General features: G+C 43.1%; 11 protein-coding genes and 1 long non-coding RNA gene across 13 annotated transcripts in view; 9 read left to right on the top strand and 3 right to left on the bottom strand.

Moving 5' to 3' along the window:
• Positions 1 to 336, top strand: part of LOC134180251 (uncharacterized) — a 1,957-nt gene extending 1,621 nt beyond the window's left edge. Inside the window, exon 4 of the mRNA XM_062647353.1 lies at positions 1 to 336. This exon is cut by the window's left edge and continues 257 nt beyond it. Coding sequence (XP_062503337.1) covers positions 1 to 129 — 129 coding nt within the window. The 3' untranslated portion in view covers positions 130 to 336.
• Positions 337 to 1,670: 1,334 nt separating this feature from the next.
• Positions 1,671 to 6,883, top strand: LOC134179781 (rRNA-processing protein FCF1 homolog). The gene is made up of 9 exons (XM_062646737.1): positions 1,671 to 1,695; positions 1,762 to 1,829; positions 1,902 to 1,967; positions 3,839 to 3,987; positions 4,046 to 4,118; positions 4,177 to 4,264; positions 4,326 to 4,420; positions 6,593 to 6,627; positions 6,690 to 6,883. The coding sequence occupies exons 1-9, from the start codon at positions 1,693 to 1,695 to the stop codon at positions 6,701 to 6,703; spliced, it is 591 nt and encodes a 196-aa protein (XP_062502721.1). The 5' UTR covers positions 1,671 to 1,692; the 3' UTR covers positions 6,704 to 6,883.
• A 91-nt stretch (positions 6,884 to 6,974) lies between these two features.
• On the top strand, positions 6,975 to 10,640 carry LOC134180157 (uncharacterized). The gene is made up of 5 exons (XM_062647249.1): positions 6,975 to 7,106; positions 7,170 to 7,317; positions 8,567 to 8,703; positions 8,812 to 8,941; positions 9,683 to 10,640. Exons 1-5 carry the CDS (start codon positions 7,018 to 7,020, stop codon positions 10,526 to 10,528), a joined length of 1,350 nt encoding a protein of 449 aa, XP_062503233.1. The 5' UTR covers positions 6,975 to 7,017; the 3' UTR covers positions 10,529 to 10,640.
• Positions 10,641 to 10,839: 199 nt separating this feature from the next.
• On the top strand, positions 10,840 to 15,217 carry LOC134180042 (DNA-dependent metalloprotease dvc-1-like). The gene is made up of 6 exons (XM_062647114.1): positions 10,840 to 11,136; positions 13,111 to 13,219; positions 13,295 to 13,339; positions 14,214 to 14,288; positions 14,353 to 14,376; positions 14,433 to 15,217. The coding sequence occupies exons 1-6, from the start codon at positions 10,877 to 10,879 to the stop codon at positions 15,111 to 15,113; spliced, it is 1,194 nt and encodes a 397-aa protein (XP_062503098.1). The 5' UTR covers positions 10,840 to 10,876; the 3' UTR covers positions 15,114 to 15,217.
• A 2,933-nt stretch (positions 15,218 to 18,150) lies between these two features.
• LOC134179598 (uncharacterized) lies at positions 18,151 to 18,585 on the bottom strand. Its single transcript, XM_062646534.1, has one exon. It carries the CDS (start codon positions 18,583 to 18,585, stop codon positions 18,151 to 18,153), a length of 435 nt encoding a protein of 144 aa, XP_062502518.1.
• A 10,246-nt stretch (positions 18,586 to 28,831) lies between these two features.
• On the bottom strand, positions 28,832 to 30,059 carry LOC134179597 (uncharacterized). Its single transcript, XM_062646533.1, has 3 exons — positions 29,967 to 30,059; positions 29,766 to 29,852; positions 28,832 to 29,569 (listed from the first exon to the last, which is right to left on the bottom strand). Exons 1-3 carry the CDS (start codon positions 30,057 to 30,059, stop codon positions 28,832 to 28,834), a joined length of 918 nt encoding a protein of 305 aa, XP_062502517.1.
• Positions 30,060 to 33,207: 3,148 nt separating this feature from the next.
• Positions 33,208 to 35,756, top strand: LOC134180208 (uncharacterized). 2 transcript variants are annotated; one of them, XM_062647309.1, is made up of 6 exons: positions 33,208 to 33,403; positions 33,584 to 33,861; positions 33,922 to 34,035; positions 34,103 to 34,802; positions 34,886 to 35,456; positions 35,516 to 35,756. In XM_062647309.1, the coding sequence occupies exons 4-6, from the start codon at positions 34,786 to 34,788 to the stop codon at positions 35,726 to 35,728; spliced, it is 801 nt and encodes a 266-aa protein (XP_062503293.1). In that variant the 5' UTR covers positions 33,208 to 33,403; positions 33,584 to 33,861; positions 33,922 to 34,035; positions 34,103 to 34,785; the 3' UTR covers positions 35,729 to 35,756. The 2 variants fall into 2 exon arrangements, with proteins under 2 accessions (XP_062503293.1, XP_062503294.1); XM_062647310.1 differs by lacking the exon at positions 33,208 to 33,403 and having other exon boundaries at positions 33,572 to 33,861.
• Positions 35,757 to 38,070: 2,314 nt separating this feature from the next.
• LOC134179381 (uncharacterized) lies at positions 38,071 to 38,720 on the bottom strand. The gene is made up of 3 exons (XR_009969869.1): positions 38,623 to 38,720; positions 38,279 to 38,454; positions 38,071 to 38,203 (listed from the first exon to the last, which is right to left on the bottom strand). It is a non-coding gene; the product is annotated as an uncharacterized LOC134179381 (long non-coding RNA).
• Positions 38,721 to 41,610: 2,890 nt separating this feature from the next.
• LOC134179596 (glutamic acid-rich protein-like) lies at positions 41,611 to 42,702 on the top strand. Its single transcript, XM_062646532.1, has 4 exons — positions 41,611 to 41,653; positions 41,781 to 41,814; positions 41,919 to 41,973; positions 42,043 to 42,702. The coding sequence occupies exons 1-4, from the start codon at positions 41,611 to 41,613 to the stop codon at positions 42,700 to 42,702; spliced, it is 792 nt and encodes a 263-aa protein (XP_062502516.1).
• A 385-nt stretch (positions 42,703 to 43,087) lies between these two features.
• Positions 43,088 to 43,914, top strand: LOC134179595 (STAM-binding protein-like A). Its single transcript, XM_062646531.1, has 5 exons — positions 43,088 to 43,111; positions 43,249 to 43,386; positions 43,443 to 43,549; positions 43,610 to 43,721; positions 43,843 to 43,914. The coding sequence occupies exons 1-5, from the start codon at positions 43,088 to 43,090 to the stop codon at positions 43,912 to 43,914; spliced, it is 453 nt and encodes a 150-aa protein (XP_062502515.1).
• An 8,264-nt stretch (positions 43,915 to 52,178) lies between these two features.
• Positions 52,179 to 53,552, top strand: LOC134180353 (uncharacterized). Its single transcript, XM_062647492.1, has one exon. The coding sequence runs from the start codon at positions 52,192 to 52,194 to the stop codon at positions 53,164 to 53,166; it is 975 nt and encodes a 324-aa protein (XP_062503476.1). The 5' UTR covers positions 52,179 to 52,191; the 3' UTR covers positions 53,167 to 53,552.
• A 5,029-nt stretch (positions 53,553 to 58,581) lies between these two features.
• LOC134179976 (uncharacterized) lies at positions 58,582 to 63,166 on the top strand. The gene is made up of 2 exons (XM_062647025.1): positions 58,582 to 58,788; positions 61,217 to 63,166. Exon 2 carries the CDS (start codon positions 61,481 to 61,483, stop codon positions 62,867 to 62,869), a length of 1,389 nt encoding a protein of 462 aa, XP_062503009.1. The 5' UTR covers positions 58,582 to 58,788; positions 61,217 to 61,480; the 3' UTR covers positions 62,870 to 63,166.
• Positions 63,167 to 68,868: the final 5,702 nt, after the last annotated feature.

Below are 68,868 nucleotides of genomic sequence, written 5' to 3'. Positions count from 1 at the left end.
CCTGTTGGGTCGTCGTACGGGTATGCGGATCTGGTGCCGCAAACACGCTCGGACAGAGAGCACGGCTACTCTAATTTGTTAGGAAATCCACTGTATGAGGAGATTCCAGACAAAACTGAATGCGAGTGACTGCCGTGCGACTCTAGACTGCTAGATAAGATGATCTAGTAATATAGTCGTTGTGCTCGTAAATCGCATGCATGCAGTCGACACTCTAGAGAAGCCTCTATCTTTAGGTTGTGTGTTTGACCTAGTCTAGTGCATTTGCACATTGTTACATCAACCTCAAGTTTAAACATAGTTTACAGAATCGATCTATAGATTACATTTCCGTTGTATGCAGTGTACCCTCTATACAGTAGAGTTATAAGTGGCATGCACTTGAATGCAACACACTACTGAGTATATCACTCTACTTCTATGCAGACAACTTTGTAAAAGCCATGAATCGATCTGTGCGAATAACGTAAACTCAAAGAAGCGATGAATTGCGCGAAGGGTTTGTTCGAACTCACCAAATTCTTCAGCCTGTGTATTTGGCTTCACTTTCGATTTTTTTGCACTTCACTTTATAAAGCTCTTTAGAAATTAGGTGTTTTCCTGAGAAAGTTATACAAATCTATAGCATTGCATGCTAATGTATGTGTTGCTAGATGAAAGAGTCTTACAAAAGTTATTTGATCTAAGAAAAACCCTCAAAGAAGGGCACCAAGCTTGACGCATTGACTGACCGAGCGGAGTCTCGATCAAACTAATTGTCGCGCGCGATAATCTATGCGCCTCCGTTAAGCGGAATACAAGATAGTTTGACTCGTAAAGAGTAGTGGGTTACTGTTATCGAATGTATATATTTATGCGCACAAGTATAAATTTTATGTACAACACACTTGTCAAACTTCACACCGATAACAGCTACCAGTAACTCTCTCCGTTACACCGTCCCTCCGTTACGGAACTTCTTCTACCTCGCCCCTCACTCTCCTTCTCTCGCACTCTTCCTTCTTCCTGTCTCCATGCTGACCGGCGAACTGCAGTCTGCTTCCCAATATATATTATTAGCTCCTCCTCTCAATCCCATGTATAGTATCGCAGCCCCTCCCAAACTCCATATTTAGAGACGGTTTTACGGGAATTTCTGGGTGAACCCTCGATCATGTCGCGATTCCAAACCGTCGACTCGATACTCCAGACCTAGGTACCTCATGTCGGAGGTCTGGAGCATCGAGTCGACGGCCTGCAATCGCGAGCAAAACGCGAGGGCATAAATCGTCGGGAGCACAAATCCCCGTAACAACGTGACACTCATGCACCCACTGAACTTCCAAGCCTCTAGGCATGCAGACCTGACTAGCTATAGCCTACTATTATTTTAGCGATGTTACGAAATTTGTGGTAACGTGGAACGATAGTTGCTTTGGACTATTTTAGTAGATTTTACAAGTGTAGGCTTAGAAGCAAAATTTAGATATTAATTAACCTTAATTTTTGCGACTAGCCTCGCGTAGCTAGACCGCTTTTCTCTCGCCACACAAGTCGAGCGTAGCCTATCAATGACAAATGTAGCTGTGGAAGCGAGGGTGAATAGTTACTAGTCTAATATTACGCGATTAAATTATTTTAATTATTAATTAATTAAGCAATCGAATTTGCGCAGCAGGGAAGAGCTATGCGCAGGCGTCGACGTCGTTCAAAATGGTGAGCTGCAGCTTCATTACATGCGGTGTATTGGCTGTTGTCTTCACTACGTTCCTCTTATTCTAGGGTAAAAGTAAGAAAGGAAGGAAATTTGCCGTTATGAAAAGAATGATTTCACCGAAGGACATGAGACTGTAGGATATTGCTCTAGCATGTGTGCTCGAGGTGCTTGAGTTTCGTTCCAATTGACTTTGTTTCACAAACAGAAAACAGAACCAAGAAAGAGCTAAGAAAGCGGAGAAGAAGGCGAAAGAGCAGCAAGTTCGGAACGTGTATGGAGAGTTGTTATCAATAATTGTATTTATTGTTTATTAGTTCACGACCGCTGTCATTATTAAGTATTTGGGCACTCTGTGAAAATAGAATTCCCACCCCTTATTCTATATAGCTACGGAGGGACCCAAGAGGGGCTGGGATCCTCCAAAATTTTGGTTAGTGACCCATTCATACCTTGCTTGCAAATATAATCTGATTGAAGAACATGACTTGAACCCATCAATGTTGTCAATTGGGAGAGACTTGTCTTGTGACTGGTTAACTTCTGATATTACAATAGACAAGTTTGCTGCAGTAGAAAAAGGGTAAATAATAAAACTGAAATAGTTTTAGTTATCTACCGTTCCATTGCGTATTCTAAGAGAGAAAATGTACAAGTTATACAGGGGTGTCAAAGGTTTTGAGGACTGTCACCCAAGAATTGGCAATAGAATGGACATTGGTGTCAACTGGCTAATTTACGGGAGGGCTATGTTGAGGTCACGTGATATGAGCAATGCATTTGCTTTTATTTGGATATCTTATAATTAATACTCACACAAAGTACACAAAAGGAAACTTTTGAACAGATCTTTCTTTAATTAAGACTAACAGTCATACATGCACTAGTAGTTTCTAGGACATTCTCTAGACTACGAACTAAATTCATTTTCTAAATGGGTTACTGTACTGAAGCCTCTCTCATATTCACAAATTTTAGCACAGAACACGTGCAGGAAACTGCATAGCCTCTGTACAGATAAAATAATAGCGGACGCAACAAGTCCTGTAATTGGTACCTCACGCTTTTAGAGTCCATTGCATCATGCAATCAGGTATTAGGTATACTGGATTATAGTTTGCTGATGTGGCCAAACCGTTCTCAGCAGTCCTAGCTACGCCAAGACTGCTACAGGAGTCAAGAGTCTACTGCCGACAGGTGCCTGCCGCCTGAAGGTGAGCTAGTCTAGCTGAGTCACTCCAGAGTTGTAGACGTCTGTCATCTAAAATCAAAAGTGTGTCGCCAATTTTGGCAACATGGTGACAACTTAGACACCCCTGGTTATACACAATCGAAAGTTTACCATATGACAGGATCTCATCTAGTGGCTGCATTGACATTCTTCTCTGATTGACCAACTGCTTTTTTGGCTTGTGAGATAATTAACCAATATACCAGCAGTGGCATAGAAACCTAGATTTAGTTGAGGGATACACGTTTTCCTATGGGGTGTGGCTCTGCACAACCAGGGTAAATGTATTTCTATAAAAAAAATTACAGGAACAAGAATACAAATTATTTAGGGGTCGTCCATAATTGTCGACATTTTCTCAAGTGTACAAAGCGTACTCTTTTCGACATACCCCCTCCCCCTCCCCTAAGCGTACGTAAAAATGTTGGTCACGTGAAACTGTTCTAATGTACACCATAATATTACTGAAAACTACTGCTACATGCAAGACAAAAGAACTTGTTCGTTCAACATCATATTTTTTAAACACCACGTAGATTTAGTAGTGAACTGTACGAATAAAGAACACTGTTTTGTCACTCGAATTTCTTGTGCATCCTTGTGTCTTGCAGCTTCAGCAGTGTTAGATTGAGAGTTAGTCAACTGACGGTTTAGGGGAAGCTGTGGTAATACAACAGTGTATTCTTGCTAAGCTGTGATATGATACAAACATGTAAACAAACAAAAAAACAAGGACAGACAGACCGACCAACCAACAAACAGGCAGACAGACAGACAGACAGACATATTGTTGTTACATAAAGTAATGAAAAAGAGTCAGAATGGGCAGTTCATTGTTTGTGGTTATGCATGACTACTCCGGAGACCAGAAACAGATACCATTGACATCATTTGTGTACTCACTTTATATTTAGGCCTCAAGTACCCTCTGCATTATTTTTCACGTACAACACGCAGCTTGGTCCTCCATTCTATGTGATAGTCGACACTAACTTCATCAACTTCTCTATCAAGAACAAACTGGATGTCTTCCAGTCAATGATGGATTGTCTGTATGCCAAATGTAAAATAATTTGCTGGTATATTTTTCTGTTGCAAATGCTACTCACTTATAACTTCAGGCATCCCATGCATTACTGACTGTGTAATGGGAGAACTAGAGAAGCTTGGTCCGAAGTTTCGAGTTGCTCTAAGGTAACATTTCTTTGTTGTGACGTTATGTGTTAATTGGCTTCAATTAGCTATACTGTAGGATTGCCAAAGATCCTCGATTTGAGATGCTACCGTGCATGCACAAAGGAACGTATGCAGACGATTGCATTGTGAACAGAGTTACAGAGGTGTTTAATTGTAGTGCGCTAGGTGTGGTGACGATGTTGTAGTAAAGTTGCTTCTTACTAGCACAAGTGCTATATTGTAGCAACTTGCGATCGTGATTTGAAGAGGAGAATACGGAAGATTCCCGGAGTTCCTATTATGTATATCGCACAACATAGGCAAGTTGTTGATTTATTTTTGAGTGTACGTAGTTGTTTGAAGTCGATATTTGTTGTTGACCAGCCTCTGTTGATGGATGTTGTGTGTAAATGGTTGGTCTTATACGTCTAAGTTAATTACTTAAGTTACATATACTGTTGTACGTTAGGCTTTGTAGTGAGATATTCATCTCTTAATTAAGTCAGTAGGACGACTGGGAGGTCATCTGCTACTTTAGTACTGCATTTAACTTAACTTTACTAATGGAAACAGCACTGATGGATTTCTAACTCTATTTGTAGTATAATTTCTTTTATAGCAGTACATTATGCTGAGGCTGAAAATTGTGGCAATGGATGTACAGTAGGACACCACTTATTCGACGGGCATGGGACCAAAAGGACGTCGGATAACTGAAAACGTCGGATAACTGACGCACTTTGAAAAATGACTGCAGAATACTTAAAGAAGCTCAACATCTAATTGTACATGTAACAACTAATACAGTACAACTTCTAAAGTAACCACTAATCTTAGTCTGGATCAATACGTTTGCTATTCTTGCTGTAGTTTTCATCAACAGCCCATTCAGTAGGACCATTGTGCTTACTGAAACTTCAGGTTGTTCTTCCTGATACTGAAGAACCGTTTCTAGAGCTTCACATTTAATTTGATGACACGTGGATCACGGATACAGTACTGTACGCACAGGAATCGTATATCCCAGCGTGCTCACAGCCTCGCAGTTCAGACAAGCCATGCACCGTCGGATAATCCGTGCTGTCGGATAACTGAGTGTCGGATAACTGAGTGTCGGATAAGCGGTGTCCTACCGCATCACAATCAGTTTGAATTGATTTTGAAACTAGTTTAGGGAATACAGTGGAACCTGTCGTCACGACCATTTGACAAGTGTGCATGGGCACCTAAGAAATGAGGATAGTTAGAGACAGTCTCTCAAAAGCTCAATACATTTGCATGCATTTAGAGCCTGGAAAAGTGGGCACCTGCGAATTACGAATAACGGACACAATTCTGCTGCCCAAGGGTATGTTTTGACCTTTGAAATGCAAACACTGCAAGGATGATAGTGCTGAGAATGATACTGATGAAGAACCAGATCAGGCTGAAGAGACTAAGGAAACATCAGCTGGACTGGAGATCAGCAGCTTACATCAAACATTATTATGCTCAACAGCTTAATCTTTATTCGCTCAAAGCAGACATGGGTGAGTTGCATTTGGACACGTTCTCATCTTGCATTGTGATTGAGAAGGCCATTGTCAAGAATCAGAGCACATTGAAGCAGTCTACCATTGATGGCTAATTTGTGTGATTGTCGCACTCATTCTGACATCTACTGTATGTACTACTTAACTATTTCTGGTAAAGGATGGTGATCGCTTTCATGTGTTTGGCTACATGTGTATGTACGTACATCATTGATCTGCTTTATTAATACAAGACATACAGTGTGGATTGTCATTACATTGCATGCAAGAACACTGTTTACGTGGATTGGTCTACATGTACAAATGGCAGTTTGACAATTGGGACCATCTGAGAATTAGGTACAGTTGAGGACAGTCCTTTGGGTGTTTGTAATTTACAGGTTCCACTGTAGTCAAGATTGATTTATAACAATAGCAGACTGCTTGGTAGGAATTATATATTGATAAGAAACTAAAGCAGCACTCTTGAGTTAGACACACTAGGAAGGAAAGCAGTGACGAAGCCTTGTTTATGCACACAATTTTATTATGTACTGTAATTGGCAGTGGTTAGGGTTTACAAACTGACTGCCAGTCACGATAGAAAAGATGTCATTGCCAGATAGAAGCTTAATTGATGCAACTTCTTTGGTCATGCAGAGCTAAATTCTTTTTCAAGACTTGGGTATCCTAAGACGTTTTTGTCTATTGCTGTTTGGTAACATTGGAGGACACTCACACAGCCAGCTTTGTGCTTAGCTAATAATGTTGATTGACTAGCTTTGTCACTTGAATTTTATACCATTGGTTATTGTCTTGTGTTTAGTACAGAGGTGTCATGCAATGTGGGAGTGATGAATGTTATAATAATGAATTTTGGATTGCATGTTATGAACGTTTGTAGTGAAGTCTGTTAATGACTGCCAATTGTCACAGTTTGAGACATTTTGTGACTAATATGAATGTGTATACACTTGACAGGTACAGTATAGAGAGAATGCCCGATGCTTATGGAGGTAAGCCAGTAGACCACGTTTGTTACAACAACGTCTCACTTGAAACAATTTCATGTATGTAGCTCCAAGACAGTAAGAGGTGTCTGTAGGATAAACTAACAACGCAAGGTGTGAATGGAATGTGACAGAGAGGACTTTGATTCAGTAATGCAAGTCATGTCATTACATTTTTGCTTGAAGCTATATGAGTTCTAATAGAGCGTCTAAAAGTTGTTGTACGTGTTGTTATATTTTAAAATATAATTGAACAATAACATACGCATTTATTGTAGAGGTCTCGGAAGCGAGGTTGTGCTTGCTCACTTCGCTCGCTTAGCCAACTTCTAGGCATGCGCAGTAGAGTTGGGTGAAGCGGTTGTTTTGAAGGATGTACACTGTTTGAAGTAAACAATGAGTACGGGAGACTTATTGAACAACGCACGAAAGCTCGTTCGCCATCTTAGGCAAGTGAACTATCGAGATGAAGTGGACACTGAGAGGTCTGATATCACTACAGTTGTAATTGTAGCTACGGCTAGTGACGATTTTATCGCGTTGTTCAGTTTGTCGCTTGGCAATCCGTCTGCCTTTCTGGGCATACTTCATCACATTCTTCTGCAGTTCTCCTTGCCGCTTTCTAACTACCTGTGTTCTCAAGGCTTCGAGCTGTTTGCAAAGAGTGACATGAGGTTCATGCAAGAAGCTTACAAGGTAAACTTAGACTGGCTGGTTTGACTCGCATCTAAGGTATTTTAACTTATTGCCGGTCACTGAAAACTCTAGTTTGTAAGTATATTCTCGTGTGAATTAACATCTCAGGTATTGTTGTGGTTTTTGTGGTGTACGTACCTGGACTGTTTACATTGGCAGCATTGAATGGTTGAAAGATTTTGGGACTTGTTGTTTGCTTGTTGCTAAATGTTTTATTTCAGAACAAAGTCACAATACAAAGGAATGAAGGCGCGTATGCTCAGCACTTCACTAGGGAGTTTGACCACACACCTCACCATACAGATGAAAATTTTAGTGTAATTTTTAAACTATGCCCATTTGTACAAAAACATTACTTCAGTAGGTTTTACACAGGAACAGTTATGCAAGAGATGAACAGTTATGGAATTAAGTAATTACCTAGTACTATGTATAACAGGCGAAGTTTCTGCACTTTTCAAAATTTGGATTAGTACTAATGTAGTACTACAGTAGACAACTTTTATCTACTAGTTACAGTCAGGCATGGGGAGGGAGGCGTGTGACTATCTGGATGCTGGAGAGTTTGATCAAACCTTGGCTATGCGCCTGATTTTTTTCACAGCAGTTTGGAATGATTTGTTGTTCAGGTTGTTCTTCAGTTCTTATCCTGTCCTGACAGTGTCCCACTTTGAATGGTCTAATTAATTTCAGTGACACTTGGAACAAAATTAGGTTTCTATTGCTTTTAGGTAACCAAATCTCATAAGATAAAATGTACCATGCACCGGTTTCTTCCATTTAGCACATGTCTTCTAAATGTGCAAATGCATCTGCATTAACTGTCTTTTTTGTCTTTGCTGTATTGGTAAGTCAATAGCAAAACAGCATGTTAAGATAGTATCAGAAACAGCTAACCTTTTGAGAACAACTCCCTGGGTTATTGCTACATGTACAGTACAACAAGTTGATATCATATCACCGAGCTGATATAGGCCAGTGTGATTGAGTTGTCACAAAGTTTCTGCAATAGTTACTGAACAAAGGTTGCCACTGAATGGGGAATGTGTTTGACAGTCAGTTTATCCGGGTGCTGCATAAGTTGCTTTTGCTTGCATTTATAGCTTAGTGAAATGTAAGTGTGCAAAGATAACAAATGGGAACTAAATTTGCGTAAATTTATATATTATTTCCAATAATGTACAATACATTTTCATTCGTAAAACAATCTCTAATTTCTGTTTGGTTCAGTTGTCACAATGTCTTCTAGGTTTTTCGCAATGAGCTCAAGTATCAGCCGCGGCTCACTGTTGCTCAATTTTTGAACGATGGGTTTGCAGAGCGGAAAATCATGATGATGTGTGACGTCATACAGTTGTGCCTTGAAAAGAACTATGAGCTGATGCGGTACACACACACACACACACACACACACACACACACACACACACACACACACACACACACACACAGTTGCTTTAACTTAATTAATTAAGTTGTTACTTCTTATGATAGAAAACCACTGAGAGTTTTGGATAGGAATGCACGCTCACTTTGTTCCTGGGATCAGGTTTATGGTCATAGCAACACTGGACACGATCATCTTCTAAAACATTCAGATGGTGAAGCAAGGAGTATGAAGAAGGTATAATGTATATTTATGTTCCCCACTTATTGATAACAATAAACACTCATCACCCTAACACTCATTTATATCTTCACTAACTTGGCTTTTAATATACAGAAATTGTGTTATATATTGCAAACATGCAGACACTGATTGCTTGTCTAGTAACTCTTTTAGGGGTTTTACTGATGCTGTGTAGTAGGAACGCAGTGCGGCACAGACAAGGATTCTTAGGGACTTTCTACTAAAGAGTACGACATTCAAAGTTACACGTGGCAGAGTAATGCCTAGCGAAGTATGTAGGTGAGGTTTAGTTTTCAAGAGTGTGTGCAAGTCTGATACATACTATGATACAAGACGTTTGAGTCATTCATAAAGAATTTAAGAAAGAGCAGTAAGTACGATAGTATTTGACGTCGATCATTGTCAGCAGTGACAAGGTTTTAGTAATTACTTATTTTGCTTTTTATATGCTTGGTCACCATTGGTGTTTTTACAAGAAGACAGAGCGTGCTGTTATTGTATCTGCATTAAAACAAAGAAAAGCATGACTCTTATACTCTGTTTAGTTCATCTGTTGTGTCACTGTGTGCTATGTGGTCAAAGTATAATATTATCAAGTGCTGACAAACAATTGCATTGTTATTGTTATCTGAGCTTTCTCTTTATAAATGGGATAGTACTGTATCACTAAGTAACTCATTATTATTGTTGTAGATGTACAGTGTAACTACATTATTGTTTTGTTTATGACTGCAGACTTATCGATGGTCTTCTGTGAAGTCAGTGAGACCAACGAGAATGAATGGAGAGGAGAAGGGTAGTGGTATAAAGGAACCGGCTACGGCATCTCATCTGCTTTTTCCTGCTAGCACATCATCTGTGGATTATTGCAATGACGATTCGACAATTCCTTCTTGCTCTGTACAACGACATTACAGTAAACGAGCTGGTGCCTTACCTAGCAATGATAATGAAGAAAACACGGAAAGTTTGAATAGTAATGAGACTGTAATGAATTATCTTAGATTACAAGAGTTGGAACCTCAAAGTCAAACTGTCGAAGCAAGTGAACATTTTCTGTCTCGTGCAGTCTCTACTTCTGTCTCTGAGAGCTCTGCGTCTTTTGGTAATGTGAGGAGATGTCATTCTTCTTCCCTTGAGAGTGACCATGATCATTTGAGGCAAAGTGACAAATCTTCAGTGTTGAATCATTGCCCTATGCTCAAACCGCCACCGCCACCAGATACGATGAGCGGTGTGTTTGCTTACAAGAAATGTAGAGGTCAAATGCAAGGCACAACAAACGAATGCTGTCAAGATGATCAGCTAACCCCTTGTTACCATTCTTCATCTGCCTCAGCTATACATGTACTTATGAGACTTAAAGGACAACATTTGACAAGAGGAGAAGACGTTGAAAACAAGATATCGGTTACTACACAGGGAACTCAAACAGACTTTTTTGGTGAAACCGAAGATGAGCAGCTTGCCAATACGAAGGTCAATAATCTTGCTCAAAGACTGCTGACACTTGAAGCGAGATTGACATTGACTGAGACCAGACTGAACTTGCTGGAGACAAGACAAGATGAAGCTACGTAGATTGTAGTTGACTTAGTAGGGTATTGCTCCTAACTGTTGGTACACTGTTATGTTTGCTCTTACAAACTGTAGCAGAGTTGTTTCAACAGCAGAAATATTAGACTCATACTCAGTCCTCCTCCTCGAGCGCGCTCCACGTGTTTTAGCAGGTGTTTTCTATTCCACTTGCCAGGAGAAGGACTAGTAACATATTAAGAAGTGGTCATAATATGTTACCAGTCCTTCTGGCAAGTGGAACAAAAAACCCGCTTACACTTACGCAACTACGCGAAATTGATCTGGTTACCAAGGCTATCTATGCGCATGTTCAACTTCAATTCTTAGCACGGAGGTAGGTAGGCACATCAGATGGAGATAGATAACACTGCTGGCGACTGGGATATTGCTGTTGCGCTACAAGCGTCGTTAGATGAAGATTTGGGAAGGAAGGATAGAGGAGGAGAAGCGCAGCAAAAGAAATATCATCCTGACGTGTCCATTGTGGATGATTACTGGGAATATGCTGATCCCACCCCAGACATTAGAGAACTGTTCTTACAGTTTAATGAAATGTTTTTTGATGGTCTACTAGCTGGATGTGAAGTGAGATGGAGTCCCAGAATGACACTGTAAGTGAAGGATACTGCTTAGAATTCTTGTCATTCTCATCCATTTATGTTTGTTTCTGTTCGGTGTTTTTTTGTTTCTTTGTCCCCTTTTGAGAGTGGTAATGTTTTAGTTTGCTAATGATTTTAAATCTGATTAATAATTACAATAATTTGTGTTTGTGAATGTTATTTGATTCATTTGGCTGCAGCTCTGCTGTCTATTTATTGGTTCACTAGCAAAGGTTTACCAGGCATTGCTTGGGAAATACAGATGTATATAAAGGTGTAGGTAGTTGTCACCTTGTGTCTGCTCACTGACTACACTTTGAAAACAACTGATAATTGCCAGATAACGAACAATTGACTAGACTGTTGTCTAGCTGTAGCCAGTTCTTCATCTGGGAAAGACTATTAAGTTAAATTTTTAGTATCTAGCTACTAGTATCTTGTTTTTAGGCATGTTACTGATTAGCTCGTATTCGAGCAACATTCCTTATTAACATGCATTTGAATGATTTCTCTTACATTTATACAACCAGGCTTGTATATCATATATGTATCTACAATTTTTGTATGGACAGCAGTGTGACGTCAGAGCCATGCCCCAACCATGGCCACGCCCTATAAGTTTAGATTATGCCCCAAAGCAGGGAACCTTCATCTAACAACAATAGTATGGAACCGTGCCTATGCTAGCTATACACCATCGCAGTAGTTCAAAACTGGCAACTCTGTATACCTTTACTAGGTTGGTCATTAATTAATTAATTATGGGCAATTAGCTCCTCAGATTACTTTAATACGGTAGTACACCGCTGGTAGTACCGTACTACTAATGCACAAAAATGTGGCTAGCTTCAAACTTTTAAAAACAAAGTTAGTAGATTCTCATGAAGGCACGGTCGGCCAACATACTCTTTGGATGAACGTACGGTAGCCTGCTGTGCCTTTTGTATACTGATGACATTCCTGATACAACCATGCCTTTGTTTTGTATCTTTGCTGATGCCATACTTTATGCTGGGAAAACAGTCTTTGTGAGGTGTTATTTTAATGCTTGGATGAAAGGAGCTGGTCTGTAGTTGTTTAAGTAGCGGTGTGACTTGAAAAGAGATGTGAGCCATGCAGTCAACAACTGATTGGACTGTTGGTGTTCTTCCTGGTAAAGGTTGAACTTTGTCTGTGTGGAGAGTATCATGCCAATTATGCTAGTAGTTTGGCATTTTTAGGGTTGCATGGAGACACCACATACACACACACACACACACACACACACACACACACACACACACACACACACACACACACACACACACACACACACATGCACACACACATGCACACACACATGACACACACACACACATGCACACACACACACACACACACACACACACACACACACACACACACACACAATGACAAAATGGGCTTCTTTGGGTTAGAAGTGATGATTTTTTGGATTTAAAGTGATGTTTCTTCATTCATGGGTGTACAATGTAAAGCTTCAGATTCTTGAGTTATCAGTGATCTTTCTGTGTGCATTGTGCAGTAGAAGTATACGGTACTTTAGCTGCCCCATGTGTTTGTCCCTATCATTGAAATGTTTTGAATTACAAGAGTAATTGATTACTATCGTATATCAGAAAGATCACCGATCCTTGGGAATAAGAATTTACGGAGATCCAGCTCAGCATTGAAATGATCAACAGAGCTGTACATGTAGTAACTTAAATAGTAAGCTTGCAGAAACATGTGGTAAACAGCACTAAATTTGTGAATAAGGGAAAAGCCAAAAACTGGTGGCTTTATATTAGTCTTGCGTAGCCAGACCCTTTCCAACATGTCATACGTTCAGGCGAAAAGTACGACACGCCAGAAAGGTCTGGCTACACGAGACAAGCTTCATGTTTGCATCTTTTTGCAATCTTGGTTTTTGTTATTGAGGCTACTTTTCCTCTCGGCTTTTTTTTGTCTAATGTCTTCTGCATGTAGCTGTGCAGGTTTGTGTGTATACGAAGGCTACGGTGGTTTGTGTTCGATACGTTTGAGTCAGCCACTTTTGAAGTTGAGACCACGCAGAGACCTCGTGGACACACTACTGGTAATTCAGTCTTGTTTATTGAGTATGTCATGTGGGTCACATTGATCATTGCGTGCTACTCTATGTGTTGTATAGCATGAAATGATCCATGCATTGCTGTTTGTGACTGAAAACAACACGGTCAGTTTGACATTTTGTATTTTGGTTGTTGTATTGATATGCTTAATTGAATGGGCTTATACTCTTGATGGGGTTTGCAGTGAACACAATGTACACTGTACAGTAAGATGTCACTTCTTATCTGAGATCTTCTGTTCCCTGACCTGTTCCAAACTCTGAATAGTCTAGATGACTGATGCCTACTTGCCACATCCACATCAAAGGTTGAACTATGAGTCGTATTTTGGTGCAATAGTTGTCTTGCAGCTGAGAGTGGAAAGTCTACAATGTGTCCTTGGTTTTCACGATGTCACACAGTTGATTTGGCAATTCCATCGTCTTTACCAATATGAAAATAGCTTCAGCCTCCCAGACCCGTGTATCACCAATTAAAATCGGCCTTGCTACAAGGGTTTGGGAGGCCAGGGCTAATACGAGAATAGCTCCAGCCATCTGAAGCTTTGGTACAAATATCTAATTTTCCTTCTATAGAAAGAACGACTTGTTTTCGCTTCTTCTTCTTTGGCTCTTGGGGATTCGACATTGCCATATCAAGGATAAGAACTACACATGTACCCTGATGCTCATGCGCATTACCATTTTGTGTGCGCACAGCTAGAGTGAGTCTGAGGTACAGGTCGCCCGGTAGACTGGTGTTCGGATAAGTGACATACTACTGGACCAATACCCGACAGCACAATACATTTTTCTGTAGTTTCAAGTGTTGCCAGGTATTATATACATGCATTACATAGATGAAGTTGTAAATGTTGCCAAACAATGGCATTGAATTGGTACAGTACGGTCAATTGTCTTGGCTTGAAAACTGTTGTATCATATTGACAACAACTACAGTATATGTACTTATTTAGATACCGGTATGTTTTGTTTACAGGATCATGATGGTCACGGTCCTCAATTTCAGTCTCACATGAGGAGAATTAATGAACGAAGTGGCACCAACATCACTGTGAGACTTGTGTAACTGTTATTCAATTATTTTCGTTGTAAAGTAACCACGTGTTTTAATCTAGATTTTCCATAATTTTCACAATGAGGTGTGACCAATGAAATCAATGCAGTCGTATGGTATACTGATCTTAGGGTCTTTTAGGTTCGCGTGTACAGGCAGCATTGGTGGAAATGTGACGGGCCATGTCAACACAGACCACCGTTTTACGGGATGGTCAAGCGAGCTATGAATCGTGCACCTGCACCTCACGACTTGTGGTGGGACGAACACAGACAGTCTTGTGGAGGACAGTTTGTGAAAGTAAAAGAACCTGATGGATATAAGAACAAGAAACGGCAGAAAACAAAAGCGACAAACAATCCAATGTCTGACAATGGTGCATTACTGAAGAAAAAACAGAAAAACCCATCAAATGACAGTGATATAAATGATTATTTTGAAAAGTTGAGTGGAGGCCATAGACTTGTCAACAGTTCAGCTGTGTCTACAACAATGCCTCCTGCTGCTCATCACAAAAAGAAGAAAGTAAGCAATGATGATAGAAAGCTTGTAACTGTAGACAAAGCTCATCAAGTAAACCAAACATTGTGTGACTCTAAAGAAATTGTTTATGTTGAGGACAGCGATAGTTGGAGTTTACCTCTGTCTGCTAAGGGAGTTGCCAATATTTGTGACATTGATGGCTCTATGTTCAACAGTTGCAGCTCAAATACTAATGCTACTAAGGAGGCTTTTATTCATACTCAGTGTCCTGCTTGTGGTCAGTCAGTTTCATTGGACACCATTAACTCACATTTAGATGCATGTTTAGGCAGTGCCTAGTCTTCTAGTATGTATAATTCCTGCTATAAGATGTTACTGTAGTAAAGCTTATTCTAACAAGGAACTACTGCTCTAGCATTATTGGGCACTTCAGTGAAACAGCAAGATAGTTTTCTTTGAGCAAGTAACAATTAACTCGATATTGCTACGCTATTTCTGAGTGTGCTGTTTGACGCTAAATTGACATCCCCAGGGAAGTATCAGCTTCCAAATTGTAGCCAACTTTGAATTAGCAATGTTGTGGATGCCCAATTGGACTGGCTCTTCTGGAGGAAAATGTGGCATGAGTATGAGTGTTGGTGCTTTGCTGCTATTTTCTCAAATCATCAAAGACGTTTAGTGAGTTTCACATCAATGCTGGAACCATCTTTTGTCTGGCAATTTGAAAATTATTTTCACAGCCATTGATTCGAATAGTTGCCGGAGATTGTGAACATGATAGACACATTAGATGAAAGGTTCTCTACTTCTGATTTTAGCAAACCAATCTAAAAGGGTATGTAGAACCTGTAATATAAGACATGCTTACTTGTACTTGAAAGTTTGTTGTTCCCACGAATCTTTGCTTCGTGTTCTGAGGAGTGAAGATCATGTACCAGTTACATTATTGTCTGCCCTACTATATATATATATATATATATATATATATATATATATATATATATATATATTTGAATTCTTACCTTCGTCAGTTTCTAGTGATGTTCATTTGCCCACTTGACGCGACCACTTACCTGAGCCAGTCTGCAAAATGAAGGCGTGGCCGTGGAGAGTGGGCGGGGCCCTGCCTAGCCCATCATGGTCCAGGAGAACCGGCGTCCAGCGCGGATCCGGGACTTCAGACCGGCCTCCGGCCCAACTCACCTTTCACGTGGATAACCATGGAGATTTAATGGAATGAAGGATAGAGGAAAAAGACCTCCCAAGCACGAACTCATCAGACATTGGGATGGGAGGGTGGGAAACAAAACACACGCGCTTTGGGACGCTTGCTGCGCTGTGACGGGCAGGATACTGTAAACGTGGAAATTTTCGCTATTTTCGCGGTTGAAGTTTTTTCCGCGAAAATAAACACGACGCGAAAATTTATGAAGGCGTGGCCCATTCGTCACGTGACATCCCCGTGCAGAGTCCCGTATAAGGGATACTGTTCACTAGTATCAAACTTTATACTGATAGTACTGTATACTGTAGAAGTACTACTGTACTAGCTAGTAACACAACACAATTGAATCAAACTGCACTGCTGTTAGTACTCTACTCAAACTACCGAATCAAGATAATGTCTGCACCCTTCATAGTTCCATTTGCTAAGCCATTTCCATTCAGAGCAAAATCAAGAAACTCTGCCATGTGCAGAATACCAGCGTCATCTAATGAAGCTACAGCTATGGAGGCACCAAGCTTCATACCACTGCCATGATGAGAGTGGCTGTCAAACACAGCAAGACACAACTTGCGAGGATCGAATGCAATTGCGACTGAAAAGTGACTTGGCATTACAAGTACACCGGTATGGACTGTGCCTGCTCCAACAGCTCTGTCTCTGATAGTCAGCAGATCTTGTTTGAACTGGTCGTAATTCCACACGCCAAAATCTCCTCCTCTGGCAATTGTCACGTTCATATCCGAACAGGCACTCTCTATTGCACCGTAAACGGACAAAAAGCCTCTGCACCCAGCACTATCATAATGCTTGTTGCCTTCTTCAATATATACAACGAAAGCTCTGATGGTCTGTTGTGATGGTTCTACAGTACCACTATCGGGTACTTGCACACAATCTAGCATAATCCGGGTAGCTACACAAATAGATATAACTGTGCAAGCATTGCTGCCATTTCGCCCATTCAACCTTGACTGGCAGAATTGTGATGGTAATGCATAAGAAATAACTGACTTGAAGTATTCTACAATCAATGCAACAGAGGCATCATTGCAAAGGTCATCTGTACGCTGGTCATAGGACTTTACTTTCTTGGACTGCGAAGGAGTAGTAACAGACACTGAGTGTTTTGCTGAAGCAATACAAGGGAGAGGCAAGGGTATGCATAGACCAACCTGAGAAAACCCACTTCTGATGAGCCTAGGACGCTCAGATATTGCCTTATAAGCGTGTACAATCCAGCCAGCGTGCAAATTCTTAATAGATGACAATCTGAGGTCTACAGTAATGTCGCACATAGAAGTACCCTTGTCTAGCTGTTGTCTGACCTGATCGCCATACCAGTTTTGAAATGACTGCCGTAAGTCTTCTGTAAATGACTTATTGACAGTCAAATCCAATGGCTGCAAGTTGTCTGTGTAGTACGCTGGCATATACAACACAGAAATGTACTTTGCATCTAAGAATTTTCGTACAGCGTCTGTTTGATGGGCTTTAAAAACATCAACAATCAACAAGCCATGGTGCTTCTCGAGCAGTCCTAATTCCTGTCTTTTCAGGACAAAGTATGGGTCGACCACTTTCTCTAGGTATTCGAAAATGGTGCTTTCTGTTGACCAATGGGAAGCAGTATGAGTTATGTTCCAAGAATCAGGAAAGTCATATCTGGCATGACAACGATCAGTGGTAGCTTGGTAAATCACTTGACTGGGTAGGGTTTCACCTAACATGTTGACTGCAAGCAATACTATAATTTCTCGTTTATCATTCAAACCTGCAATAGCAACCTGACAGGACCTTTTCTTTTCCATAGTCCAGTTACCAGAAGGGACTATGCGGACTCCAGTTTGGTCCCAGTTCACAACCATATCTGCTGGGATTTGATGCTTACTCACTACATCTAGAAACTTAAAAAGCAAAATTTTGTTTTATCTCAGCAAGGTCACCAGATTTCTTTTTGGCAGCCTTGGTTCCCTTCCGTTTGGTAAAACCCATCTTGTCTAGCATACAACGAGCCCAGTTCTTCGTTGGAATAAAAGAACCTCCAAACTCACTCAGCGTGTCCTTTCTTTCGTGGGCGATGATCCCACGAGCAGCTGCTATCACTATGGGTACACTGACCACACCGCCTGCTTCTCCAAGTTTCAACGTTTAATTCCGTATCTTGTGATCCAATGTATCACCAATCAACAATGGACGTCCACGTTTCTGTCTTGGAAGAGTAACAAGTGGAACTTCACCTGATTGTTGCTTAATCTTCTGGAGGTATTTTTTCTGCATCGAACGAACCGTACTTTCGTTCACTGGATGGCTCAGTACACTACTGAAGTGTCTGGCTGCTCGTGCAACTACATGATCGCTTGCATAACGAGCGATGCTCAATCGTTCCGAGGCACTGTACACGTAGTACTCACTCTCTCTTTTTCGCTTGCGGTCAGCCCTCGTAGGGAGACCTTCTTGAAGCGACACACAATCATTTGCAGCCTTTACTGTCCTAGAAGGTAGACCGGGAACGCCAGTGGGTTGCGGAAGACACGGTCTTCTCTCTACATCCCCCGCTTTACGTAACCAATTCAGCAGCGCCATAGGTAGGCTACGTGATGCATAGAACCACGTGACATGCATCAAACCGTGAAAATTTTAACCCAAGAAATGGTCTCTGATGAAAAAACGCGAAAATCTAAGCACACGAAAATTTCCACGTTTACAGTAGTCGCTGGCGATGCGCATGCTCAATTCATCGCAAGAACCTCGTGAGTCCGCAGTGTGCGTGCGCTCGGAAGCGCATCTCCAGACGAATTCAACTACGTTTAACTGGTTCATTAAACTCCATTTAAATTCTTACCTCCGTCGGTTTTCCAGTGATGTTCATTTGCCGACTTGACGCGACCACTTACCTGAGCCAGCCTGCATAATGAAGGCGTGGCCGTGGAGAGTGGGCGGAGCCCGGCCTAGCCCATCATAGTCCAGGAGAACCAACGTCCGGCGCGGATCCGGGACTTCAGACCGGACTCCGGCTCACAAGGAAGGCGACCACGCCCCGCACCCAAGCCGGACCCACTTCTCCAGGGCCTACCTCTCCAGGACTCATTCAGTTACGTACCGACGCTTAGTTGTAAGTGGGTGAGTGCCTTGTCACTGTCTAGTGAGCATGCGTCTATAATGCACGCCCGTACGCAAGCAATCATGCACGCAAGTACATACACTGTACAACTAGTCGCCGGGTAGAAAGCACGCATGTTACCGCCATGTCTTCGGAAAAACTTGTCATCTCTCCGTCTCTGGCGGGAAGATACTAACGACTGAGAGTATGCCTCTAGAATCTTGGCGACAAGTTTTACGTAGCGCTTGCTCCTCCACCTCGCCAGTGTCTGGATCGTGGAGTCAGTGCTGCAGGTGTGGCTGCGGCTCCAATCCTAAAGCTGTGCCTCGAGTAACCGGACACAAACCCCTGGCTTCTAGTTCCGCCCACACTTTTTTTTTACAAGTCGTTGCATAGACAGAGGCCTTCCATCAGAGCACAGAAAACAACAGGCCTGCCTCTCGACCTTGCCGGGCGAGGTACACTAGCATTGCCGTAATAGGACATAAAGCGGTACCCGTCCTCCCGAGACGGATATCCACACCCTGCCGAAACGGGTCAAATTTTTTAACTGCATGAGCCTAACTCTCATGAGGACGGGTTCGAGAGGGAGTCCACTGCAACATCACTAACTGTCAGATAAACCGACGATTCAACGGCCGGTACAAACTGTCCAGTACTGTAACTTCGCCCGCGCGCAGAAAACCAAAAAAAGACAAACAACATCAGCCCAAAGCATCACTACGTCAAGCTCGTCCACTCTTGGGGCCCAGTGGTCTGTCAGTCTGAGCAGTCCACATCTGGAGTGATTGGTAATCGCTGCCACCATTTGGGACCTGCCGTCGACCGCGTAACGCCCCACAAGACCAGTACATCAACAGCGGCGAGGTCTGCAAGAGGAGTTTCCTAAACCGTGTCGAATGTCAACATGGAGAACCGCTAGCAGGGCATTTTTGCGGGTAGAGTGCGCGATACCCTTGTCCGCCAGGAACGCCACTAACACGCATAGAGCCCGTTCAGATGTCGGGATTCAGATTGGTGCGACACCGGTTCGCTCGCAGGACTGTTGATACCGTGAGTACTCTCACTGGTATTCACGCAACATGAACGGGGCTAACCCAGCGCCAAACAAGCAATAAACCGATCGTTCCAGCAGTCCGACGTCCAGTCGATGTCGCATATCAACGCCGCCACGTTTGGTGTCACTGAACGTGGAGCCGGGTCAAGACATGAACCAAACAACCAATGACCAGTCCACCAGGTTTCGCGACATCGCGTCAGCGACTGCGTTTCGCGCCCCCGCACGGACTGCGCGCCGCCACGACCGAGGCGCCATGCGACTCAAACTGAACGTAAACGGGCGCGCAGCCTGCTCCCAAAAACAACCACGGTCAACGCCACCGGGACCATCTCCCCGGACGCAATGAGAACTCCAACTCAGGCTGTGAGCCATGGAATGCAGCTGAACTCATGAATTGTCCTGCACTGCCCAGCGACCCCAAGAGCCGGACGCATCCAACTGCGTTGCTATCGAGGGAAGAAGGCGGCCGACCGCCGCCAGTCTGGAGCAGCGAGTGGGCCCCCGCACGCAAACACACCGGAACCACTCGCCGCCAATTCAGCCCCCATCACGGGCCGCTATTCGTCTACCTCCAGTCTGTGACTTTGAACCCCCTTTTTATTGTAGTAGCCGCGCCCCTCCCGTGCAGCCACCGGCCCCGCACTTCGCATGTGCCACACGCGTGCTTGTAAGTGCACGATGGTGCCGCATTACACGATCACAGGTTCCACCCACGACACAGCGGCACTCCGCCTGGGCACCGCCGCAGGACACGGTGAGAATCGCACCGGAGTAAGAGCGACGTGCGATCTCGACCGCGGCGCCGCATCGACAGAGCGCACTCTGCGGTTGCATGGTCAATTTCCAGGCACAGTCCACACGACGGAGCCCCGGCCCACGACAGCGGTCCAGCAAAGCCCAACAAATATTTATACACGGAGAAGGTTTCTCCCGCACGTACTTCCTAAATCTGGTGTCGATCAGCCAGCTGCAATTGTTACAATCAGCCGCAAGTACGCCAACAGGTATTTTCACCCTGTTGGGATGCTTCTCAGCGATTATGGCAGTGCATGCAGCAAAGCACAAAGCCGTGGCGGGTTCAGCGCTACCCGACGCGCACGTCACCTGTAGAGCAACACCTTCGAGCCGTCGCAACTCGAAACTGTCTGGCACAAGATTTGCCATCTCCACACACTCTCTCGCTTGGGTTCGCATTAACCATTTCTCAGGTATAGGCGATAAAACAACTCGCTTAGAAGGAACGGCGCCCCCGCCGTCTCTCCAACGACCGGAAGCGGCCGCTCCTTCACCTCGTCCGTGAGCAGTTGTACATGAGCTATCGCCGTCGCCGCTGGCAACGCACACAGACCAGTCTTCACACCCGCAAGCCAAGCAAGTGTGCTCCACCTGCAACCAGCCATCCGTGCGACGCGTGTCTTCCACGCCGCCCTCGCGCCACTATGATGACTGTGGACGCCCACCTTTGCATCCACAGACCGCCCGCGCCGCCACCGGCACAATCGCCACTCGGTCCGCATCGACCATCTGCAGACGGTGCCGTGGCTTCCCGCCTGGCCCATTCGCTGACCGTCACTGGTCCCGCGCCCATCATCCGCCAATGGCTCTGCAATATGGCATAGCCGTCATTACAGTCGTCATACGTTTGCATTTCCCGTTGGTCATTAAGGTATTTTGCTGATTACGTACAACTTGCCTATCTGTAAACTCGCCATATGCATGTATGTGCTTCCCCGCTTATGCGTTGCCCGCCACTGGCACTGTCCCATCGGCCGACGGTCCGTTACAGCCACCAGCGGCGTCGCCATCTCTATGTATGCGCTTTCCTTTTTTTGCTGACTACTGCTGGCACTGCGCCCCCGTCTACCGACGGTTCCGCAAAAGCTACCAGCTCAGTCGCTTTACCCTGTCTGCTCTGCTGAGCTCGATTTTATTACATACAGTGTACGAACGAAACCTGCGTTTTACAGATACCCGCGCTCAAGGCCATCCGGGACCTTGCCTGTCTCCGGATACCCAGCACTATCTCCCGGACTTCGCGTGTCCCCAGATAAAATGTTCGTGATCACATGCCCTTACCATGCACGGCGGACACCGCTTCCTGCGCGCAAGTAGACGTGCAAACCGAATGGCTCCGCCCATTCCTCCTTGTACTAGGCACACAAAAGGAACGCTGCTGCATACAGACCTCAGGCCCATCTACGACACTGCGCACGAATAGCCACTCACGCTCGGCGCGTACAGCACAAACCCTTCTGCGAAATCGAGAACTATGCTATCTGGACCTGTTGCCGAACTGCTAGCCGACGGCCGCCGCGAGAATTCGTCGACTGCCCTCCCGGCGGACTGCTCCATCATTTCCTGGAGCTGTTGAGGAGACACCACCGCCCGCGCATCCACGGAGGTCCCACTTGCTGGCTGTTGCTGTTGGCGCCATGCCATACTCGCCAATCGCTGCCAGACCTGGACCAGCCGTCCAGCTACAGAATGGGACCGCCTGCTAATCGTGCGTGAGCCAATCTGACTGGCACCGGCCCTGCGCCAGACCTGGACCAGCCGTCCCGCCACAGAATGGGACCGCCTGCTGATCGTGTTCACGCCAACCCGGACTACCGCTGGCCCTGCGCTAACCACCCGCGGGTGGTTCCACAATAGCCACCAGCATAGCCGCTCTCACTTTTCGCTGACCAGTCGCACATGCGTCAGGCTCCATCCGGTCGCCTCTCTGCTCTGCTTCTGTATATACTCATCATGTGTCTTATTGTGTAGCTCCCAATGACTAACATGCCTTGCTAACGGCATTGTTTGCCGCTCCCGCCTCAGCCCTGACATCACCGCTCAGTACATGATACTTATTTTAGCTACCTATACACATATAGTATACGTACAGTCGTCCGCCGTTGATCGCTGCCTGTCTCCCGAGCCGCTCCACAGGCCGTCCAGAAACCTGTCGTTCCCGGATCATGCAACGCCTTCTCCACCAGTGACTGTACTGCCCGCCACGTGGGCGCCACGCAACGGCCATTTTTTCCAGTAATTTAACCATGCCGAAACTAACGCAAGCACCCACCATAACTGACACTTTTGAACACTCTCCCATGCAAGCTATACAAGTCCTAGGCGATGGCTAAACGTACGACTGGCAAATTACTCTCGACGAACATGCAGTATCTGACTACGTCGGGCAGACGGCTACATGAACAATAAAGACACCCCGAGTGATGACACGTTGAGTAGACCACTACCTTCTGCTGCGTTGGTCTCGGAGACGGGCGGCCGAGAAGCCCGAGCAAACTCCGCGACCGCCTTTCTCGCCGTTTCGATCATCAGCTTCTGTAGCTGCTGATTAGACAGCACGTGCCCACCCTGGGCGTCATCCAAGGCTGCAGTGTGATGTTGCTCTGCCATCCAAGAGAAACCGACACGGAGACTGCTTGCTCGCGCGGAAAACGAGGTGAGCTAGCATAGGCAGCATTTTCGGCTTCTCGCAATGTGCTTGTTTGAATCAGCGCCACACTTGACACGCTAACGCCCACAGCAGCTACCACTTTCTCATTGCAACCAGCTAGCTGCTCATACGCCCTATACCCTACAACCGCTGCGACAAATACCTTCGCTACAACCAGGTACGCTGTCGCGCGCTGTGTGCCACCTCCTCGCGCGATATCCTCTCCCGGATATATGCGATCACGTGGCACCCAAAAAGCGCGAAAACAACGCGACGGCAGAAACAGCACGCGGAATTGAGATGATTCGCAACCGCAGAAAAGCCGAGTCATCTGCCTGCTGTCTCTTGAGCGGGCAGTCTGCCAGTGGTGAATCCAGCGGGCCTGGCTGTCTCTGTCGCGAGTGCGGACTTGCTCTGTTGATATTCTTCCTTTTGACTGCTCACCGTCTGCCATGAACGGAACGAAACGAAACACACACGCTCTGGGACGCTTGCTGCGCTGTGGCGGGCAGGATAGTCGCTGGCGATGTGCACGCTCCGTTCATCGCAAGACCGTCGTGAGTCCGTCGTGCGCGTGCGCTCAGCAGCGCATCTCCGGACGAATTCAACTACATTTAACTGGTTCATTAAACTCCATATATATATATATATATATATATATATATATATATTGGTGAGCTCATTTCTAATGTGGTGTTCGATTTGTTGTTCTGTTCTGACCAAGTTGCCACTAGGAGACTGGATAATTGCAATTCGTAGTCATGGGTTTTATTAGTCTCAATGGAAAAACAGCTCAATAAGTATAGTTATTACATTGGTAGCTGGTGTTTATGGCATTTATTGACCCGAGGCCTCACGGGATTATCAACGAGATAATTGGCCTCGCCTCCGGCTCGGTTCAATTATCGAGGTGATAAGCCCTGAGGCCTCGGTGTCAATAATGCCATAAACACCAGCTACTCATGTAATATGTAATTTATTGTATGGGCGTTTTTGAGTACACTAGCACTCACTAGTGACGACAAATAGAACAACCCCAGTAGGGCCAGATCCAGATGGGGTTCAGGAGGTTGCAACCCCTCTTTTCCAATGGCCGTGGTTCAACAATTTTATATAATTTCATTAGAAAAGAGAAAATTAGTAATGCTATAAATAACTGCTACCAGGTAAAACCCCTCTTTCAAAAATTCCTGGATCCGGCCCTTATCAGCAATGCTGCTGAATGGGACAGGTCATGTGAAACAGCAACACCTGCTCTCTCCTTCCACTTTTCAAATTGCAGCGTTACATTCTACATGGGCAACAAGCAATCTAGATGACTTGTTTGTGCTTGTAACCTTGCTGACGTAATTAGTAGGTAGTAATAGGTGTTATGTGACTGCCCTAAGTGTGTTGTGTTATGTTTGGTAGCTAATGGCTTGTGAAAGTTTGTATAAGGGAAGGTGCTAATAGACTAAATGACATTTAGTGTATTGTATTCGAGCCTGATGTTTACTCTAAAATATACCCAAGGTATATTCTGTTAATATGACAGTGGGTGGATTATCGGTTATATTCTACCTCCACGTGGCCTGTACAAGCGCTGTAACTGGCTCATATTGCGTACCCGACCACGCTCATATAATAAGCAATGTTGGGATGGCTGTGCCCTCTTGGTAGTTCGTTATATTTTCTGTTTTCTAGTCAACGATGGCTGATATTGGTCACGAGCTGTTTGGTACTCACCAGAGTGGTACTCACTATCGTCTTGTGGCAATGCGTGCTATCAGTTGTGTCTGGAATAGCGGTGATAGTTGGTTTAGTGGCAGTTGATATACTGCTTGTACCACCACTTCAGCAGCTGCAGTAGCCTTGTACCAGACCCTCTCGCGCCGTCGTGCCCGGTTCCCGTATAGCAAGACAACGCCGGAGAGGGTCTGGGGTCATACCGCCTACCGTTTATGCTATTAGATGATCAACTTAGCTCGTATGTCACCAAGCCTCAGGCTACTAATACGATTAGTCTAATAGTTATTCTCAGGTGTCACACGGAATGTCTTGCAACAGACTTGACCTTCCATTCGTACTCTACTTGTTTCCTTTCAGTGTTGGTATCCTCTCCCTACGCAAGCTCTACGTATTTGCCAACCTCTCTGGGAAAGAGGACTTCCTCTCCAAGAGACTCTAGAGCGGAAGTCAACACCGTGTCTGACGGCACGCTCTGCCAGGCTCCTAGTGTCCGCGAATCGTACTCGAGTTTCCTGATTTGTATCGTTCTCGTAGCCTAACACAGTAATAGAGCGGCGCCTAGTGCATCCCTAGTCCAAGCTACATAGACTGCTGATCGAATCACATTGGACCTCACAGCTTCAGATAACGTAAATCGAACTCAGGATCGAGCTCCCTCTGTGAATAAATCTCTTTCCATGCAGCAAAATGAATCTCTTCTCATGCAGCTGTACAGAAACGAAATATAAACAGTGAATGTATGCAATCGGATATCACATCTAGCATATCTTTGATGGAAGGATGTATTCATAATTAACTAAGAGCATGGAAGTGTTGACGTTGGTGACGTGGGGTGACACTAGGTGAAGAAAGTAGGCGGTATGATCCCAGACCCTCTCTGGCGTTGTCGCGTTATACGGGAATCGGGCACGACGGCGCGAGAGGGTCTGGTACGAGGCTAAGCTGCAGGTGGTTTTAGGGAACTGAAGGTTTGTCTCTTTTTGGGGCAGCCTCTGTGCTTGCTCTACAATTTCAATCAACCAATAGGCGTTGCATCAGGTGAGTAAATATCAGTGTATTCATCAGAAGCAATTATTGACAAATATTTTATTGGTGATATTGCACAGTCTAGGTAGTAGATGTGTAGGTTTTCGTATGCATATATAGTACATTACAGCAATATAAATTCTATTGCTCTAGATAATCTGATGTATAAAGTTTCTTGATTTTGCAATATGCATGAAGATTTGAAGGTTGACACAATCAATTCTTTTCACATTTTACCGAAAAGATAGACGTCAACGTCCGCGTTTTTTCCTGTCAGTTTGGTGGCATTGCAGAGGCTCTTGTGACAACAAGCAACATTATCGATATCTTTATTCAAACCTCTAAAAATCTTAGGTTCAAATTTTGAATTTGCTGTGTAAGTCTACTGAGATGATTGGTGCTGGAACCAATATTCCACAAGCACGTGCCAATGAGAGTGTAATCCAGCTCTCTCATCATCCTTACCTTATTTGTGTTTGACATCTTTGACATTATTTTACATTAATTGACTTTTAAATTTGCTAACTAACCCGAGGCGAAGCCTCTGGTTAGGTCTTGTCGACGACGACCATTAGACTGATGTGGGCGGTATTATCTACTCAAGTATATATATATATATATATATATATATATATATATATATATATATATATATATATATATATATATGTAAATATATATCTGCAATCGCAGAATACTAAATGTAGGCAAAAGCGTCGCGTCGTATACTATAGCTTCCATAGAGGCTGGTTCACAATATCTGTCGGAGAGCAATCCATTTCCATGCTAAGACTATGACCACATTCGAGATAAATCTAATAATCATTATTACTTTATTGATTTATTTATTAGATGTGGCTAGTAAGTAGTAGCTAGAACCTATAAATGGTAGCAAGTAAGCTGACTACTCCCTTTAAGTACTGCGGTGCATGTTTTCCTGTAATTTAATTAAGACGTTGGATGGCAGCTAGCTGGTGGAGAAACAGCGAATGAGCATCCCGTCTATATGTATACGGTTTCACTCCTAATTATGTTTGTAGGCAATGTCTACCACATTCACGTTCAAGAGAAAGCATGACAGACTCATGCACAGTACATACGTACGCACTGTAGTGACTATAGTCTAGAATCAGGCCTTGTCTAGAACATAAAATCATGTTATTTGCTAAATTCTTTGCCCATACATGTGTTGACTTCCCCATAAATACATATGTCCTATAAACTGGTGCCTAATTTAATGCACCCGTCCGAATGTCGAGTCGCGCGGTGAGTGTGTGACGTCATAAAGTCGATGACGTCATACCAACTTTTAGTCGTTTGTGCCCCTTCAGCCAAACTCTGGATCCGCCACTGGCCAAGTGAGAGTCTATCACCAGAACTGCATAAGTAATTCGATCATGTTAGCCATCGTCACGTCTAGTCTGAAATTTTTTGCGATCTACGTCGCACACAGGAGCAAAATGACAAGCACTTACGTACACATAACAGTTTATACGGAAACCCAACATTTGCAACTCATATCCCGTATGTGATACCCTTGGCTTTGATTAGACCAAGTTCTATTCTAACTGCCATTGCATCTTCAACTGCTACAAACTTAGGATACATTCGTGCAACGTGCGTTAAACGAAAACGCGCTAAATCTTGACTTGCCTAGGCTTACAGGCCCTAGTGGAGACACGCCCTAGGTTGCGCTTTTGCACTCCTCTAGACTTACCAAACTAGAATTTTAAAAAAATTGCTAAAAAAGAATTAGATGTAAGGATTGTAAAAAAGTAACAGAAACAAGATTTATATAATATGAACCAAAGCCAGACAATTAAATTCTTCCAACCTCACATTCCCTATTTTACATTTAGTGGGTTGAAAGGATTCACTAGTGATGTCTGGTTTTGGTTCTGTAGCAGCGAGAGCACCGAAGATGGGGCAAAAGCCAAGAATAACTTTGTTGATGTGACAACACCCTATATAGGTAACACAAACGGCTAAACTATACTCCCGTATAAATACACTACAGTTCATATTATCTAAATCTTGTTTCTGTTATGTACTTTTTAGACAATCCCTACATCTACATATTTTTCAGAGAAAAAGTTTTCAATATTCTAGTATGTATGTATAGATATAGATATAGATAGTTATATAAGGAATATGTAATGTAAGTGTATCTAGATAAATAGCTATAGATTGCATGGGGTATAGAGACCGGCACATACGGGTACCCGGTATTCGAATGGGTACGCTGGTGCGTTGCTATGAAAGTCTTGGGTTGAACAATATAACGCATCTATAATCCTCAACGTGAACACGACTGGAGCTCCCCACAGCACAAAATACATTGTTAGCATATTGTAAATCTAGTAATGAAGTACATGTACGACTACGGATGAACAGTATAGTGTAACACACCGTTGTAATCGTTTCGTGTTTGTATTTAAAATACTAGCAATGCTAGTTTCAAATGTTTTGTCTAGTAAACCTTATCACAATTTTTGCACTGCGCTGATTTGATTTTCGTGTTTCCGCGTATGTAGTCTCCCATCCAGTATTGTGTTGTTGAATTTGCTGTTGCTGTACAGCGAAACTTGGAATTGACAATATGGTAAAAGCCCCAGTTGTCTTCGCCGTTTACTGCTCCTCTGTTGGGTTTAAATGCACATTTTGTTGAGCCGCTGTCAGTAGTCATGTGCCAGTAGACATTATTATTCCAAAATGGAACTGTCGTCTGTAATCCTAGGTGACCACGCAAATTGATGTATTCTACCTTTTTGCAAGTCCCAGACAAGGTCTCTTTTATTGGATCTACGTCTGTAATTCTTGCTCTCACGTAGTCATGGTAGTCAATGCCCACTGATGGAAAGTTGCACGTGGCTCTCCAGTAGGTGGAATGATCTCTAATACGGGACATCCTGCCGTGAGAGAGACGGTACATGTTCCAGTTGGGTGAATTCTCATTGATAGGCCAGTTCACAATCAGACCTTTCGTTTTAAAGAAAGAGTTGTGTTTGAGAGTAAACGACTCGATGAGCGTGTAAGCAAATCCAATCTCGGTGTTTATATCACAGAAGACAACGTAACTTTCTTGTCCATCGTCGATGACGTAATGTCCACAGTGAGACGCCCCGTGTTCCATGTGATCGACACACGACCTGGCTGTGTAGTTTCTAGCAACCGTGGGCATTGGATTCGAGCCACAACTGTTACATTCCTACATTGCAGAAAGAAGTATCCAAATTAATAAAAAAGATTGATTCAAAACCAATTAGAAACGTCAGACGTATCAAGAAGAGTCGTTTACAGAAACTGTACACATGCGGACTAACATTCTCAAGGTTCCTCTAATATAGTTGCCTAACTTAATTAACCTAGTATACGTAGTCAAAGTGAATTTCATGCAGCCTTACAATTTTCTCTGTTGAAGTTTGACTAGACGACAAGTCCCTTCGCATACGATTCCTAGCGTTCTGTAACGTTCCCACGTTGGCAGATTTCTAGAGAAACAGTATGACGTTTACTAGTGATCGATTCAGAACGTCAATTTGCACACGCCAATTCCGAAAGTATGCAGCCTTGCTGGCTCATGCTTGCACAACAGCAGAAAATACCTGAAAGGCAGTAGACTCAACAGCAGCGGCAGACAGAGATGTAAAGTAGAGAACAAGCAGCGAGAAGGAGGTACACAGCGACACTTTCCCCATCACGACTCGAACTTTGAGAGATGGACCAGCGATCTATAACTTTGCTGCAAGCCAAAAAAAAGATACGTCCTTTATATACTCTAGAGAGCTGCGACAGTAATGCTTTCCGGTATTTGCTGAAGCGACGGAAACAGCAAATTGCACCGCTTTTTGCAGTGGAGACACAAGCCGGTTAGTTGTTGTCGTCGTTTAGTTGAGTCTCCCACACACATGCATACGTCATTGTGTCTACGCAGTCATAGAATGGTAATACAATTACATCATAGCACGTCGTACTCTTCGGTGTTGGACGGAAGGTACATGTAAACCTATGTAAGTAGGAAGAGCGTATACTATACGGTGCATGTATTGTTTAGTATCGATTTGTAATGTGGGTGTATACAAAGAGTGTGCACGGTATGCTGTTGTTGTTGTGGGGGTTACCACTTCGTAACGGCAGTAGCAATTATTGGACACTCCCCGATATCGGACACTGGCGTACGGAAACCAGACGAAGATTTCTTGTAATGTAGAGAGTAGTCACACGGTAACACGACGTGCTAGATTCAGCTTGATCACTTGGCGTATTGCTGTTCACGGTGACAAAATAGCTTTTCCCGTCTATCGGACACGCCCATCAAATATCAAACAGTCGCCGGTTTTTGCTTTCGACGGTACCACAGTTCACTGTCTGCGCCTTCAAATAATTGGTACATGTCTCTTCTACTCGCAGTGATAACAACAGCTCGGCAGCTTTGCACGTTGCTCTTCAGGAAGCTCAAGAAGAGAGGCCGGTCTTGTTCTCTAACATCGGGCACCCGATTTGCTTGATGGCAGTGCAATCTAGGCGAGAACCGTGAAGAATTGTGTTAATGTTGACTGCAGACGTCTACTAAATGCCCACCGAGCACGGAAAGTCTTTGACTCGTCTCCCTAACAAACAAAAGAAGTCTAGACGTATACTTGGAGAGAAAAGTAGATCTTGAAATGACTGCTATGATGCATGTATGGTCAATATAGACGCGGAATAGACAACTACGATCGCAAAAAGCCGTGTTCTACATGTCAAGGGGACGTGTGTATGACGCAAAGGTAGGGTCTGGCTACGCGAGGCTATCTACTGCGCCGTCTCTAGATTCATTTTTTCGCGAACGATGGCAATGTTCAGGACGTGCTAGATGAGGGAGGGCTATAAATTTTCTCAATTTAGCACCTGTAGATTCATTCATTTGTTTGTGGACGGCCATATCTACCTAATTCTTTCGATGCAGAGACGAGTCAAAGGCTCTTCATGCTCGTCGGGCATTTACAAACGTCTGCAGTCAGTATCAGGCGCGGATCTACCATAAGGCCCGAGGTGCCCGGGCACCAAGGTCCCTAGGGGGTGTGTCACCCATTTCCCGGACGTTCTTCCCGGATGTTTGGCGGCGATGTCTAAGCGGCAGTCAAGTTTAGAGCTCTTCGGGTTTAAAGTATTCGTTGTCATGAAGTCGTATTGTTCTTCTTTAAATTTAATATTAGCAACAATATCAAGTTCAAATTTCTCATTAATATTAAATTGGGGAGGTTCAAATATCTAATTAATATTAACTTGGGCACTAAACGAAATTGAATGCTGGATCCGCGCCTGAGTATTAACAAAATTCATCACGGTTCTCGCCTATCTGCACTCGCACCAAGCAAACTCGGGTGTCCGATACTAATTAGAGAACAAATTAAGACCCGTCTCTCTTCTTGAGCCTAGATACAAGAAATCTTCTTCTGGTTTCCGTACGCCAGTGTCCGATATTGGGGAGTGTCCCATAATTGATATATGACTCTATAGTTGCCTTCCGTTGAGTTATGTTGTGTTGCAATAGATTTAGCGAGTGACACTGTGTGCGACGCACCAAGAATGTCATTTCGAGCTAGTACAGCACCTGCATGTATACAGCTTATAAATTTAGCTAGATCATTGCGTGCGCAATGTCACGTGAACAATCCTCCCAAAAAATTATTATAGTACTGCAACATAATCATTGAATACCACACTTCAATCACTGAATGAATCGAAATCCATACTCATGAAAGCGTTTAGCTATACACATAGAGAGCACGAGTTTGCACAAATTAATTAAGTTAGACCAGACTGACCTCCTTCCCATCTCGCCTCTTCGTCTCCAGCAGATGTAATCCTTCCACGAACGTTTCAATAAACCTGCCGCCAAATACGATCCCTAGACTCACTATCACGACCCTATTCTGTGGTTGCATGGCTGTGTCCTAGCTAAAATGTTAGTGTTGTCTATCTATGCTGACGGATCTCTGTAGACGCGGTAGCTTGGCCAAAAAACCTTTGCAGAAACAAGCCGCCTTATTTAGAACGCTTTCAAAAAAAACAAGTCTGTAACAGACGGGCGTGACACGCACGCCTAATTATTGCCAATCGTAGCAAGGCTTCTAAGTTAATCCACGTTGGACAACAAAAAGGGCGTGGTCCTATATGGCTATCTATCCAAGTCTCGGTGTGTGTGTGTGTGTGTGTGTGTGTGTGTGTGTGTGTGTGTGTGTGTGTGTGTGTGTGTGTGTGTGTGTGTGTGTGTGTTGTGTGGTACTGTACCTCAATTGGTTAGAGAGTGCATTTGGAGAATGAAAACATCCGGGACCTTGCAGGATTGTAGATTCAAGTCACAGGATGGCGAGTTATTGCATAATTTCCTTAACTAGTTAAGCAAGACACTTACACACAATTGCTTCTCTCGACTCAGAAGTATAAATGAGTACCTGGTCATTGACTGGGGTGGACATGATCGCTGGGTTGGCAGTAACATCATGCAGCAAACGGGTACTTGTGGGCCTTGGTGTCCAGTCCCAAAGCTGCGCCATAGTAATTGCCCCTGGATGACTCTGGCCAAGGTTCAGGTGGATTGTAGCGCTGGCCCTAAGCCTCCACATAGCACATGGAGGCCCTGTCTCTAGAGGTAGGGGCGCTATCTCCGCAACTGACCTTTTAAGGTTGACGTCATTCACGAAGGACGTGGAGCGCTTGACATCTGTCCAATTCTCCATGCATTTGTGTGTCACAGTGTGTGTGTGTGTGTGTGTGTGTGTGTGTGTGTGTGTGTGTGTGTGTGTGTGTGTGTGTGTGTGTGTGTGTGTGTGTGTGTGTGTGTGCATTGTAGTCTAGCTTTGTCTGGGTATGTCTTTAGTCTGGGGACTTTCGAAAGCTTGGTCAGCTAGTAGCAATGTCAATTGTTCATGGAGGTCCGGGCAGGCTATTTTTACCTAAGACAATGTTTGAGTACATGTATGGGAAAGAAATAAGAGAGCTGTCTATTTCTCCACTTGACATTCCTCACCACGACATTGCCATCATTGCAAAAGAGGTCAATCAATCACTCTAATTTTTAGAGCCATATATATACAGTGTATATATATACATATATACGGTGTATATATATATATATATATATATATATATATATATATATATATATATATATATATATATATATATATGGTTAGAACCCTATGTGTGTATGTTTGTTCTTTTCAATTAATTATAGCTTCAAGAGACTAGTGATGGTCAGTTTGTTGATGCCATAAGCCAGGAGACTGTTCTGGATGTGTTGACAAATGCTGGATGTACTTCTCTTCATCAAGAGGACAAAGAGAGCATTTTGCGTATGCTCTGTCTCCATCATTGTCTTTTTGCATTGAAGGGTGAAATTGATTAGCTGTGTGAGGGCATGGCAAATTTGGGAGTTTTTGAAAAAATTAGATCAGCGCCAGACATGTTTGCAGGTTTTTTTCTTGGGAACAGGTGTTGAAGAAGTAACTGCTGGTATGCATTTTCATTACAGACAGACAATTGTTATATTCATATTCTGAATCATTTTTCCAGAGTATTTAAGAGACTTGTTTAGAAACAAGATCTTTTCAGTAAAGGGCACCAGCGAGAGAGAAAGAGAAGAAGCTACATTTTTATATTTTTTGGATTTTCTGGACAAATGCCAAAGTAGGCATTCCATTAGCTGTGCTATTGTTTGTATAATTGCTGACCATATATGTTAATTACTGTACAGGTGGCAAGCTTGATGTTACTTCGAAGGAAATAATGACCTTCTTTTCAGGATCTAATGAAGTTCCTGCTGTTAAATTTTCTCCAGCTTCCTCTTTGCATTTCAATAAGGACAACTTGTATCCAATAGCTTCTACTTGTTCTCCGGAGTTAGTCTTACCATCTAAGTACTACAGCCCTGAAGATTTTAGGAAGAGCATGACTACCGGGCTCTTGTGCCATGGTGGATTTGGGAAAACTAGAACTTAAGTTTAGTACCTTTATTACCTGTGCGTGCAGCGTTTTTGACGTTTCATTTATAAGCATGCATTTATTTATATGCTATAGCATGCTTTTCCACAATTATTAAGTTTTGCAGCTGTTCTAGCGTGATATTTAAAGCTGTTGCCTTAACCTGACGTAAATACCTGATGAAGCAATTATCTCCCTGTGTCTGCTACCTACACTGACATTTCTGATGATGAGCTAGACTCAGTTATACAGAGCTTGATCCAAAAGTTTCCAAGTAGTGGATATGGTATGATGGATGGTTACCTTCGAGGGCGTGGACTCCGCATTCAGCAAGGAAGACTTAGAACTGCCATGCAGAGGTGTAATTCTTATGGTGTGGTACTATAAAGTGGTTGGGTCATATTCATCCTAGAGCCTCCTACTCTATATATGGTCCTCAGCCACTATGGCATATAGATGGGAATCACAAACTTGTAAGATATATAATCACTTTCTAAATCATAAAGTTGGCCCCTTCATTTTCAAAATAAAATATAAATGCGTATTTTCTTTATAGTTGGAGACTTGTTATTCATGCTGGTGTCGATGGTTTTTCAAGGCTACCTGTGTATATTTGTTGTTCTGACAACAACAACAACAACAACAAGTCTTCCACTGTGCTGAGACTCTTTATTGAAGCTACTACATTTTTTGGTGTACCATCAAGATTTCGGTCTGATCAAGGAGGAGGAAATGTCGAGGTGGCACGTTACAAGTTAATTAATTTAAATAATCCTCGTCGTGGACCTGGTTGTGGGAGCATGATAACTGGTCGAAGTGTGCATAATCAGCGTATTGAGCACCTTTGGAGAGATGTTTTTACTTGTATTCTTAAATTTCTTTCATTGTGTTCTCTTTTCACACACTTGGAAGAATGTGAAGTTCTCAATCCAAATGATGATGTGGACTTGTTTTGCTTGCACTATGTCTGTATTCCTCGGATCAACAATCATTTGAAGACTTGGCGCTATGGCGGGAATAACCACACATTAAGTGGTCAATCGAGAACACCCCTACAGCTCTGGACAGAGGGAACTCTAAACATGATTGGCAGTAATCACACCCCTGCACAAGAAATGTTGGTGTCTGTAAGTAAAAGTAGATAAACAAGTTGAAGTTTGTTTGTAGAGGATACGTGGATTTTTAGGAAGAGTTGGATCGGGAAAGCTATGGAATTGACTGGGATGGCCCAGTGGCGGAAGAGGAATCGAATAATGTTGCTGTGCCAACGACTCCGCGGCCAGTGAATGATGATGACTTTCAGCTGCTCCAAGCAATGGTCAACCCAATAACTGACAGTGACAACTATGGTATAGATCTGTACATAGCATGTAAAGAATTCGATCGTGCTGGATCATAGAACGACCTAAGTCAAAAATAGAATTTGTGTAGACTATGTTGTCAGGTGTCTGGAGACTATTTGAAGGTCCCAATAATTATTATGATCACCACTTCTTATGTTCAGCCCCGCCCCTTTTAACCACCCTTTTATTAGACTACTGAAAGACATAGCAAAAATTGATTGACGTGTCGTGTATACTACAAAGGTATCGCTTCGATATCTGAACCCTTCAAATTGAGGGCGAAATCCGTTCAACAGTGACCTCGTTCGTCCTATGCGTTGTACGTAAAGCTTGCAAAGGAGTTGAGCGCTCGCAAGACTAGCTAGTAGATCACGCCGTAGCTCCGAGAACTAGGGCTTAGTTATAATAGCCTAGACAGCGAGCGGTCGTCTCCCGAGCATGGTCTCATGAGGCTCATGAGAAACGTCAGGATTGAGGCTCATGAGAAAAGGTCAGTTCTCATGATCTCGTACGCATGAACTTCGGCTTATGAGCCATAATCCTCATGAGGATTGTCCCCATTTCCTCATGAGAGAAGAGCGTATCTCATAAGCTCTTTGGTACAATTAGAGCTCATGATATTTTCTGCATGCATGGGTTTCATTACCTCTAGATCTACTCTTCGACAGAGCCAGCTCTTCTTACTAGGTCCTTTCTCTGTGGTGCATTTCATGCGGATTTGAGTTCTGACGTCCAGAAGAGGATATCTAGGAATCTATAGTCCTGCTCTTCAGACTCGATCCGGATGCTATGCACTCTGATAAAGTGATCGATCATGAGTGTAGCGTGATCCACTTTGCACGACTGCCAAAAGCAAGCACATTACTAAAAATAGAAGCAAAACAGTTGACAGATCAATCTGGTCCTTTTCCCAACGTCAAACCAACCCAACAGCACGAACAACCACAAAATGATCATGAGCATGGACACGCACGCACGCTGTCGCAAACAAAGAGCATCCAGGTGTTAGTAGTCTACAGTTTTACGCATCACTGTACGATACAGTCCAACGCAATCCAACCAGAAGAGGACAAATAATTAATTAGCTAAATTAATATTATGCCTTTAGCGCGCGCAACTAGAAACCTTGGCATGCGGCGTCAGATTTGCAAACTTTTGTTTCGTTAAGGTGTTGACTCCGGCAGGAGATGTTAGTTGTTGGCTGAAATGGTCTGGTGCAGCTGGTTACTGTCCAGACGTAGTGTTTGCACAAGAAATAATTAGAGAAATTTCAAGGGACTAGATGCAGAAGCATATCAGACCTTGGTACATGTTGAACGTCATGAATTCTTGACTCTAGCATGTCTACAGTAAATGTAAGTGGACGAGGGAGCTAACACAAAGTAGTTTATTAATTCCACAAATGGAGGACGCGCGTCTAGATAGCTGCATGATTGCACCTACAACAGAAATAGCTCAGACTCCAGTAAAGGTCATTACTGCTGCATATATGCTACTAGAACGGGAGTTATCTGCAGATTCATCTTGTTCGAGATCGTGCACTCAAGTGATGACATTGACAAAGAGAATGACTCTGCATGATGTCATACCAGGAAAACACACGTATGGGTATATGTTCAATATAATGACTTCTAATATCTATGTATAAAATCAACTGTCAACTTAGCATGTACCATCTATATCTATAGCGTGAAGTGAAAGTGCTTAACAGCAACAATCAAGCAAATGTTGTACACATGCACCTAACTGTCAAACTGTGACAATATTAACAAGTTCACACTTTTCCAAAGTCATTGTGTCCTCTAACAGCTTCAATGCAATGACTGGCAAATGCACTAAAGTCTTCATGAATTGTTGGTAACGTTAGTATTATAGAATATGTTGAGGCTGCCGGGTAGATCCCAATTTGAGTAAATTGCATTACTGCTTTATTTGGGAACCCCAATAGTGGTATCTTGTCCGAACCCGTAAAAATGTACATCACCCAAAGATATTTCGACTTCCACATCTATAAATAAGGATAGCCAGAGTTAGTCAACTTGAAGTGAATTCATTTTTAAACTAGACGTGCCTTCACACGCCTCCAGCAATGATAAACAGTGCATATATGCAGCTTTTTCTTTCTGCCACTCATTGCATCCTTTTTCCGAAAACAACTTTGTTTCGAACAAGTCTCGAACCGTATCTATCACAAAATAAATATCACAATTTCTATAACAAGTACTAACAGTGATTGGGCTACCTGCAGTAAGAGGCTCTACTTCTCCTGCTATGAAACAGTTCCAGAATGCCTGAGCATGCTTTTGAATGCCAGCTCGTATTCCTCCCACTGTCATTCCTTCATATAATTCGTCTGGTTCTGTTTTAACTGACAGTATACAGTGGTGTAAAGCCAGTGTCTTTACTGCTTCTTCTTTAGTGACATCATTAATGTGAGTGATTGGCTTGGTGTACCCAGCATCTACTAATTGTACGCCTATGCTGGGGTCACTCATGAGCACTGATAGTTCTTCACCACTGGCTTTCTCAATCTATAACCACAAAAAATTCGTATATAACACATTTTAAAGGCATATTTGTAGATATGCATATAAGCTGCAACTTACTCTGAACGCCAGTTGTCTAACATCACTATCAGAATGTGGTGAATGGCTGGCTGAAGGTAGTGTAAGTTTAAACCAGCTATGTAATCATAAATGAATGGGGCCAAACATTGAACATCAGAACCCCCTTGTAGTAGAGACAGTCCCAAGAGCTGTCCAATATTTTTGAAGTGACCAGACTACACAAAAATAAATTTCAAATTAAGTTAAGCTGCAAGTCAGTTTCTTTGCTTTAAGTTAAATTATGATGTCAAAACATTTGAGGTCACAGTTTCCGTCTACCAAAGTTGTCAAGTGCCATTCACCAAAATTGTCAAGTGCCTTAATTAATTAATTAGGACACATACCTGTAGAGCATAGAAATTGTAAGAGGTATTTTTGCATCAGGAAGACCATGAAAGAAAATTACTGCCTTTGAAAAGTGACCATAAATATAGACGCCATAGTTCCCTCAGCAAGCCACCAGTGTCGTTATCTTTTCACCCACAAATTTAACCTAGGCAATGGCACCATTTGTTGCTTATGAACAGTTACATCAGAGTAGCAAAGTTACCAGGATTAGTTTTAGAGGATCAAATGAGTTCCTACACATTGCTTGTAAACAGTCGGTAAGAGGAGACTCTCGTCGTACTGAGAACCGTTGTGACTCACTTTTGAGGCCCTTCTGAAGAGTCGACAGTAACCCCTCTAGAGAGACAGGGTCTGGAATCAAGTCTACCTCTGAGAACAGCCTAATGTTACAAAGTAGCAAAAACCAATAACAATAAAACTGAAACTACGTTGCTCACTGGATGATGTACCAATAACAATGGGCACTGAAACACTGGTAACACCCTATCAAAAAAAGATATGATAACTTGTATGAAAATTGAATGGACATCATTGCAAGACTGCAAATTTTCTTACTGAGTCAATCACTATGAGATTGATGTCAGTCCTTCCTTGAAAACGACAACGATCTTTGCAGTGACATCATCAAAGCATACTAGAGAGAGATGGAGGACGATTTGATCTGTCTTTGAGAACTACTTTTGTAGGCTAGCCACAGAGTCCCGGCTGCACACCCATATCAGTAAGTCCTAAAGAATATATATATTATATTATATGTACTGCACACACACACACACACACACACACACACACACACACACACACACACACACACACACACACACACACACACACACACACTGTTGACTTACTGCCAGACAACAATTTTGATAGAGGTTACAATACTAATCAAATAGATGGATCTTATTTGCAATGCTACAGTTTACAATATATCTTATTCAACAAATTATAAGGGGCTGTTCGTAATTATTGTGCATTTAGCAATACAGAAGAAAGTGGGTGGAGTGAGTCCAACAGTCCATTACGTACTCCTCATCTTGCCATCTCATTGAACACATGCATAATAATGACAATTGCACAGAACAAGTGTGATACTACGAACCTTGTGCCCGAACCTCGTAGGCCTAGTATAGGAATGAAGTGTTTGGCTGGCGCGGTCTGATCCTACTGATTCAAGATCCAGCTCTAGCACTTCAAAAAACTCAATCACTGATCAACTCTTTAATTGGTACAGCGTTTGCACATTCCAAACTTAGATCTACTAGAACGCCAGAATAATTTAGATGAGATGTCAAAATCGCTATTGATATAAATTTGCCGACAGGACTGTTACATATCAATGAGTCATCACGGACCTCATGTACAGACCGACGTCTAGGCCTAACCAGGGCCGGATCCAGAGGGGAATTTAGGGGGTTGCAATCCCCTCTTTTCCAAGAGGCGTGGTTCAATAATTTTATATAATTTTATTAGAAAAGAGAAAAATAGTAATGCTATAAATAACTGCTAACGGTGAACCCCCTCTTTCAGAAATTCCTGGATCCGGCGCTGGCACTCAGACGGATGATAATCGTATGTGAACAACTGTCAGTCGATTTAAACGTAAATGGAAGAGAGGAAGCGGCTCCGGACGGTCAGGGTTTAGCACAGGACGGGGACGAGGGAAACAGACGACGACGTCGTTGGGACGGGGAAAGAGTTGTGTGCGAAGTACAAGTCGCTCTGCTCCTTCTCTGCCTGCGACTTCGATGTCTAGGTCATAGAATACGAATAACTTTGCGAGGCCAGAACTGCAGAACCGATCGGTGCCCGCCTTCAATAACGCCAAGGTTCCGTCCAGATTGGCTAGTGGTGTACCTCTTGTTACTCCAGGAGCAAAGAGGAGAAACGTTGGAAACTAGATTTAGCACTGTAATTAATTAATATGTAAGAATTGATTTCTACTAGAGTGCATGGACTTGTAGGATCGATGGGTATAGTACACGATGTGAATAATATTTTGTAGAAGTAAAGCAGGCTGGTAATTCTTATCGACTGTCATTTATATAGCGCGGATTTCTCCAAACAAGAAAGACTCGAACAATGTCCAACAAATTTCCGAAAGAATGTCCGCTTCGCTCAAGATGAGCTACAGGTACTGTACATCTAAACACGCTTTAGTATACATGCATATATAGTGAGTGTGCACGCATGCAGGTCTAGGCAGGAGTACTGCACTGTACATCACACGAAATGCGATGTGTGTACTGTACTGTACAATATTGCATGCATGTATGTATACGCATATCTCCTTGGAATCTGGAGGTACAGTGTACATCGTTACTCGAGTCACCGTGTGTGACGATCTTACTACACATCCAATCTAATCAAACCTTTTTCCTTCTGTAATAGCGTAACCATCTTGCTGTCGTCCTAATTAACTTTTGTATGACTAGACAATCATAAGTAATCGTTTCGGGTGTTCGAGTACGATGCACGAGCACTGTCACTCTAAGTTGGTCCCCCGCCTTAATTAATAACTTAAGTGGTCTGGGGCCAATTGTGGCTGAAGTAACTCGTCCACCCGACCCCCGGACCCTTTTTATACCTATGCAAGTACTAACCCTAACCCTAGTCTCAGACCAGTCATGGCTGTCGCGTCGCTGCTGCTTTGTCGGTTGAATATACGTGAACCGTCGACGGATCAATATAGTAATAAGTGTAACTATCCAGCGCAAGTAATCAAGAGCTCGATAGGTAAAGTATATATAGTTAATTGCTAGTGGAAGAAAGAAATGTAAAAACCCAGAAGGTAAAATACATGTAATTTTGGATGTTTTTGCCTTTGACAATGTGGATATGTTGTAAGAAAGTGATTGGCCGACTGAGAGCGCATGCGGTTTGTATGTGTTCGTTCACAGTGATCGTTTGTTTTCGTCACTTGCTTATTGGAGTTTGCAGTGTGCGTGTGCGTCGGTGCTTTTGCTCCAGAGATTAGCGTAGCTATGGGGTGTTGTTGTTCAAAACCAATTACTGACGACGAAAAAGGTGAGAAATTGAAGTTCGTCAATATGATAGAGAGTTCCATGTGTTGTGGAACGTGGTACATGAACAAAATTTCGCATTAAATTTTTTTGAGTTTTTGCTACTGTGATGAGGTATTTGCTTGTTTCAGATGTTCAAAATTATGAATGCCGAAAAGATAAAAGGTAAGGGGTAACAATGCACGAAGCAAATGTCGTGTCGCGTTGTCGGCGTTTTTGTCTCATGGCAACGTCGAAGACAATTGTCTAACGCGCGCTATTTTTGACAGGAACCGTGCTCGGCCTCGAGAGTCGTCCGCTGCGCAGCAAATCGCTAGCTGTTCGGTTTGTTTACATTTTTAGAATTAATTCGACAATGTATATACATAAATTTGTTGTTGTTCTTACGTTTAGAACTCGCCGCGAACAAATATTAGCGGCAGAGAAGATGAAATTGTGTCCGTAAAAGTGAGAGATGACGATCACAGACAGAGAGATGACAACAAACATCAAGAATCGCAATGGTCAAACCTTGAAGAAAAATATCAGCAAGAAGAAGATGAAATAGAAGTAGAGGAACGACAAACGAAGGAATCGTTGGAAGAAAATAAAGAGAAAGAAGAGAAAGATGAAATGAAAGAAGAAGAAGAAGAAGAAGATGAAGGAGAAGGAGAAGAAGGAGAAGGAGAAGAAGAATCGGTTCGAGAATATGAAAATAAGCCAAAACAACATAAAGACGAAGAAACGAAAAATTATGTTGAAGTTGCATCTCGAGACGTCGAGAGAGAAACGAGAAAAAGAAAAGAAACAATCGGATCGATTTCTGAAGCATCAGCTGTCAACGAGCAAATCCTCACTTCTTCCAAATCTATCGGTGAAGAAGAGAAGAATTCGAAGCAAGACAGCGCATCCTCGTCCAATGTCGACAATCGAACGAAGCAACAACTGTCCGACTTTGATTGCATGACTGCCAGTCCAGTCGACATGTCATGTTCGAGTACAGCGATTGGTCAGTTGTCTTGTACTTACATCTGCATGCTGTCTGTGCATAAATCGTCTCCTCTTGTCATTTAGCAATTTCCAATGTTTTATCTGATATGTTCCTGCAACCTCCCAATCCATCGTCTGATAAATGTTGTCTTAGTCCAGAAGAAATAACGTTGGAAGGCAATAAACAGGTAGAAAAAGAAAGTTGTGCAGCTTCCTCCAACACGAGACCTGATGAAACGGAACGTGTTTGTATTGCAAGTTAGTTATAGAAGATTTATAATATAGTGGTGAATTGATGTCTTGAAATTTATATTGCTTCTCTACTAGATACAAGAACTGAGAATAGAATGAGAAAAATAAGAGTGTGTGAAAGACTTGTTGATCAGTTTCTAGCAGCAGCTGCATCAAATACCACGAACGACATCGAGACTGGTGGAATTCTTTGCGGAAAAGAAGTGAGTACTTAGAGATGGACGTTGATGAATTGTGTACTGTGTGTGTGTGTGTGTGTGTGTGTGCGTGCGCGCGCGTGTGTGCGCGTGTGCGTGCGTGTGTTTGTTTGTTTGTTTGTTTGTTTGTTGCGTTATGCACAAGCACTTCTCATTAATTAACTGTTTGCTCTATTCGTAGATCAATGGAGTGTTAGACGTAACTCATATTATCATTCCTAAACAAACGGGAAATTCATTTTCCTGTACAACGTATGACGAAGATGACTTGGCGTTTTACCAACTTGAACATGAGCTTATGACCGTGGGATGGATTCACGTAACCCAATATAAATCTTTCATTATACTTTTTAACCGAAGGAATTGTGTTTACAGACTCATCCCTCTCATGGCTGTTTTCTGTCGAGCGTTGACCTTCATTGTCACTACTCGTATCAGAGACTGATGAAAGAGTCAATAGCTATCGTGTGTTCTCCAGAAGGGTAAGAGTGCAGATCTATTTACAAACGACTTTGAGTTGGATGTAACGTTTACGTGACTAGGACTGGATACTTTACAATGACTCGACGTGGAATGGACTGCATTACACGTTGCAAGCTTCCAGCACATCAACTGCATTATCACCCTGAACGTGAATTTTATCGTCTATTTACGGTACGTCTTGTAATTTACATTATTAGTTAAATGTGTGTGTGTGTGTGTGTGTGTGTGTGTGTGTGTGTGTGTGTGTGTGTGTGTGTGTGTGTGTGTGTGTGTGTATCGGTTTTGTGTTTAGGATGCCAATCACGTGACATTGGACACGACAAGACCGGGCATTATCGCAGACCTCCGGTATGATTGGCTATAGATGAAGCAAATATGTACATAACGCAGTTTAGGACGAGGACACAGACGTGTACTAGTGTAATTATCTCTACGTATACTATATATAATTATCTAAATTTAGTTTATTTTAATTTATCTATTATTTTATTATAATATACTAACGTTGGAAATCTACCTTGGAGTCCACAAATACTTTTAATTAAATTAATTGACTACTGCTGATTGTCACTTTGCAGGCGCTTCGCTTAGCTTTGTGACGTATGTGATATGCAAGTCTATTATTCCTAAACAGCTACGATGCCAAATTATATAGGTACGTACGTGAGCACCTCAGGTCCTGTATGACGCTCTTACGAAGTTGAATGGAGTCTATGCCTTTACATGTACTCGCGGCCACTCAGTGCGCTTGCGCAAGATGGCGCGGACTGCATTTTGATTGTGAGCGTCAGACTGTCTTTCTTCCGTCTTAGACGTCGATAGCGGTTACCGTAAGTACTAGGGCCACGTACAGTGAGATGAAAAGACGGAAAACATCAGGTAACTGTGACTCATTTTATGATTCAATGAGTTTTGTTCTAGAAGCTGCGTGAAACATGCATATATTGACATATAATATAATTGCGTTATAAATCCATGTATTTGGACGTCACTAGATTAATATTTACTGTAGGGCAAGCTGGGTTTTACTTCTACAGACATGCAGACTTACATTACATGTAGACATGATCATCACATGACAACTTGCTGTAACAAAGTTAACTAAAATATAATAGACGTTTACAATCGCAACTAGAAAACCAACACGCGATTTGTAATATGTTTGTTAGAAAATTAGCACAAAAACGCAGTCTTTAAACAAAGAATTACAATATCACATGCGAAATTCTCATGACATATACGTAGGAAACATAGCTCGGGGATGCCATTTTCTTTAGAAAATACGGCTCGGGTAAGCCAAATTCTATAAGAAATGCGGGTCGCGGGATGCTATTTTCTCTAGGAATACGGCTCGTGGGATGCCAAATTTTCTAGGGAATACGATTCGGGGATGCCAAATTCTCTAGCAAATACTGTTCGAGGATACCAAATTTCTTGAGATGCTAGATTTCCTGATACACAAACACACACACACACACACACACACACACACACACACACACACACACACACACACACACACACACACACACACACACACACGGTTCGGGATGCAAAACATCCCGAAGGGATACCAAATTTCATAGTAAATATGGCTCGGAGATGCCAAATTCTCTATGACACCGGGAGTCGTTTGGCCGAAACTGTGCTACTGTTTGCTTGAGATGGAGATGGCTCCACTTTGACGTGCTCGTTGCTCATCCCACGTCTGTCACCAGTGTAATGAGTATAGCGCTAAAGAGTAGCTGATAGAGCAATTCTTAGAACGACAATACTACGCATGCCCAACGGCCTCTATTACATCATGCACTATCTCTACAATTATGTCTACTGTGTCGAGCCACACTCTGATAATGCCGATCTAAAAACTGACAAAGCATAGATTTAGTTACCATCGTAATCTTTTGTCGTATTATGACCACGTTGTGCGTTTTGGTTGTGGGGAGAGTGCATGTGATGTCTGGGTGGAGAAAAAAGTGCACAAGAGAAAGACGTGGTCTACGAGGATGTGAACGCAAAGCTGCTGCTGTTGCTTGTGTGCAGTTTTGTGACTGCGTGATTAAGTTTTCAAAAATCGTGGTCAATGTCGCGGCTATCAAGTCGACGTGCCAGTACTATTTCAGAGCTTCACGTCTAGGCTGGTGACAGAGAATGTGCCGGAGAACAGGAAATGCTTCATCTAGAGAACGGTCTCATAGCTACAGATGCAGAAGTAATACAAGCAACAACAAGCAACACCGCAACGTACACACACAACATCATGCAGCTAGTAGCAATGGCATGCAGTCAACATGCAGTCAATGTGGCGACACATTTAGGATAATGAGTCACCCTAAACTGCACTTGTCTTACTACACTGCTTTCTGCAAGATCAGCAGCTGTTGGTGTACTACATGTAGCAACAGTTCAACCAATGTTCTGAGAGTTCTGTTGTCGTACTATCGTCTGACAGTGACGTTACTCTTTCTTTCTTATTTGATTTTCCTGATCTCATGTTTGACTTAGTTATATGATGGCAGTGTCTGCTTTCATGGACTCTCTTTACAGCTATATGATCGTTCTTACAATGTAGAGCGTTTACAATGGCATGTTTTTATTTTATTTGCTTTTATGTCTGTACGTAGCTTCAGCATCTGCGGCCAAACGATCTTTACATAGCTGTCAGTGTAAGTCACTTTGATTTTTCTTACGTGTTTGAACTTGTTAGAAACAGGTCGCTGTGACCTGCTTGTTGATTGAATCTGCTAACTGTCACTTAATTGTCGAGCATAGCGAGGCTTGTAATCAGGGTCGCACAACAGAAGGAGCGTGGTCGTATATAGCGAGCTCTCGGTGTGTGTGTGTGTGTGTGTGTGTGTGTGTGTGTGTGTGTGTGTGTGTGTGTGTGTGTGTGCGCGTGCGTGCGTGTGTGCGTGTGTGTGTGTGTGTGTGTGTGTGTGTGTGTGTGTGTGTGTGTGTGTGTGTGTGTGTGTGTGTGTGTGTGTGCAGTGCTCAAATTAGTTTTCAAAGTTAGTCGGCCGTATGGCCAGTAATGCCAGAAGTTAGCCGGTCATTCAAATTTTTTACCGGTCGTCTAATTTAATTAGTAATCAAAAGCAGTTAGTAATCAAAAATTAGTAATCTCTAATTTAATTAGCAATCATAAACCAAGAAACAAGAGTCAGTTGAATACACATATTACTAAGGAAGTAGGCATTAGTTTACAACATGAAAGCACCTAAAATTGCAGTAACTAACAAAACATAGCAAACTGTGAACTGCTTTCCTTTATAATGTTACAGTTTTACATCAAATTAAGCAATTTACTCTAACACCACACTATAAGCATATTTGTTCAAACATAACTAGTTACTACAGATCTGAGAGGCTATTCTGACATCATGCAAGTTGTGCTAGTGCATGTGACGATGCAAGTTGTGGTAGTGTGACGATGCAAGTTGTGGTACTGTGACCATATTTCACTCATCATTCAAGATCCAAGAGTCCCAATCATCCAGAGATACCGACTGCTCTGCCTCACATATTGTTTCAGTTGCCTCATTGATCGCTGAAGTGTCTTCTTGTTGATGAATGGTCTCGCTGCTGCATTCAATTTTTATTTTTTGGGGATGACTTTCATGACGAGTTCTTGAACAGTCTGACCACCATAACTGTACAGCAGCGCTTGAATCAAAATTTTCAAGTTCAGTTCCCTCAACACTGACCTCTAGCAGATCAGATAACGTCTCCTGACTAAGACTTGTTCTACGATCAGTTTTAATAAGTTTTAAGCGGGAGAAAAGGCGTTCTACTTTTGCAGTACTAAACGGTAAGCTGAAAAGGAGCTGTGCAATAGCAACTAAATTCCTAAATTGCGTGCAGTCAGGTCCAAACGCCAAGCGGTACCAAACATGTTGATACCCATCTCTGTCCACTTGAAGATATTGATGTGCATAGTCAAGCATCTCCTTGGCTTCTTCCTGAATTGCTGCTAGATCAGTAGCCTTGGCCTCGAGAGGAGCTCGGAAATTCTCAACTAGCATTGAAACAGCCTCTGTAAGCTGATGAGAGAAAGACTCATCGGTTTTGTGTGAGTACCAGGCTTGTGTGTCCAAGAAAACCATAATAGCCCTCATAAGTTTTGTGTCTGACCATGAAAGTCTTTCCTTCAATTCATCATCCAATCTTCTCAGATCACTTAAAGCTTGCTGTCTGCAGCTGTTCACAACAACATCATTGAAGTGATGTAATTCAATTCCTTGATACGTCATTTTGCCATCTGCACTTTCTATTAGATTGTTCATGACACGTCTGCTTGCAAACCAATTGGTTAAGGGAGTTTCTTTCAACTGTTCCATGGCTCGGTGACTTTTGAGTACTGATTGAATTGCCTTAATGATATCAAGATCATCTTCCTGTAAAGACAAGCTCAGACTAGCGGCGGGATCTAAAATATCTATGTAATAGGCACAGGACAGAATTATTTTTGCATGAGTCCACTTTGTCAAATAACCTTTTAGACGCTGCCGATCAGGGCTTCTAAGACTAGCATCTTCACAGAGGCTTGCTAGGTGGTTCATGTAAGCCCCATACCTATCGAGAACTCTGTGGAGTGCTCTTCGCTTATGAACAATCCATCTGCTTCCTGATGCTCTCACTGGTAGGTTGCCACCCCTTGGAAAATTGTATACTTCTTTCAAATCGTTCACAATAGCCCTCAGTTCCCTACATTTCTTGGGAGACTTGTTGTAAAGATAATAGATCCTAAGAAGCATTTCATCTATTTCTTTAAATACTGGATTGGAGAGAGCGTCTCTGCTTGCCAGTTCTAGTCGATGAGCAAAACACCACATCCAGAAAATCCATGGCAGAACATTCTGAACTTTTGCTTTTAGTCCACGTATCTCTGAGATGTTTACAGCAGCACCATCAGTTCCCACACCAACAAGAATTGGCAAATTTTTGACTTGCAGCACATTTTCTGGATTTATCAAATCTCTTATACCCATATCTTTCAGAGCTTCTTGTAGGCAATCGAAGAGTCCAGCAGAATCAGCCTTAGACGGTTCCAGTACTTTGAAGTATCGACTTCGAGTTATTAGCTTTTCAGAGGTGTGATCACTCTCAGAATAGATGATTGCAAACAACTCATTCTCCACTTTTCCTTTGTCAGCTGAACTATCCATCAAGATGCTGAAGAAAGGTGCTGCCACTGTTTGTTTGAAATGCTGTCGCTGACTTTCAGCAATATAATGCACAAAGTGACTAGCTGCTACATCAGTTGAATGTGCCTCTCCCAGCTCAACATCATGTCGTTTTTCAAGAGCACAGATAGATGGATATTTTACGAATGGAAAGTTTTCTTTTGCCAGAAAATAAGATATTTCAAATTTCTTCATCATCCTTGCTTTGGTCTCCGGCTTCATCTTAAAACTTCTGGCAATCTCACTGTAATCCGTCACTGGCTCTCTCCTCTCTCTTGCTGTTTCTTTTCGCTTGTAGGACATTGCAGCTTGATGCTGAGCACTCCCAGCATGATCAATGACATTGTTGGTTCTGTGATTTCTTGACCCATCAATCCACGTTCTGGAGAAATGCCTAGTGCCACATACCTTAGATTGGTATGTTCGACACACCTCACACCACAAAATATCAACCATTGAAGGATTATCTTTCATCACTTCACATTTAAGCCATGACATAGTCTGATAATCAGCTTCATGGCTTCTTTTCCACCCCATAAATGTTTCTTTTGATATATGACGTCTGCATGTGGTTGATGACACATTTTGACGTACTGGTGTTTTTGCAAGCTCTGGAATGGTTGTAATCGGATGACTATTTGTAATCTCCCTTTGGTCTTTCTGTACATGTTTGTTCTTGTTACTTAATAACCAGGAATCAAGAGTTTGCTTGATCTTGGAAGACTTGCTTTCAGAACCCTTTGGCTTAGTAGCAGTGGCAGCCATAGCACGTTGAGTTGTGCGAGAAGCATTGCCATATGCCGGCTTGTCACCATTTTGACTTTCTTGGGCTGCAGTGTGGTGTGAGTCAACAGGTATGCCAGAATCTTCATGCATAGTTTCTACTGTAATATCCATGTTCGAAGGTATTGCACAAACCCTTGGGCTCTTAGGTTGGAATCCAGACAATGACCATGACTTTGGTTCAATTCTCTTTGACTTTCTTGATTTTCTAAGGGTTTTCATTACAACAAATTCACTGGCATTCTCATCATCACTGAAGCCAAAGGTAGATTCAAGTTTGTCAGAGTCAGACTCATCACAGCAATCAGAGGCAGGAATGTCACTTTCGGCATGGTAACTGAGATTAGTGGCTGATCTGGGTAGCAAAGGCACAAAGTGATTGAGTTGAACATTTCCCTTAAGAGTTGCTGGCTGAGTTGTGCTAGACCACATGATATGAATATCATTATTTTGACTTGTTGCAGATTCCAAAGGTTGTACAATGGTATTCATAAAGGGGCGGATACGTTGGTTAACCTCAGGGTAGTGCATGTTGATGAAACAACCAATTGCTGCAGCTGCACCATAGACTTGCACCATCCCACACCAACTTCCAAATTTCTTTGTCTCATTGCCCTCCTTCACCACAGCTAAAGCTAGACTGTCCTCAGTGCCCTTTCCCACTTCCTTTGCGGCTTTGAACACGCTGTAACTCTCATCAGAAAGAAACGTGGCAATGAGTGAAGAAGGATTCACACCTGGACAAGACGAAGATTTTTCAATCAAAGCAGCTGCAATTGCCTGTGGCTTGTTGCAGAGCTGTTCTGCAACTTGCTGACGGAGTTGCTTGTGATTTTCTTCCTTTCCTGTCAAGGACATTGCAACAGCCCGAAAAAAGCAATTGCCATCAGCTCCCACACACACAGGCTTATGGGTCACCGGAGCATCATTTGGGTAAAGAAACTGCGCAACTGGGTCCAGAGACATAACGCTCTAACAATGAATTGAAAGGCAAAAAGCAACGCGGAAGTTTCAACAGATGTTAGTATACCATAATTAACGTCATTAAGTACTCATGCTCCATGTACCATAGCAAATCTTTACACAGCATGACCACTTAACTGATTGTATCATAATTCACGAGAGATGTTATGGCATTTCATAGTAACACAACAATAGCTAAACGGTCCTCTCACAAGACTTAGATAAACATGCAGGGCTGTCCCTCTCATGCAGACATGATTGAGGCCTGACAAATAAGGTAAAAGTTGGGCGGTGCTATAGATTGTAGAATACAAATTCAGAGGCCAACACATGAACAGAGACTAAATAGATGGTGCTAAATGATGTACATAGCTAACATATAATATCACATAGCTATGTAGACTAGCTATACACTTAATTGGCTCTTCATAGAGCTGGGATAGCTCTTCTCATCACTAATTAATGACCTACAAAAGTTGACCGGTCACCTTGACCGGTAATTAGCAACTATCACCGGTCATTATCCAAATATGATCGGCCATTGACCGATGACCGGCAGTAATTTTGAACACTGGTGTGTGTGTGTGTGTGTGTGTGTGTGTGTGTGTGTGTGTGTGTGTGTGTGTGTGTGTGTGTGTGTGTGTGTGTGTGTGTGTGTGTGTGTGTGTGTGTGTGTGTGTGTGTGTGTGTGTGTGTGTGTGTGTGTGTGTGTGTGTGTGTGTGTGACCAACATGGAACAAAATTTCTCCTTCTCACCACCACGTTTCATTAAAAGATCTACTTCAAAAATGGTTTCCGTGTCCGACTACAGATCAGTATAGAAACCGATTCGTGCAAGTGACCAAACGGCGGCGAAAAAGCTTCATGAAGTTCCATCGCCCATCTTTTGTATTGTAGCTAGGGATTGTGTGTACGTGACAACCGAGAAACACCTTCAGAAGCTGAATGCCACCTACAGTCAAATTCACACGTCCTGTACTTTATTAGAAGTTTGGACAAGAGCGAATCGTTTGGTATGACTCTCGTGTTGTCGATATCTAAACGGCTTCTGAGACGCTTAGTGTCAGCATTAGTAGTCAGGCTACCATTCAGATAGTCTAAATTCGAGCGTTAGGTGGCTCCGAGATATTTTACTGAGTTATAAGAAACCTGGATAGCACGTGTTTGGATACTTTTGTATGGGCGGCCATTTTAGAATCGTCGCTCTCTGATAAGATAGCCCGGATATGGGTCGGAGTTCCAGTACGAACTTTGCAGTAGTGCACGTGGAGGGTTTGATGTCGTCTCTTGAAAATCAACGTTTGTTGTCAGCTCAAAATTCGGATGATACTTCCGGGTCTGAGAGTTTCGGGAGCTGCGCTATGCCTGATGACAGCGACGGCGACGTTCATGTCGAGACTGTTACGTTCAGGAGTCGCTGCAAAAGAGCTTTGGATTACTGTAAGAAACTGCCTTTTCTCGTCGTTCTCACATTGGTGTGTAATGCAATTGGCAATGGTTTTACGTATTCTATCAGTTATCTTATCATTCCCGTTTCTGCTGCCTGCTCACCTCTCTGGTCTCATTCCGCTACTGTCTACGGATCGTCTGCAGTTTCAGCTGGGTGGATAGTGGGCAGCATAATGGGGAGTTTTGTAGTTAGGAAGCACTTGAGACTGTGTTACGTCATATCCATCATTCTTTACTCTTCATCTATTGGACTAGCAGGTGTCATGGTCCTAACCTGTCATCAAACTGCACTTGCAGGAGAAATCCTTTACATTGCCGTACTTGGTCTATATGGTATCTCAACAATGTTTGTATATTTTACTAACTTTGAGTTTGGAATGTTGTCGATGCCTAATTGGCCTGGGTTCTGTGGAGGAATCCATGGCATGAGTCTTAGTATTGGTGCTCTTTTACTTCCTCAAATCATTATCCTACTGAGAGAGACGTTCAGTGACTTTCATATCAATCCTGGAACTATTTTCTTTTGTCTGGCCATTTTGAAAATTATTTCCTCAGCACCATGGTTGCCAGTAGTGAGTCCAGATTGTCAACATAAAGCACTCATTAATGAAGGCACTCACACTGTAAGAAATCAAGATATAAGAAAGATGCACGTGCTAAGAAGCTGTACAATGTGGTTGATGGCAATTGGAAGTTTTGCTGCATATGTACCTCCTCTTGCTCTTCTGGCTGTCCAGGAACCATTGCTTCATGCTCTGTGGAGTGAAAATCATGCACCAATTAGTCTATTGTCTGCTCTCCTTATGATGTCATTTCTTATTGGTCGTGTCTTATGTTTATTTTATTCTGACAATATGGGCATGAAGCGAGTGTGGATCACTGCACTGCTGGCACAGATAGTATTTCTTGGTTGTCTTGGATTTATTATGACTCAAAGAAATGATAGCTCAATGAAGTATGTTGGTATGGCTGTACTTTCTGCATATTATGTGATATTTCCTGCATTCAAATCAACAATGGCCGGTTTTGGTCATGAGATGTTTGGTAGTCAATATCGACTACTTGCAGTCAGTGTCATGTCTGTTATGTCTGGAGTAGCAGGTCTAGTTGGTCCGGTGGCAATTGATACCATTTACAACCACTTCAACAGCTACAGCTGGTTTTTCTTTGGATCTGCAGGATTGTCACTGATTGGAGGAGTGGCTATACTTGCTGTGCAACCTCAGCATGAGTCTTAACGAAGCAAGATGAAACACTAACAGTATCTGATGCAGCAGATATACAGATACTGGTACAGTGAATCAATGAATAAAAGTTTTAATAATGACATTGCACAAGCATAAGCAGTAATATTATTTATAAATATGATACACAAGATTGACTATTAATGACATGAAATCAATTATTGTAAATGTGGGCCAGCTCAAACAGATGCAGTATCAAAATTGATTGTCAGAGAATCCTTTTTTTATCATTTATGTACAAGTGAAAGTTTTGTCTTTTAAGGAAAGACTGAATATGTATGTTTCAGTCTACATTGGGAATGCTGAAGGCTTAATTTTGCAAGCAAACAGCAGTCCATGCAATGCTTGATTGTATAGCAATGCATTGCAGGGATGTAGAGTGGCATGGCTAGACTGGGCTATAGCCCCATCATTTGTAGGCATGGTCATAAAAATTGTGTACTGTAAATACGTGTGAGGACCAAAGACGTAGATAGTATATACACCACCCTCTTTCCAGTCTGGATCTGGCACTGATGCCACCATGTCAGTCAATCAGAAGCCAATAAAAGCAGGCGTGTCCATATAATTAGGCGTGTCCTGTACATAGTTGTTTCCCTTCCATTTCTAGAGGTCACGCTACGCCCCTGTGCAGCATTGGACAACAATTTTTGCAAATTTTTCTTGAAAGATTTGAACTTGGAAGTAGCTCAAAACTTGACTGCTGGTCACCTATCCTTTCGATGTAGGATATTTTAGTACACTGTAGTCAACCAATTACTACGTCCAAATCAAAAGGCAGTCATGCTGGTTAGGCTAATTTTGCAGATGATTCTTATTTGTGTATGTCAAAATTATGTTAAGCTGACCAGCCAGTATTTTTGTTTAGGTTAGTGTCATGGAAGTGCATGTTTGCACGTCGTTTGTGTTTTGATATAACTGCATGAATGTACTGGTTGAGTGTCCCCATTGAAGTCGCATGACAGCTCTGAACAGTAGGTTCTGCAGATGTTTACTTTCGCCAACGAGGTTTTTGGTCAAGCTATATTTGTTTGCCTGTTAGCAGGATTTCTCAAAACATGTGGATGGATTTTTATTAATTAATGAAATTTGGCAAGATGACAGAACTTTGTTATAAGAACAGTTAGTTTTCGAGATTAATCCTGATCTGGGTTCCCTCTCTAGGGGTGGGAATTTTCGAAACTTTTTGACGCGAAATGGGAGATGACTCCCAATTTTGCTCCTGCGCACCCATACCATGTCCGTGCAAACTGACGTGTCCTCTTTTGTTGTGGAGCTCCTTTTTGAAGACGATCACACGCTGGGCATACAGCAATGGCGCTCTTACGCCACCCAGGGCAGATGATTACCAGCATATATATATATATATATATATATATATATATATATATATACAGACTTGGACAAAATTATAGGGACACCCCGCTGTGGGTATGTAGTAACACAATAATTAGGTCACAATTTACCAACTATCAATATTGTTAAGAACTTAATAGTTACCGCGTTGATTGTTAGGTTTCTTGAGAATACTGTAGACCCTAAATATAAATTGCTTTCTTTACGTTTCGCATAGCGGAAAACGAGACCTAAAAGTGTATGACGTCATGACTGCGTAAGCGTCGTCAGTTAGACTCTCTCTGATTTTGTTTAGTGGCTTTTAAAAAGCCGGTTTTAATAACGCGAAGGAAACTTGAAGCCCTTCACCAGTTCCTCAGTACCGAGTGTTCCCTCCTCTCGCCCTCCTGATTGCGTCCAAACGTCGCGGAACACTTTCTGCCAAGTTCCGGACACGCGCGGCTGGAATCTGCTGCCACGTCTCTTGTAAAGCATTCCAGAGCTCAGCTGCAGTTCTCGGTTCGCGACGGTTGGCAGCAGTTTTAGTTCATGACACAAGTTCTCGATTGGATTCACATCAGGCGAGTTTGGCGGCCAGTCCAACAGTGTGACGTCATGCTGGCGTAGCCATTGTCTTGTTGACCGGGACGTGTGGATTGGCGCGTTGTCCTGCTGGAAGACAAAGTCGTCTCGTATCAGTGCCGCTGCGTCTGTAAGTATGTGCTCCTCCAGAACCTGTTGGTACGCCGTGCTGTCCAAACGACCTTCCAGTTTCACCATGCCAACACATCGATCCCCACACCATCACACTAGCCGCGTGCTGGACCGTACGATCACAACATTCAGGGAGAAATTCCTCACCTTTGCGACGCCAAACGTACAGAGCACCATCGTTTCCTATGCTGACATTTGACTCATCTGTAAAAAGAACAGATTTCCAGTCATCCAAAGTCCATTGTGTGTGAGTGGTTGCCCATCCCAGGAGGGGAGGGGAGGGGAGGGGGAGGGAAGGAGGGAGGGAAGGAGGGAGAGGGGAAGGGGAGAGGGGGAGAGAGGGAGAGGGGGAGCGGGGGAGAGAGGGAGCGAGAGCGAGTTCTCTGCAGCTGAGTTGCTTTGCGGAGGTTTGCTTTCTCAGAGTGCTGTATATATATATATATATATATATATATATATATATATATATATATATATATATATATAGTTTATTTATTTCTTTGAAACCGCCCGATGGACGGAACACTACAATATAACTAATAACTACTGAACAAAGAGTCTCTATCTAAACCTAACAAGGACAAACGGTCCAAGACCATCCTAGCATTAAACTGCCAAAGACGGAGAGAGAGCCGTCCATGCAAGTCAACAACAGCTCTGCTAACAGAGACATCACTCCGAAAGAAGTTCGTCTTGCAGTAGTTTTGCAGGCTGTTGGGGGACCACAAACTGTGTACGACTCGACAACCAGAGGGTAGAAGAGACCACCCACTGTTTCCACGTTGTTTAGATGTCGCTCATCTTTCTCGATTTCTCCAGCTGCAGCGGTAGCACTTTCATATTGTGCAGATTGGACGACGTAGAATAGTTGGAAAGAATTTCTTATTGTGATGTCAAAGTAAGCTGGACGGCCAAGAAGAAAATCCGGGTGGTAAACTTCACCAGGGCGAGAGGTGGTATAGCCTGCACAGTGTTGTTCTCTGCGAATGCCAGAGTGATCTTGTAGCAAAGTGTGAAAAATTGTATCACACAGAGCATCGTAACGTTTGATTCGCAGATTCAAACTACAACATCTTAGTTGTAGTTTCAGCTCTAGTTCTTCGATCTTTTCAGGCTTGCGGTGAGGGGACATGCACAGCAGCGTCGCTACACCATCACCTTTGACAACTGGTCGAACGGTAGTCTCGCTAGCTAGTCGAGCGGTTAGACTAACTAGCGTTCTGGCGCGGAATCGAAGAGTCGTCGTTTCATGCCGTCCACCAAGATATCACCGTAAACACCCGGCAGACGTCTCTTCTTTTGTTCGTGAGATCTCATGGCAAGTAATGTTTGTATATTAGTGCAATGCGCAGTAACTTTCCATCTCATTATTGAACTAGATCCTACGCGGTTAAACTACCATTTATAGCATCGCTTTTTGATAAGTACTTCCGAAATCATTTTAGTATCGTTTGATCCAGACTACTAGCCATCGGGTGCCCGTGTACACCGCAGTGCAGTTGGTGCTCCTGCGAGAACCTGGCCAGACTCTAGGAGATACGCACCGCCCATAGCTCCTGCGTCGCTAATGCACAGGAATTCAGCCATTTGCGGCTTGGGGAATGACCGTGTCTAACGGTAGCTCCTTAGCTTACCTATTTAGCTGCCTATTTCCATTTGTGTGCGTATGTTTGTACGTGCATGCGTGTCCACTTGAGAGCATGGGAGCGTACGCGTGTACTTTAGCAGGCGCGTAGCCAGGTTTTTTAGGGGGGTGATGGAACCTCAGCATCCTCAAAGTGACGTCATTCTAAAAGTCTTCACCAAAAGACGGGTCTGGCATCGAAAGAGAGACCCACGTCGTCCCATGAATGGCGCTTTTGGAAACATTCGGTGACCGGTGTAGCACCGATTAGGTCCGGCCTTCTTGCTAACGCACTTGTACCGGAAGACGTTTTGCGCTAGCGCACCGCGTCTACCTCGGATCTCTGCAATTATTTCTCTTCGCGTATAATTTTGGTCTTGCGCAGTAGCGGATTAGGTCCGTCGGGGATTTGGTCCGCGCATTAACGCGCGCTCGTATTGCTCAACAGACTAAAATGTAAGTGTAGCTTTAGTCTGCTCGTCTGTTTGTCAAACAGGTAAGTGAGGGGTACCTCTACACTATAGGCAAATCGTCATCATTTATTTTAATTTTACACACTGCATGGTAACGTAATATAACAGGAAATCAATGGAACCAATTGGGTTCGAAGATAACCTAGCTATACTGGAAGGTCAGGCATATCTACGCAAAATGTACGCAGTACCAAGAATAGCAGTAGTCTGCATAGTTGTTATCAAATGTCTTTCAAAGCTCAGCACTCGTACACAATAATTTTATATGTCATAACGAGTTCTCTAATTACCCGAGGCCCTGATTTCCGGGCTAAGCGTACTGTAATCGTTCGCTGACCGACCGACCGTATTTATGCTCGATTAGCGCAGATGCAAGAGGTGGTGTCATTACTGACCAATAGGCGAACGTGATATCATCATGAGGCTCCACCTCTTTGTTTGGTACTGTAGCTGCTACGAGAATTCGGCCATCGGGCGTCCGTCCTGTACATGATGTTTAATCTTTTGCTTTATGGGTTTCAGGGGCGGATCTAGGATCTGACTGAAGGGGGTGCGCGACGGTGTGAAATCAATTATGGGCGTGGTCAGAAAGTTGTTTAAGTGAGAAGGGGCATCTTATGCAGGAATAAATGACACACGCGCGCGCGCGCGCACGCGTACAGTGTGTATGTACCGTACCGTAAGTATAGTCACAATCACTGAATGCAAGATCGAACAACGAGATCACACCGCTTCTGATTTTGAAAGATGTCTTTGGCATACTAATACACACAAATCAATGTCGTATGCAGAGATTGTCAGTGTAAAGAGAATCAAAAAGCCTTTACAATATTGAAACTACGTAGTCTTTGGACTTCTCTAGATATGCTTCCGAGTCTACAGATCACAGCCATTGTCCACAAACTGATCTTGCAGAGGACTAACGAGTAGCATGCGCCTAGGATGTGCTGTGGCAGATCGATCCAAAACCCGATCTAAATCAAGAGGCAAAGACTTGTGAACGTCTTATCTTGTAAACTCCTATCTTTACCGCATACACTAAATTTAGTTGTCCTTTCGCGCTAAGTACACCTACTGTAAACATAGTATGATACTGCGTCTAGAAACATAGGCCTTAGTCTGCTTGAAGGGGTGGCGCGCGCCCCTCGCGCCCATGCCTGGATCCGCCTCTGGGTTTAGCACAGAAACAACGCCTACCGTCTACACAGTACATTTGCACATGTAATATGTTTTCCAATAACAACCAGGCGTCAAGGGGGCGAAGGTGTAGGTGTACCTGACTTGTAAAATTTTGCTTGTTTTGCAGTGTTTCTGCAAACTGGTTCTGCAGTCTGTCAGCTTGAATTTTCGGTGTGCATGGGTGGTGTTGGTGCAAAATCACAACGGAAATGTGGCGCTTGACGGGAGTTTGCGAGTGAGAACGTGCATTGTCCATGACAGCGTCTGTTTGTCGGACGAAGCTGCTGACCTGTAAGTACGCTAGTGCGTCTCTCTATTCATTTTTGTTACGGTATTCAATGTTAGAGCGAACAGACGCCTAATGTGCACGTGCATGTTTTCCCACGTTAATGTTTTGTTTCAGCTCTGGGGTTCACCTCATTACAACAACCAAAACGGATATGGTAGTCGTAATAACAACTAAATGAGGGGATTCTCAATGGTGTCAAATGCATGAGCGTTTGTGCCTCTTGTCTCACATGTCTTAGCGCCATGTGGTATTCATGTACACCAGCCGAGGGTGTAGCACTGTATAGTGCTTCTCTATTCATTGTTCAAGTTTTAACTTTAATAATTAGACTAATATAAACAAATTCACGTTCTATGGTGAGGTACGGCGAACCCACGCGCCTGTGTACGTGCACCGTGTACATACCAATCTACGGAAACAGCCCGCGCGTTATCTTTCAAAACAAGACCTGGATTATCTGTATCTCGTGTTACAATGTTCCGTATTCGGGTGCTTGATATGTCAACTACTATAATGATAATCTGTGTAGCCACCAGAGCTTTTTATTCTCCATTGTCGCAACGTGTAGTGAAAAGAAGGTTTGGAGCATAAATTCAACGATAAGTAGGATGCAACAGAGGACGAGTTTTCGTAGGAGAGGGACGGAAGTGGACGCACTTTGATGCTGTCACCGCCATGGCGTCTCACTTCGTGAATTTTGTCCCAGGAAACGAGATGCATGACCAGCTACCCTGTTTCGATCAGCATAGGATGCAGTGTATCCTAGTCGATTGCTAACAGCAGTTCGCATTGGTCTCGCGATTTCTTTTGCACAGGAGAGGATGATGAAACGAGCGGAAATGGCTGATCTTGAAATGCATGGTGTGCGGTATACTGTAAGTACATTTACTATGAAGTACGGGCGCTTTTGTATAAATATTCAGGCCTTCAGGTGTGCGTTGATTGTTTTGGAGGCGATTTATTGTCGTTTAGGGTACAGGCAAGACGATTTTTGTCTAGATGGTTTTGCGCCCTAGTGGTCGCAGGGGCCAACTTTTGAACCTCTTGTGCATTTAGCTCCACCGCTAGAAGGCAATTTGTTTCTCTCGTGCTATTGCATTGATGTTTTTCTTTTTACTTTGCAAGAGCACCACCAAACCGTTGCTTGTGAGGGCGTCTATCGGTTGCATGAAATACGAGTTTCGTCGACTTGGGTCAGCTCTTGTGACACAGCAGGCGGGGCTGATGGTAGTAGGCGGAACTTATGCATACCCGTACTCATTGTAATGTTCCGTGCATTTCAGTCAGAAAACGTTGTACAAGCACTCTGACAAATTGTACTACGTTGTACAAGCGCATTTACTCTATTGTGCCTGTAGCTGAACGTTCTTACGTCGGGAAGAGAACGTCGAACACCTAAAGGGGTCCTTGTCGTGAAATCTTGCTATGGCAATGCAAGTAACCCAACGTGAGCATTCACATTCGATGACAGCTATAAAGTCAAGACAACCGATCGTTTTCGCTGATGTATTGCGGTTTGGCATTATCCGGGTACTTTTGAAAGTAGGCTACGTGATTGTTCCGTGCACTGTACGGCGGCGTGAGTGGACTGGGGTGGGTGTGGATGGACGTGGGGTGGGTGTGGATGGTCGTGGGTGGGTGTGGATGGTCGTGGGTGGGTGTGGATGGTCGTGGGTGGGTGTGGATGGTCGTGGGTGGGTGTGGATGGTCGTGGGTGGATGTGGATGGTCGTGGGTGGGTGTGGATGGTCGTGGGTGGGTGTGGATGGTCGTAGGTGGGTGTGGGCGGAAATATGTGGGTGGAAATATGTGGGTGTAATTAAGCTTGGGATGACATGTTGGGCGTGTGTTGGTGTGTGAAGTGTGTGTGTGTGTGTGTGTGTGTGTGTGTGTGTGTGTGTGTGTGTGTGGCGGTCAAGATGTGCATTGCGTACAATGGGTTTTGTTACGTCATATATGACTGCCGTAGACAATGGAAAAACAATCAGTTACAAACCGCCACATTCATGAGAACGCTGAATAGTATAATTATACTCCGGTACGCATGTGCAGCAGAGGCAAACTGTAGATTGTCTGGTATTGCGGTATCGAATTTTACCGATTAAGGATTGTTGTTTTCTTAAAATTTCGTTCGTCGATTTGCAAACTAAAGCTTAGAAACAATACGAAGTGTCAGTACGTAAGATTTACAATGAACCCGAACAGACAGTACATGCACTTCCCGTATAGGCGATTACGTTCCAGTAAAAATGCCAGGCAGGAAACGTTGCTTTGAATCTTGCAGTCCTGCCAGTGACTAGCGAAAGTGCTCGCACGGTCGTGGCTGTTTGCTTTCTAGTGATATGTCTCTGTAGCAGCTCTAGATTGTGAAATTGCTTACACTTCCGCAGTGACCACTTTGTATAACATCCTATTTGTGGTTATTGTGTAGGAGGGTGGAAATTGCGTCACAACGCTCTGCGCCTCTTGGTGCATGCATGGATATCTGCATTTTCGATGTAAAAATGCAGCCAAAACGCGGTGTGCAGCAAGACGAGACGGTTGTTAAGGAAAACATTGATTTATATTTGAATCGTTGTTTAGACTTTATACGAAATAATTTTTTATTAATTTCAATAAAACATTTGATTTTGGTACAGCCCGGATTCTGTCGGTCGCGGTCGGTGTGTCAGTCGCTAGATAATCGCAAGAGTTCATGTCGTTTATCGAAAAAACTATGGTAACAGCGCCAACTTTCGCTCATACCGCGAATTTCAAGAGCTACGCTACGTTTGATGACACACGCAGCGATGTTGGTCGTGTTGTGTCGAGAAGTCGCTGTAAAAGGGCGCTAGATTTCTGTAGAGAACTGCCGCTTCTTGTCATTTTTACGTGCGCGTGCAACGCAATTGGCAATGGCTTTACCTACGCTGTCAGTTATCTCATCATCCCAGTTTCTACTGCCTGTTCGCCTTCCTGGTCTCGCTCCGCAACCGTTTACGGAGCGTCTGCGGTTTCGGTTGGGTTCATCGTCGGGAGTATAATGGGGAGCTTTGTAGTAAGGAAGCACGTGAGACTGTATTACGTCATGTCTATTATCGCCTACTCGTTGGCCCTTGGATTTGGAGGTCTCATGGTCCTAAGCTGTCATCAGACGTCACTTGCAGGAGAAATGCTCTACATTGCCACATTTGGTTTATATGGAATCGCATCAATGCTTGTATTCTTTGCCAACTTCGAGTTTGCAATGTTCTCGATGCCCAATTGGCCTGGCTTTTGTGGAGGAATTCACGGCATGAGTAGCACTCTTAGTGCTCTTTTATTTCCTCAACTCATCATTCTACTGAGGGAGTCGTTCAGTAGCTCTCACATCAATGCTGGCACCATCTTCTTTTGTCTAGCAATTTTGAAAATTATTTCTTCAGCACCATGGATGCCACTAGTGCCTGCAGATTATGAACATAAACCACCCATTATTAATGATGACATTCAGGCTGTAGAAAATCACGCTAAAGAAAAGGTGTTTGGAAACCGTAAGATTTGGTTGATCTTAATTGGAACTTTTGCTGCATTTACGCCTCCTTATGCTTTTCTGGCCGTTCAAGAACCATTGCTTCGTGCTCTGTGGAATGACAATGAGACGCCAATTCAATTGTTAACTGCTCTACTTATGACGTCATTTCTTCTTGGACGCGCATTTTGTTTAGTTTGCTCTGACAAAGTCGGCATGAAGCGAGTTTGGACGGCTGCACTGCTGTCACAGATGGTATTCCTTTTTTGTCTTGGACTTGTTATGCGTCAACGACAAGATGCTTTAATGAAGTACATTGGGATGACTGCGCTCTCGCTGTGTTATGTGACATTTGGTGCATTCAGGTCAACAATGGCCGGTCTTGGCCACGAGATATTTGGTACTCAATATCGACTACCTGCACTGGGTGCCATTGCTGTGATGACCGGAGTAGCAGGCTTGGTCGGTCCAATGGCAATTGATACTATTTACAAACACTTCAACAGCTACATATGGTTTTTGTTTGGAACTGCGGGTTTGTCACTGATCGGAGGAGTGGCTATGCTACCTGTGCAACCTGAGAAAGAGACGTAAGAAAACAAGCTAATGCAGCAGCTAAGATACTGCTATACAGAAAATCAATGAGTAAAATTTAGTTGATGGTAGTTCACGAGCCTAGGCATGCTCTGCGTAGAGGTAACGGTATACAATGAGTTGCACATGCAGTAACGATATCAAATCCATTTTGGATTTGTCCTAGTTGACCTAATTAGATGTAGTATAGAGGTTGACGGCAGACAACCATCTGTATTGTTGTAATTTTAGAATAATTGACTAGTACTGACCTATTGTTATTTTTGTATAGCTGAGGAGCGTATGTCGTATGTTATACGAGTGACTGCATGACTAAATCGGATCCCGGGAATTTGCATGTATATGTATCACTATGTATGCTTCACAAGCGTGCAACAACTACATGTAACTAACTGTATAGTAAGTTAAACAATAACAATTAACAGCAACACCTTACTTCCATTGCAAAGCAGTGCTCTACGTCTACCGTCAGTTTCCAAATTAGTAAATTAATAAGAGTACCTTTCTGTTTTTAGAATACTTGAAATATATACATACATACATACATACACACACACACACACACACACACACACACACACACACACACACACACACACACACACACACACACACACACACACACACACACAGACTTGGACAAAATTATAGGGACACCTGGCATTTTTGTGTCTAGTCTAACTTTGGCACTGAATTTTTCTCTAGCAAAACCAAATATTTCTCGAATTTCTTTTTACATGGATTGCGCCATTGTTAGTATGTAACATAGCTTGAGTTCAAGACTGCAGCTGTACTTACTACCTACTGCGCATCTAGTTTGCTTTGAAAAAGGAAGACGGCCATTCCTACTTTTCTTGTCTTTGTACACGTTCATCGCTCTTGGATGCTCATTCTTGGCATACAATCTAAGAATGCTCTGTAGTAGAGAGTGAAAGCAATTTGTGAGTCCTTTTATCAACATTATGAAAAAAAGGCGAATCATCTGTTTTTGCGCATTTTTTCGCGCATGTCATCACAATTTGAATTGTTTTGCCATTTTAATCAATAACAAACTTCAACCTATTCAAAAATCATGCGACACTAATTAATTACAAAAAAATCCTGCTAAGACAAAAACTAAAAAAGTTATAGCAACAAAAGAACATTGACATGCCACTTCCGGTCCACGTTTTACGTACAAAATCTCAAACTGCTACCGCCAAAATGCCAGCTGCACTAAAACCGCAGCCTTTGAGACCGCCAAACTTAGTCGATAAGTTAGCCTGAACGTTCAGCTGCACGCAGTTGCAGAGTCTTGTTCCGTGAGATATTTGACGAGTGGCAGCGATGCGTCGAGGCAAATAGTTGAGTCCAAAAACGCGAGGGAAAATTGAAGCCCTTCACTCAGTTGACCATTCTGTGTGTCAGATCGCAGCTTTTGTCCGCCGCTCCAGGAATTCGGTTCATCAGTGCTTTCCCATGGCAGCAGCGATTATCAAGAACGACCTGGACGTGGGAAGGCAACGACAATCCGGGAAGATCATCGACTGAAGAGAATGGCACTGCAGAACCGCAGAGCACCATCACGACTGCTCTCGTATCAGCTGGCTGATGAAACCGGCAAGCAGATGTCAAGTAGAACAGTCCGTCGTCGTCTCAGTGAGACAGGAGTCAACGCTCGGAGGCCTAGAAAAAACCCACTGCTAACAGAAAACCATCGGCGTTTGCGACTGGGATGGGCAACCACTCACACACAATGGACTTTGGATGACTGGAAATCTGTTCTTTTTACAGATGAGTCAAAAGTCAGCATAGGAAACGATGGTGCTCTGTACGTTTGGCGTCGCAAAGGTGAGGAATTTCTCCCTGAATGCTGTGATCGTACGGTCCAGCACGCGGCTAGTGTGATGGTGTGGGGATCGATGTGTTGGCATGGTGTGGGGTCTCTGGTGAAACTGGAAGGTCGTTTGGACAGCACGGCGTACCAACAGGTTCTGGAGGAGCACATGCTTACAGACGCAGCGGCACTGATACGAGACGACTTTGTCTTCCAGCAGGACAACGCTCCAATCCACACGTCTCGGTCAACAAGACAATGGCTACGCCAGCATGACGTCACACTGTTGGACTGGCCGCCAAAATCGCCTGATGCGAATCCAATCGAGAACTTGTGGCATGAACTAAAACTGCTGCCAACCGTCGCGAACCGAGAACTGCAGCTGAGCTCTGGAATGCTCTACAAGAGGCGTGGCAGCAGATTCCAGCCGCGCGTGTCCGGAACTTGGCAGAAAGTGTTCTGCGACGTTTGGACGCAATCAGGAGGGCGAGAAGAGGGAACACTCGGTACTGAGGAACTGGTGAAGGGCTTCAATTTTCCTTCGAGTTATTAAAACCGGCTTTTTTAAAAGCCACTAAACAAAATCAGAGAGAGTCTAACTGACGACGCTTGCGCAGTCATGACGTCATACACTTTTAGGTCTCGTTTACCGCAATGCGAAACGTAAAGAAAACAATTTAGGGTCTACAGTATTCTCAAGAAACCTAACAATCAACGCGGTAACTGTTAAGTTCTTAACAATATTGATAGTTGGTAAATTGTGACCTAATTATTGTGTTACTACATACCCACAGCGGGGTGTCCCTATAATTTTGTCCAAGTCTGTATATATATATATATATATATATATATATATATATATATATATATATATATATATATATATATATATATATATATATATGTATATATATACTAAGGCGTGTGCACTAACTCGGGTTCAAACATAGAGGTCGTTGACTTGACTAGACGAGGAAGCTGAAAGAATATAATTTTGAAATATGAGTTCGCCCACATGGATATAGGAGGCATGCACGTGGCTGTATGTTGCAATCAGACTTTGACTCAGCCCAGCGTCTCTCATCCGGAAATGACGAGTGAGAGTTAGGCTACCTTGAGATTCCAAATCATCTTGTTACTGCGTGAATAGATGAACCAGAGATGCGACAACAGGTACTCTACTATATGTTCTCTTCACTGCCTCTGAATCAAGGCACTGAAATTTACTTGTCTGGCTAATAATCGTCACTCTATAGGCGCCAGTAGTGCGGTTTTTTTGTAAAAGGTGTTAATATAATCAGCGGCGGAAGATGGTGTGACCGCACCATGCATGCAGTGATTCTACGGTTGTATATCTAGGGCTCGTTTCTATATATTATCTCTTCTGCTCTTTTGGAAGAACAGTAGAGTATTTTGGCTGTTTCTTTATTCCACTTCAAACGTAACAGAAGAGGTCTAGAAAAGGTCTCGTGACCTTTTCTACTCTTCCAGCAGAAAGTCAGATTCAGAAGGGCAGAAGAGGAAGAGGCAACGCATGCGCATTTCTTTTGGCGGAAACAGCATCGAATCCGTGTCCTCTTTGTGGAATCCGAGTGATTTGCAAGCCAGCTTGTCGTATCGTTGACGAGTCTAGTACGCCTCTCGTGCCTCTTCGTGCCTCTTCCGATTGTTTCTTTATTCATCGTTCTTCTGACAGCTTTTACTGTGCTGAAAATTGCTGCTCTACCTCTTCTAGACGAGCAGAAGAGAAATAAAGAAACGCGCCCCTAATTAGATTTTTCTGTAAAGCTTGCCAACCTTGAATCAAGTTGTTTTGTTGTCGACACCGTCGTCTACCAAGTCATTCGTGTGTCAGGAAACAGCAAGATTGTCTCGTGTATGTAGCAGAGGCGTACGTGTACTATGTAGGAAGACTTTTACAAGCTAGCAAGATAGCTGCGCTGTGGCATAGTTATACAGGAATTTTGGAATGTTCTAGCAATTTGCAAGTAACTCTAGAAGCGTGGCGTAGCAACTTGAAATGGGTCTTTCGAGTCAGCAGCCAGTTCAGCGGTCTCCGCATGCGTGTGGTAATTGTTGTACAGAGATCATATAGTTATGAAGGAACTGGAGTACCGAGCCAGAGTGTAATTTTATCGCTTGAGTACTTGAGTAGCGTAGCTTCGATGCCATTGAAGTCATGCCATGCGCTGCAGTGTTCGAGATAAAGATAAATTAATATCAAGTTATGAGCGGCCACGAAAAACGTTCCGTTCAATTGGCTGGCAAAGAAGTGAGCCTTTCTTCATTGGCAACTTTTTTCTAAGAAAGACCTTTGCTGGCAATTATGCGGGTACGCCGCTGCTGTGTCTATAGTTTTAGTTAGGTACACGGCCTACTTAATTAATTGTGACTTGATTTAGGGAATGCGTTTCGATCACCTACAGAAGGCAATGCTATTAAAAATAATTACTATGTAACTAATAATAAATTTAAATACATTTATAATTAATTAATAATAAGTAATTAGTATATTAATATCAATTTGGCCAGGGTAAAAGATCTGATTACGTTTCTGCATAAATAAAGCGATGCCACGTACCAAAGGAAGAACAGCCTAGATACCTTATAGCAATAAGAAATGACATTCAGCAGCTTCAAGACCCTAGTTTTAATGTGTGGCCTTCAAACAAATAATGGTGTAGTACCAGGGGTGTAGCGTGGCATGGGCTAGACCGGGCTATAGTCCATATCGTTTGTAGGCGTGGTCATAAAAATTGTGGATTGTAAATGCGTATGAGGACAAGAAATGTATATAGTATATATAGTATATAGTATATATAGTATATATAGTATACATATATAGTATATATAGTATATAGTATATATAGTGTATATAGTATATATAGTATATATAGGATATATAGTATCTGCCACTGATTCTCCCGTATCAGTCAATTAGAAGTCAATAAAATGGAATTGTCTATAAAAGTAGGCGTGGCTCGCAACATCGTTAAGTTTATCCCCTCCCCCATTTCTAGAGGTCACGCTACGCCCTTGGCCCCTTGTACGTACCAATGGGCAAAATCTACTTCAATGATTATAGATGCAGAGATTACTGTTCTAGCAATTCAGAGTCATGAAGGAAGAGCAATCACTGTCGTTATAGAGAAGCCACTTCATTGTATCTTTGTCTGACGGCAAAACAGCCACATCAGCACCGTAGAGTTCCTTCTTGTTTACAATTCTACAATCGTCTTTGAACAATGGTGCTGCAAAACTTTCTTTGCTGGCGTCAAAGATATAGGAGATGCAAGTGCCACAGGTGAAGAGATCACAATCTGCATACCTTCGATACTGGACTCCACGAAGGAGACTTAGCCAAAACTGGAAGTAACTGCTCGTTAGTGCAGGTAGGTAGATAGTGCCAGTCTAATAAGAGGTCGGCACAATGGAGCTGACTCCATGCGAAAGAACATTCCTTGTTTTGTTGATGTCTGCTACTACATTGCCCACAAGCTGTAGCTATCTAGAGCTGTTTCTAATGCTGTTGAAGAGCAGGTGGCTTTCAAATAGCCTCGTCCCCAGACTCTCTCGCGCTAGTCTTGTCCGGTGCCCGTATGACAATTCCAGGCGCGAGAGAGTCTGGGATCATCCCGTCTACTTCCTGCCATATCTCCTTACTAAATGCTCACTAAGTGTCACCCCCAACGTCATCAAGTGTCCCGTAACTTCAAAATCAAATTAGCGTTAGTCTAATCCAATAAACGTACCACACGGGATGCTATGACCATTGTTTGGTGTTTGTGGCATATCCAGCACTTGCAGACAACTGAAGCATGTTGAAAAGGTAAGTCTATGGAGTGTTGGTGACGGGTGTCGTGTAGGCTTGTAGTCTGAGATCTACAATTGCCAGAGTGATGACCTTCTACGTAGTTCACACGCGCATCTCCTTTGCGGTCAGTACGTACACCGTTTGCGCGCAGACTCTATTCTATAGCAAAAAGCGCGCAATGACAAGGGAAGGGGTTGATCTTGACAGGAAACTACGGTCTACCCTTCGAGAAGTCTTCAAGTATGAAAACAAATACATCTTTTCGCGAAAGAATAGCCCTGGAAGCTTCAAGTTGACCATCCAGACCGTAGTTTCATGTCAAGATCAACCCCTTCCCTTGTCATTGCGCGCTTTTTGCTACAGAGTCTA

This window comes from Corticium candelabrum, chromosome 5 (genome assembly GCF_963422355.1).
Source record: "Corticium candelabrum chromosome 5, ooCorCand1.1, whole genome shotgun sequence".
In the NCBI taxonomy this organism is placed as follows: domain Eukaryota; kingdom Metazoa; phylum Porifera; class Homoscleromorpha; order Homosclerophorida; family Plakinidae; genus Corticium; species Corticium candelabrum.
Note: the sequence above shows the minus strand (reverse complement) of the source record. Positions and strands in the feature narration are given on the sequence as shown.

Excerpts from the sequence above, each read along its gene's own strand:
- LOC134179781 (XM_062646737.1), top strand. Across the intron at positions 4,119-4,176 it reads AAGTTTCGAGTTGCTCTAAG|GATTGCCAAAGATCCTCGAT; the intron begins GTAACATTTCTT and ends GCTATACTGTAG. Across the intron at positions 4,265-4,325 it reads TTGTGAACAGAGTTACAGAG|CACAAGTGCTATATTGTAGC; the intron begins GTGTTTAATTGT and ends GCTTCTTACTAG.
- LOC134180157 (XM_062647249.1), top strand. The coding sequence starts at position 7,018 with ATGAGTACGGGAGACTTATTGAACAACGCACGAAAGCTCGTTCGCCAT. Across the intron at positions 7,107-7,169 it reads GATGAAGTGGACACTGAGAG|TTTGTCGCTTGGCAATCCGT; the intron begins GTCTGATATCAC and ends CGCGTTGTTCAG. Across the intron at positions 8,704-8,811 it reads AAGAACTATGAGCTGATGCG|AAAACCACTGAGAGTTTTGG; the intron begins GTACACACACAC and ends TTCTTATGATAG.
- LOC134180042 (XM_062647114.1), top strand. The coding sequence starts at position 10,877 with ATGGAGATAGATAACACTGCTGGCGACTGGGATATTGCTGTTGCGCTA. Across the intron at positions 13,340-14,213 it reads TTGTGACTGAAAACAACACG|GATCATGATGGTCACGGTCC; the intron begins GTCAGTTTGACA and ends TTTTGTTTACAG. Across the intron at positions 14,289-14,352 it reads GAAGTGGCACCAACATCACT|ATTTTCCATAATTTTCACAA; the intron begins GTGAGACTTGTG and ends GTTTTAATCTAG.
- LOC134179598 (XM_062646534.1), bottom strand. The coding sequence starts at position 18,585 with ATGGCGCTGCTGAATTGGTTACGTAAAGCGGGGGATGTAGAGAGAAGA.
- LOC134179597 (XM_062646533.1), bottom strand. The coding sequence starts at position 30,059 with ATGGGGAAAGTGTCGCTGTGTACCTCCTTCTCGCTGCTTGTTCTCTAC. Across the intron at positions 29,853-29,966 it reads TTGAGTCTACTGCCTTTCAG|AAATCTGCCAACGTGGGAAC; the intron begins GTATTTTCTGCT and ends CTGTTTCTCTAG. Across the intron at positions 29,570-29,765 it reads AAACTTCAACAGAGAAAATT|GAATGTAACAGTTGTGGCTC; the intron begins GTAAGGCTGCAT and ends TCTGCAATGTAG.
- LOC134180208 (XM_062647309.1), top strand. Across the intron at positions 35,457-35,515 it reads CACAAGAAATGTTGGTGTCT|GAAGAGTTGGATCGGGAAAG; the intron begins GTAAGTAAAAGT and ends GTGGATTTTTAG.
- LOC134179596 (XM_062646532.1), top strand. The coding sequence starts at position 41,611 with ATGGGGTGTTGTTGTTCAAAACCAATTACTGACGACGAAAAAG. Across the intron at positions 41,815-41,918 it reads GAATGCCGAAAAGATAAAAG|GAACCGTGCTCGGCCTCGAG; the intron begins GTAAGGGGTAAC and ends TATTTTTGACAG. Across the intron at positions 41,974-42,042 it reads AGCAAATCGCTAGCTGTTCG|AACTCGCCGCGAACAAATAT; the intron begins GTTTGTTTACAT and ends TCTTACGTTTAG.
- LOC134179595 (XM_062646531.1), top strand. The coding sequence starts at position 43,088 with ATGGACGTTGATGAATTGTGTACT. Across the intron at positions 43,112-43,248 it reads ACGTTGATGAATTGTGTACT|ATCAATGGAGTGTTAGACGT; the intron begins GTGTGTGTGTGT and ends CTCTATTCGTAG. Across the intron at positions 43,387-43,442 it reads TGACCGTGGGATGGATTCAC|ACTCATCCCTCTCATGGCTG; the intron begins GTAACCCAATAT and ends TTGTGTTTACAG.
- LOC134180353 (XM_062647492.1), top strand. The coding sequence starts at position 52,192 with ATGGTCCTAACCTGTCATCAAACTGCACTTGCAGGAGAAATCCTTTAC.
- LOC134179976 (XM_062647025.1), top strand. The coding sequence starts at position 61,481 with ATGTCGTTTATCGAAAAAACTATGGTAACAGCGCCAACTTTCGCTCAT.